The 72,089-nt window shown below is 44.2% G+C and overlaps 1 protein-coding gene and 2 pseudogenes across 2 annotated transcripts; 2 read left to right on the forward strand and 1 right to left on the reverse strand.

The window, feature by feature from the left end:
* The first annotated feature begins 12,020 nt into the window (after positions 1 to 12,020).
* Positions 12,021 to 33,960, forward strand: LOC123427548 (BEACH domain-containing protein C2). Of its 2 annotated transcripts, none has more exons than XM_045111624.1 (31): positions 12,021 to 13,907; positions 15,652 to 16,439; positions 16,844 to 17,554; positions 17,759 to 17,893; positions 18,724 to 18,828; positions 18,957 to 19,070; positions 19,221 to 19,297; positions 19,395 to 19,476; positions 20,212 to 20,544; positions 21,477 to 22,084; positions 22,523 to 22,607; positions 22,918 to 23,112; positions 23,606 to 24,157; positions 24,233 to 24,376; positions 24,540 to 25,031; positions 25,881 to 26,029; positions 26,237 to 26,306; positions 26,411 to 26,494; positions 26,579 to 26,635; positions 26,714 to 26,782; positions 26,868 to 26,954; positions 27,035 to 27,151; positions 27,625 to 27,774; positions 27,877 to 27,961; positions 28,042 to 28,162; positions 30,885 to 30,981; positions 31,066 to 31,179; positions 31,552 to 31,918; positions 32,334 to 33,109; positions 33,199 to 33,321; positions 33,484 to 33,960. In XM_045111624.1, exons 1-31 carry the CDS (start codon positions 12,359 to 12,361, stop codon positions 33,550 to 33,552), a joined length of 8,505 nt encoding a protein of 2,834 aa, XP_044967559.1. In that variant the 5' UTR covers positions 12,021 to 12,358; the 3' UTR covers positions 33,553 to 33,960. The 2 variants fall into 2 exon arrangements, with proteins under 2 accessions (XP_044967559.1, XP_044967560.1); XM_045111625.1 differs by having other exon boundaries at positions 21,480 to 22,084.
* A 1,778-nt stretch (positions 33,961 to 35,738) lies between these two features.
* LOC123428687 lies at positions 35,739 to 37,566 on the forward strand (annotated as a pseudogene).
* A 9,881-nt stretch (positions 37,567 to 47,447) lies between these two features.
* Positions 47,448 to 50,342, reverse strand: LOC123430676 (annotated as a pseudogene).
* Positions 50,343 to 72,089: the final 21,747 nt, after the last annotated feature.

Genomic DNA, 72,089 nt, shown 5'->3' on the forward strand with positions numbered 1-72,089 from the left:
GATCCATCTTTACTCAATAGTCCTATGACCATCAAGTAGTTCTTCCAAAGTCTACACCTTGTTTTCATACATGGATCCTCTCTCGGATTTCATGGCTTCCAGCCATTTTTCGGAATCTGGGCCCACCATTGCTCTCTCCATAACTCGTAGGTTCACTGTTGCTCAACAACATGACCTCCAAGACAGGGTTACCGTACCACTTTGTAGTAGTACGCGACCTTGTCAACCTACGATGTTTGTAGTAACTTGATCCGATGCTCAATGATCACCATCATCAGCTTCCACTTCAATTGGTGTAGGCGCCACAGGAACAACTTCCTGCGCCCTGCTACACACTGGTTGAAGTGATGGTTCGATAACCTCATCAAGTTCTACCACCCTCCCACTCAATTCTTTCGAGAGAAACTTTTCCTCGAGAAAGGATCCGTTTCTAGAAACAAACACTTTGCTTTCGGATCTGAGATAGGAGATGTACCCAACTGTTTTGGATATCCTATGAAGATGCATTTATCCGCTTTGGGTTTGAGCTTATCAAACTGAAACTTTTTCACATAAGTGTCGAAGCCCCAAACTTTCAAGAAACGACAGTTTAGATTTCTCTAAACCTCAATCTATACTGTGTCATCTCAACGGAAATACGCGGTGCCCTATTTAAAGTGAATGTGGTTGTCTCTAATGCATAACCCATAAACGATAGTGGTAATTCGATAAGAGACATCATAGCATGCACCATACCAAATAGTGCGTGGCTATGACGTTCAGACACATCATCACACTATGATGTTCCAGGTGGCATGAACTACGAAACAATTTCCAGATTGTCTTAACTGTGTACCAAAACTCGTAACTCAGATATTCATTTCTATGATCATATCGTAGACAGTTTATCCTCTTGTTACGACGAACTTCACTCCGAAACAGAATTGAACTTTTCAATATTTTCAGACTTGTGATTCATTAAGTAAATACTCTTGTATCTGCTCAAATCGTCATTGAAGTAACAACATAATGATATCCACTGCTTGCCTGAACACCCATTGGACTGCATACATCAAAATGTATCACTTCCAACAAGTTACTATCTTGTTTCATCTCAGTGAAAACAAGGCCTTGCTCATGTGGTATGATTTGCATGTCACTAGTGATTCAAAATCAAGTGAGTATAAAGATCCATCAGCATGGAGCCTCTTTATGCAATTTATACCAACATGACTCAAGCGGCAGTGCCACAAGTAAGTGGTACTATCATCATTACCTCGTGTCTTTTGGCACCAATATCATGAACATGTGTAACACTACGATCGAGATTCAATAAACCATTGAAGGTGATTATTCAAGCAAATAGAGTAACCATTATTCTCTTTAAATGAATAACTGTATTGCAATAAACACGATCCAATCATGTTCATGCTTAACGCAAGCACCAAATAACAACTATTTAGGTTTAACACCAATCCCGATGGTAGAGGGAGCGTGCGACGTTTTGATCATATCAATCTTGGAAACACTTCCAACACGTATCGTCACCTCGCCTTTAGCTAGTCTCCGTTTATGTCGTAGCTATCATTCCGTGTTACTAATCACTTAGCAACCGAACCGGTATCCAATACCCTCATGCTACTAGGAGTACTAGCAAAGTACATATCAACATCATGTATATCAAATATACTCCTTTCGACTTTTGCCAGCCTTCTTATCTACCAAGTATCCAGAGTTGCTCCACCTCAGTGATTGTTCCCCTCATAGAAGCACTTAGTCCCGGGTTTGGGTTTAATCTTGGGTCTCTTCATTAGTGCAGCAACTGTTTTGCCGTTTCACGAAGTATCCCTTCTAGCCTTGGCCTTTCTTGAAACTTAGTGGTTTTACTAACCATCAACTATTGATGCTCCTTCTTGATTTCTACGCTCGCAGTGTCAAACATCGCGAATCACTCAAAGATCATTGTATCTATCCTTGATATGTTATAGTTCATCACGAAGCTCTCACAGCTTGGTGGAAGTGACTTTGGAGAACTATCACTATCTCATCTGGAAGATTAACTCTCACTTGATTCAAGCGATTGTCGTACTCAGACAATCTGAGCACACGCTCAACGATTGAGCTTTTCTCATTTACTTTGTGGACAAAGAATCTTGTTGGAGGTCTCGTACCTCTTAACAAGGGCACGAGCATGAAATCACAATTTCATCTCTTTAGAACATCACTCATGTTCCGCGACGTTTCAAAATGTCTTCGGCGCCTTGCTTCTAAGCCATTAAGTATTTTGCACTGAACTATCGTGTAGTCATCAGAAACGTGTATGTCGGATGTTCACAACATCTACAGACGACGCTCGAGGTGCAGCACACCGAGTGGTGCATTAAGGACATAAGCCTTCTGCGCACCAACGAGGACAATCCTCGGTTTTACAGACTCAGTCTGCAAAGTTTGCTACTATCAACTTTCAACTAAATTTTCTCTAGGAACATATAAAAACAGTAGAGCTATAGCGCAAGCTTCATCGTAATTCGCAAAGACCATTAGACTATGTTCATGACAATTAGTTCAATTAATCATATTACTTAAGGACTCCCACTCAAAAAGTACATCTCTCTAGTCATTTGAGTGGTACATGATCCAAATCCACTATCTCAAGTCCGATCATCACGTGAGTCGAGAATAGTTTCAGTGGTAAGCATCTCTATGCTAATGATATCAACTATACGATTCATGCTCGACCTTTCGGTCTCATGTGTTCCGAGGCCATGTCTGCACATGCTAGGCTCGTCAAGCTTAACCCGAGTGTTCCGCGTGTGCAACTGTTTTGCACCCGTTGTATGTGAACGTTGAGTCTATCACACCCGATCATCACGTGGTGTCTCGAAACGAAGAACTGTCGCAACGGTGCACAGTCGGGGAGAACACAATTTCGTCTTGAAATTTTAGTGAGAGATCACCTCATAATAATACCGTCGTTCTAAGCAAGATAAGGTGCATAAAGGATTAACATCACATGCAATTCATAAGTGACATGATATGGCCATCATCATGCGCTTCTTGATCTCCATCACCAAAGCACCGGCACGATCTTCTTGTCACCGGCGCCACACCATGATCTCCATCAACGTGTCGCCATCGGGGTTGTCGTGCTACTCATGCTATTACTACTAAAGCTACATCCTAGCAAAATAGTAAACGCATCTGCAAGCATAAACGTTAGTATAAAGACAACCCTATGGCTCCTGCCGGTTGCCGTACCATCGACGTGCAAGTCGATATTATCTATTACAACATGATCATCTCATACATCCAATATATCACATCAGATCGTTGGCCATATCACATCACAAGCATACCCTGCAAAAACAAGTTAGACGTCCTCTAATTTTGTTGTTGCATGTTTTACGTGGTGACCACGGGTATCTAGTAGGATCACATCTTACTTACGCAAACACCACAACGGAGATATATGAGTTGCTATTTAACCTCATCCAAGGACCTCCTCGGTCAAATCCGATTCAACTAAAGTTGGAGAAACCGACACTTGCCAGTCATCTTTGAGCAACGGGGTTACTCGTAGCGATGAAACCAGTCTCTCGTAGGCGTACGAGTAATGTCGGTCCAAGCCGCTTCAATCCAACAATACCGCGGAATCAAGAAAAGACTAAGGAGGGCAGCAAAACGCACATCACCGCCCACAAAAACTTTTGTGTTCTACTCGACAAGACATCTACGCATGAACCTAGCTCATGATGCCACTGTTGGGGAACGTCGCATGGGAAACAAAAAATTTCCTACGCGCACGAAGACCTATCATGGTGATGTCCATCTACGAGAGGGGATGAGAGATCTATGTACCCTTGTAGATCGTACAGCAGAAGCGTTAGTGAACGCGGTTGATGTAGTGGAACGTCCTCACGTCCCTCGATCCGCCCTGCGAACAATACCGCGATCAGTCCCACGATCTAGTACCGAACGGACGGCACCTCCGCGTTCAGCACACGTACAGCTCAACGATGATCTCGGCCTTCTTGATCCAGCAAGAGAGACGGAGAGGTAGAAGAGTTCTCCGGCAGCGTGACGGCGCTCCGGAGGTTGGTGATGACCTTGTCTCAGCAGGGCTCCGCCCGAGCTCCGCAGAAACACGATCTAGAGGAAAAACCGTGGAGGTATGTGGTCGGGCTGCCGTGGAAAAGTCGTCTCAAATCAGCCCTAAAACCTCCGTATATATAGGTGGGAGAGAGGGGACCTTGCCTTGGGGCTCAAGGAGCCCCAAGGGGGTCGGCCGAGCCAAGGGGGGAAGGTCTCCCCCCCCCCAAACCGAGTTGGACTTGGTTTGGTGGGTGGGAGTCCTTCCTTCCCTTCCCACCTCCTCTTTTTTTTTCTTTCTCTTTGATTTTTCTTCCAATGCGCATAGGGCCCTTTTGGGCTGTCCCACCAGCCCACTAAGGGCTGGTGTGCCACCCTCAAGGCCTATGGGCTTCCCCGGGGTGGGTTGCCCCCCCGGTGAACTCCCGGAACCCATTCGTCATTCCCGGTACATTCCCGGTAACTCCGAAAACCTTCCGGTAATCAAATGAGGTCATCCTATATATCAATCTTCGTTTCCGGACCATTCCAGAAACCCTCGTGACGTCCGTGATCTCATCCGGGACTCCGAACAACATTCGGTAACCAACCATATAACTCAAATACGCATAAAACAACGTCGAACCTTAAGTGTGCAGACCCTGCGGGTTCGAGAACTATGTAGACATGACCCGAGAGACTCCTCGGTCAATATCCAATAGCGGGACCTGGATGCCCATATTGGATCCTACATATTCTATGAAGATCTTATCGTTTGAACCTTAGTGCCAAGGATTCATATATTCCCGTATGTCATTCCATTTGTCCTTTCGGTATGTTACTTGCCCGAGATTCGATCGTCAGTATCCACATACCTATTTCAATCTCGTTTACCGGCAAGCTCTTTACTCGTTCCGTAATACAAGATCCCGCAACTTACACTAAGTCACATTGCTTGCAAGGCTTGTGTGTGATGTTGTATTACCGAGTGGGCCCCGAGATACCTCTCCGTCACACGGAGTGACAAATCCCAGTCTCAATCCATACTAACTCAACTAACACCTTCGGAGATACCTGTAGAGCATCTTTATAGTCACCCAGTTACGTTGCGACGTTTGATACACACAAAGCATTCCTTCGGTGTCAGTGAGTTATATGATCTCATGGTCATAGGAACAAATACTTGACACGCAGAAAACAGTAGCAACAAAATGACACGATCAACATGCTACGTCTATTAGTTTGGGTCTAGTCCATCACATGATTCTCCTAATGATGTGATCCCGTTATCAAGTAACAACACTTGCCTATGGCCAGGAAACCTTGGCCATCTTTGATCAACGAGCTAGTCAACTAGAGGCTTACTAGGGACAGTGTTTTGTCTATGTATCCGCACAAGTATTGTGTTTCCAATCAATACAATTATAGCATGGATAATAAACGATTATCATGAACAAAGAAATATAATAATAACTAATTTATTATTTCCTCTAGGGCATATTTCCAACATTATGTTCTCTCTGAATATGAAAAGTATTTTGATCTTATCTTGCAAGTTGTATGCACCTATTACGTGTCTTGATACGCAAACCCCAAGGTGGCAATAATTGAGATTCTTTCCGATGATTGTCATAGTTTGAGGAGTTAATGTATTCATCATGTGTTAGTGCTTTGTTTCGGTCCTCTATTAAAGGAGGCCTTGATATCCCGAAATTTTCAATAGGACCCGTGCCACGGGAGGATAGGACAAAAGATGTCGTTCAAGTTCTTATCGTAAGCACATATGACTATATACGAAATACATGTCTACATTATATTGATGAATTGGAGCTAGTTCTTTGTCGCTCTAGTGTGTAATTGTTACATGATTGATTCCATATCTTTCCATCGCTGATCCATGTGCCTACGCTTTACGAATACTGAATTTTGCTAAGTTACTACTGCTCCTGTTACTGTCACACCTGCTATTTAATTGCTAATGTTATCGTTGTTACCAATGTTGGTGCTATCACTGTTATTGCTACTACTATTATTTGCCGTGCTACTAAATCTTTTGCTCCAGAGAGATATTCCAGATGCGGTCAAATTGACAACTCAACTATCAAGGCCTGTAAATATTCTTTGACTTCCCTTGTGTCAAATCAACAAATTAGGATGAAATACTACCCGTAAAGACTGTCGCGATCCCATCACTCCGCAGACAGATACATGACCTCGTTGGATGGTTTCGGTCCGATCGGTTGCGGGAGGTTTGCGGATCCGTTTTCAAGATACTCTAAGGCTCATGCATACATGTGATTCGTCCAATCATTCTTTTTTACTATGACCACGTGCAAGGGTTGTGTCTAAACGACAACCTTCATCTATCTTCTCATTAACTAGTATGACACATCAACAAAATACTTATGATATCGTGCTAAGAAACTTGCATTGCGAGCCACACACAAATACCAACCATCCGGTCCTTCTCGTTCAATTGAAATGATATTCTTTCTAATACAATGCTATTGACGATTGTTCTTGACTATTTATGGATTTTCTCATTGGGATGCAAATCCTAACTAGGATGGGAATCGGAATATTTTTACTCCCTTCATTCCCTTATAAAAAGTCATGAACTCAGATTACAGGTACCAAGGTAAAACTTAAGGGCATCTTCAATGGTTGTAAGATAGTTGTTGGTAGATTTTTACACATAGGATTTTTGATGATGTGTCATTCAATAAATGAGGAAAGAGAGCAAGGTTGTATGTAAATTAACCAACACCCTTGCACAAGCTCCAATGTAGAATGAGAGATCACCTTATTTATTATCTCATATCCTATTGGGCAAACTAGATACAACCTAGTGGAGTAGTTGTATGTTAAGGCTGGTCATAGTGGGAGTAACTTAGGTAGTATTATGTACTTGGAACTAACAAACATGCTGATGTGGCAGACAATTAAAGAAGAGAGAGAGAGTTAGAATAACATAGATAGTTACCGTAACATGTTAAATGCTATGCTACTATGTGTCATGCATGTCAATAAATGAGATCATCTATGATAACATGCATTATAGAGGTAGTGTCATACAATAGTATCATATGCATGATACTACTATATGATACTCCTCACTCTGGCCAGCCTAAGGTGTTGGTTGATGACATGTCGTATTTTACCAACAATCTAACCAACAAACTGTTGAAGATGTCCTTAATAATTACATTGCAAACCAACTTTTCTTTTCGTTAATCGTGATCATTAATACGTCACATGCATGTAAGGAAGGAATGAGAAAAAAAAGCTAAATATCATTATGACTACCTGCATGCAAATATTGAATAAATTGCTACTAGTATGAAAAAACACCATTAATTTTTACTTTGATTATTGTTAACGGTCTCATATAGAAGCAAATTGTCTTTTCTATAAGGCTGGTTGTAATGGGTAGTATCATATACTAGTATCATGCATATGATACTAGTGTATGGTACCACATCCGTAATGCACGGTATCATATACTAATATCATATGATAGTTCATTTATTGTCATGCAAGACACATAGTAGCACATCATTTAATATGATACGGTATCATAATATGATACTCAACCCTCTCTTTCTTCATTTACTTCTATGCCACCTCATTAAAATTGCTTAGTTGACATGTATGATAGTACCTACGATACTCCCGTTACGGGCAGCCTAATGGCCTTAGAGCAAGTACAATAGAGCTGAGTCAGTTGGCTATAAGGAATAAACTAATATATTTTTGTTTAGTTAGAGGAAAGAGAAGATGAGAGAGAAGGTAAGCGGGCTCTAGCACGTGCTCCTAGGCATTTTGTGAGTATGAAAGGTGAGTTATATAATAAAAAAGTACTCCCTTCGTTCCTAAATATAAGACCTTTTTGAGATTGCACTATAAACTACATGCGGATATATATATAACATATTTTAGAGTGTACATTCACTCATTTTGCTCCGTATGTAGTCTCTTAGTGAAATTTTTAAAAGGTCTTATATTTTAAAACGGAGGAAGTAGTACACATTTACAATGAACTATTGTATATGTTAGCTATAAGATGGGCTATAGATGACATGACAATGACTTGTAATCAGCAACTGGCTATAATATTGTACTTGCTCTTATACAAGTAAATGGAGGGAGTACTTGTGCACACGGGTACAAGGATGGGCATGGATCAGGAGTGGTGTCGTGAAAATCGCTGATGAAAATTCAATACGCGGCCGAGTATTCCCCATTGCCGGCTTGACTTGGGTGAGTAAACAGATGTCATCACGCATTACCTAGAGCATCCGGGGAAAACAACTGATCGCCCACGCATCTGCTGTGCCCGGTGCTCCGCGCGACTTGAATGCTCATCTGGACAACAGTTGACTGAGAATTAAAACGGGAGGTTCCCCAAGGTCGCAACCCTGCTCCTCTGCTCACGTAATTACTACACCGTATTCCTCAAGCATCATTCAGTTCACCTACTTTTTTTTACTTTTGTGAACCGGCATCAGCTCGTGTCGCGACTTTGCCGATAATTTCCCGTTGGCACCATTCACACACATGAGACTCCAGCCATTTCATTTTAAACCCTGAATTCGTAGAGACCCGTCAAAACGAACATTAAAGTCGAAATTCCGATCGATTGCACTCTGAACTATGCAATCCCGGACTAAATTGAACCCTGACGTCGTTTGGCAAACAAGGATTGCCAAAAGATAACCGGGATTGATGCCATTTGTACTATTTCTTGTTGGATCAGCCCACTTTCATTTTCTTTTTCTTTAAAATGTGCAGTTTTTTTCTTGTTTAAAATTGCAAAAAAAACACCCGTGGCGACCTGAACCTGAAACCTGTAAGTACGTACACGCGTCACTGTACGTATGAATTAAAAAAATAATTGAAAAAAAATCACGCCTTAAATAAGAAAATGGACAAAAGAAATAAGAAAAGAAACAAATTAAAAAAAATCACGCCTTAAAAAAATGAATTGAAAAAAAATCTTGCCTTGAAAAAGCGAATTGAACAAAACTTCACGCCTTTCAAAAACGATTTGAAAAAGTTCACGCCTTACATGTACTTAAATTTTTCAATACATTGTATACATTTTTTAAAAGTTCCAGACATTATTTTGAAATATGTGAACATTTCTCAAATGCAACTTACATTTTTTTCTTGTTACTGTTTATTTTCTCTTATACTCCCTCCGTTCCTAAATGTAAGTCTTTTAAGCGATTTCATTAGGGGACTACATACGAAACAAAATGAGTGAATCTACACTCTAAAGTATGTCCATATACATCCGTACGTAGTCTTCTAGTAGAATCTTTAAAAAGACTTATATTATGGAACAGAGGGAGTATTATAAATGTTTTATTATGTGTTGCCAAATTATTTCGAAATTTAAACTCACGGATTTTCGAAACATGTGAAGTCCGCTGGTTATTTTATACGTAGGAAGCACCTCAAATAAAAATGAAAAAATAATTCTTTATACAGTACGGATCAAATGTGGCGTATTGTGCAGCGCGTGCACACGCTATCAAGGTTAAAATTGATCCAGTTGCTTGTTGTATTTGCACGCATCAGTTTATCTGAATTAATTAGCTTTGCTCGTATGTCGTGTGTTTCGATGGAACCAAGTTTACTTACATGCAGTCCCGTACAGCTGAAAAGTACTCGACCAAGTCAGTGCGTACAGGACCTGTGCCAACAATGCATTTTTTTTATATTTTTTAACGAAATAATACTGAAGTGAGCCGGTTCAGCGGGGAAAGGATGTGTGCCCTTTGAAAAAAAGAAAAAAAAAACGGGCCGGCCCACCAGACGAACCCCGCTTGACACAGTGTCATGGTTCGATTTAGACCGGGATTGCATAGTTCAGGATGCAATTGACCGGGATTTGGAATTTGGGGTTCATTTCGTTCGACCAATACAAGTTTAAGGTTTAAATTGGACTTTTTTCGAGATGATAATCCGTTGTGAACCGGCATGTGGCCGCTCGCTTGTCAGCGGCACTTGGATGAGAGAAGGCCGCCAACACGCTCCCAGTTTACCTAACACTGAAGGATAGCAGCTAGTAACACGTCTCATCGAGTGTCTAGTTAATTAAAGGCAAAAACAGGCGAAGAACAGTACAAAGTACAAACTGGAAGGACCTGACCTGGAGCCCTGCGGATGGACGACGCGATCAACACGGCAGACGAACGCACGACCGGAACAACCACCACCGCCGGTCCGGTCCACTGCCGGAGCCGAGCCACGGCGCGTAGCTCACGTGCGATCCGCTCCCAGATCACGGTCGTGGGAGCTGGTGTCGGATGTACCTTTCCTTCGTGTACAAGTTATTGCTGGGCCCGCCCATCCAGCGGCTGCTCGCTGCTGCGGGTTCGTGTAATCATGCTGGTTCTGCTCCTACTATACTCTCCTTTTTTTTTTGGCGGGTGATAATCTTTTTCTTGGAAACTTTCAGTCTATTGATTATCAACCACAGCAGTACACCGTACACTAAAGATTATAAAAATTACATCCAGATCTATAGACCATCTAACGACGAGCACAAGCATTGAAGCGAGCTGAAGGTGTGCCGCTGTCATCACTCCTTCCTCAACAAAGCCGGGCAAAACTTGCTGTAGCAGATAGTCGAAAAGTCGTTGTGCTAAGGTCTCGTAAGACTAACGTACCAGAACAGCAACTGTCGTCGATGAAGATAAGCTTAGATCGAAAGTATCCAACCTAAAGACACACCGACGTAAACGTTCGAAGACTGGATCCGAGTGGATTCATCAATGACAACAACTGGTTTACCAAAGACAACAACCAACCGGATCCTACGAGATTTACCGAAAACACACCTTCATACGCCCCAAATGATACTAGATGCACCATTGGAACGGAGGCTAAACGAGAAGATCATCATTTCATCTTCAAAAAATCACCGCCGTCAGATTTTCCTAAACATCATGTATACCATAACAAAAAACAAAAGGCATAAAAACGAAAGCCTTCCACTAGCGGGATTCACCGCGTTTCTATGATCCTAACGCCATAAGAAACGAGGCCTAGCCGCCTGCTGTGTTAGCTGGGAGGTCCCATTTTTCACACTTTTTGTTAACAATAATGGGAAGCTTAAGTAACTTTCGAGGGTCTTGTACTTGTACCAAATACACCTTCCGACATTTCCTTAATTTATATAATCCACATTTTAGTGTCAACGGAATATCGTCTGCATTTTTTTTTAGGAAAGCTTATTTTTCTTTTGAGATGGCATAAATTGGTGTTCTCTTAATTGCGCATCAAATGGTGTTTATGATCAAGTATTTTTTTTGAGCAACTGGTGTTTATTATGATAAAGTGATTAGTCACTGGCTCGTTCCGATTGGCGCTCTTGTGTCGCCGCCAACACGGGCCCAGCTCCTAACCTCGCTTCCTTAACGGGCCTAAGCCCAAACCCGGAGCTGAAAAGTAAGCTGGATGGCCGGCTAGCTAGCTACTCCTCCAGCCAGCCGCAACCCGTGAACCGGCCGCGTCTCCTTCTCCCGTGCCCTTCCCCTTCTCTTCGTCAGTTCATCCATCCCATCCCATCCCATCCGCCTCCCCCTCTCCCTCCCCGGATCTCGTCACGCATCGCCGCTGATCCATCCCACCCCCCTCCCGGCAGCCATTTCCCCGGCCGCCTCTCAATTAGATCTGCGCTGATCCCCGCCCACATTGCGCGCCGCCGTTCACTCCGATCTCTCCCCCCCCTCTCCAACCAGTCTCCGCTTCGCTGTCCCACTATCGTTGACCGATTCCGCTCGCATTTTTATTCGGAGGGCTTTCTTCGGATGCGGTGTTGATGAAGTAAGCCCTCGCAATGGCCGAGGACGCCCGCGAGATGCGCGATTCCTCGCCGCCGCCTCCGGAGCAGGGCCCGTCCGTTCCGCTCGCCGACGCGGCGCCGACGAGCCCGGGAACGAGCGCGGCCACGCCAGCTTCGTCGCCGGCGCCTCGGGAGCAGGGCTCCGCGGAGCAGCTCGCGCCGCTGCCGTTCACCGACGAGGTGGGCGTCGAGGAGGCGGCGTCGAGTCAGGAGACGAGCGCGGGCACGTCAGCGCCGCTGCCGACGCCCCGACAGCAGGGCTCCGTGGCGGAGCAGTTCGCGCAGGTTTCGCTCACGGATGAGGTGGTCGCGGAGGAGGGGGTGTCGAGTCAGGAGACGAGCACGGGCACGCCGGGGCCTCCCTCTGCGCTTCAGGAGCAGGGCTCCGTGCAGCAGTTCGCCGCGGTTTCGCTCAGCGAGGAGGTGGGTGTTGAGAAGGGGACGCCAAGTCCGAAGATGAGCACGGGCACGCCCACGATGCCGCCGGAGACTTCGCCACCGCTGAGGAGTCGGCATCGGCCTCCCGGAGTGCCAGCTGCCGCGCCGCAGGAGGTGGTGCAGGCCGTGGATGCGGCGGTCATGGGCGATCGTGGAGGCCGGGTGGACTGCCTCCTCGAGATGGTCTCTGAGGGGCAGGGCGAGCTACCGCACTACGTCGTCGATGTTCTGCTCGGAACCATGGGCGGCGTGGATGACCTCGACGAGGTTAGGGACACCACTGGCACTGGTACTTCCCCGAGCATCATGTCCAACTCGCGCGCCGCCATCACTGCCGCTGAGCTCCTGCCTCACCTCCCCTGCAGCGACGAGCCATCACCACGCACTCGTATGGCTATTGGCCTGCACGCCGCGCTAGGGGCCTGCACCCGCAACCGTGCCATGTGCTCTTCCTCAGGCCTCCTATCCGTGCTCCTTGAGTCTGCAGAGAAGCTGTTCGTTGGAACAGGCCAGAGTAGCACTAGTAGCTGGGACGGGACACCACTGCTTCAGTGCATTCAGCTCTTGGGTGGCCACTCGCTTAGTGTGAAGGACCTCCATTCCTGGCTTGGCTTGGTTAAGAAGGCGCTCGGGACGAGCTGGGCCACACCACTGATCCTGGCACTTGAGAAAGCTATGGGCAGTGAGGAAGCAAGAGGTCCTGCCGCGACGTTTGAGTTTGATGGGGAGAGCTCTGGTCTGCTTGGTCCTGGCGATAGCAGGTGGCCCTTCTCGAGTGGCTATGGATTTGCTACTTGGATTTATATTGAATCATTCTCTGACACACTTAGCACAGCAACAGCCGCTGCTGCAATTGCCGCGGCTGCAGCAGCAACATCTGGAAAATCATCAGCAATGTCAGCAGCTGCAGCGGCCAGTGCCCTTGCAGGAGAAGGTACAACACACATGCCACGGCTTTTCAGCTTTCTCTCTTCGGATAACCAGGGTGTGGAGGCTTACTTCCATGGCCAATTCTTGGTGGTGGAGAGCGGGGGTGGGAAGGGCAAGAAGGCTTCTCTGCACTTCACTTATGCGTTCAAGCCTCAGCGCTGGTACTTTGTTGGGCTAGAGCACACAAACAAGCATGGTTTGCTTGGGAAGGGAGACAGTGAATTGAGATTGTATGTGGATGGTAGTCTGCATGAGAGCCGTGCTTTTGATTTCCCGCGCATATCGAAACCACTGGCATTTTGCTGCATTGGGACGAATCCACCACCAACTATTGCAGGCTTGCAAAGGCGTCGACGGCAATGCCCATTATTTGCCGAAATGGGCCCCATCTACATCTTCCGGGAGCCAATAGGGCCAGACAGAATGAGTCGGCTGGCACTCCGGGGAGGAGATATACTTCCTACTTTTGGAAATGGTGCAGGTTTTCCATGGAAGGCAACGAATGACCATATTAAGAACATGACAGAAGAGAGTTTTGCACTGAACCATGAGATTGGGGGCTGCTTGCACCTTCTTTATCACCCTAGTCTTCTCAGTGGCCGTTTTTGTCCAGATGCTTCCCCTTCTGGTTCATCAGGTTCTTTTTATTTCTTCTTTTTACATTAATGTTACTATGATCGTTTTCCTTTAAAAGCAGTACATTCTATGTTCATGGAGAATGATTTTATTTACCCAAGTGAATAGCTATGCAGGTAGAGAAACACTTTGTAACTCAGAAACTGAGCTTAATTTTTGCCAAATCTCAGTTATATTTTTAGGCTTTCGGATCAAGATCCAACTATTCTCATTTTACCTCAACCCCATTTACAATGTAAAGACTAAATTTGAAGTTAAGTTTGATTAAAATTGCACATTTTCAACACTGCATTTTTTGGTTAAGTGATGTGCAACTTTAGATGACTGAGATTTACAGAAGTTACAGTCAACTGAGAATCAGCTGAAACATAATTTTTTTCTTGGGCAAAACATATTATTACGTGTTTAAGCCATATAAAGAGGTGACGTTAATCATCCGCACGAGGGATAGTTACTATTTGAACCCATGAATTTTTGATAGGTCTTTCTCTGGACCTTTTTGAAGGAAAAAAATTCTATAGGGGAGGCCCTTTTAAATGTCCAATCGTGGTCCAGCAACTTTCTCATTCTGGCCCTATAATAAATTCCTTTTGAAAGTTTTGTACGATCACAAATTGTAGCCTAAAAATTGTAGGATCCAAAATAGTCCTTTTTTTTGAGGGAAAGCCATTCGGTGTATTTTATTGATTCTCAAACACAGTTACATCGTTTATGAGCTTAGCAAATAAAAAGCTAGGAGGATCATCGTCCCAAATACAACCGATATGATCACTAAAACTATGCCTAGCTAGCTCATGAGCAACCTCATTGGCCTCCCGATTACAATGTTCAAAGGTGATCTCTCTAAAACCAGTTGCAAGAATTCTACAATCATCAAATATAGCTGTAGATGAGGTGGCCTTGTTGAAGTGTATATATGGATTGCCTAGCCCTTTCCATCAGTTCAGACTTTTGGTTGCGTTGGCTAGTTCATGAAGCTTAACAGTCCTTTCCCGCAAGACAACATAAGATGCATCATACTGGAAAAAATGAGAGAAAAGATTAGAGAATTGCCATCAGCAAGGCATTCACTGTACATTGAAACCACTATTTCACTCACTGGTCAGTTCTTTAATCTAATTTTGTTTTCTCCATATGATCCAAAAAAGGGATCAGGTTCCACTATCAACTGATAACAGAACAAAACAAGAGAAAAACATCCATGTGCAAACTTCAAAGCTATTCAAACAAGTTCAAAGAGGCCTAAATAACTGTGGCCACTGCCGCATGCACCTTTGGCAGTAAGGGGGGGGGGGGGAGTATAAATCGACAAGCTACAAAAGGACACATGAACAGCACATTGTCTTGAGCCATCTAAATATTTGCTACCAGTAGTTGAGAAATCACTGAGGCAGGATCACGTTGTCTCGAGTCATGTATACCGTTTTCAGTGTGCGAAGCTATTTGATAATCCTTCTCCACTATATTGTACTCCCTCCACCCCAAAGTAAGTGTCTCAACTTTAATATACTTTAGTACAACTTTATACTAAAGTTGTACCAAAGTTGAGACACTTATTTTGGGACAGAGGGAGTATTTGTCATTGGCTCATTGCTTTTATGGTATCTGTATCAGATTGTCAAGCTTTTGTTGTAGGAATGTTGCTGGGACATTTGAATATTGAATTTTTCAGTTACTTCTGAATGGGCTGAGCATGTTCTGTTATGCATGTGATTTTATTGATTCTCTTTTCTGTTAAATTGCAGGAACTCATCGAAGGCCTGCAGAGGTTCTTGGATTGGTTCATGTTTCACCTCGTGTGCGGCCTGCGGAATCTTTGTGGGCCTTAGCTTATGGGGGTCCAATGGCTTTACTTCCATTGACTGTGAGCAGTGTGCAGATGGATACTCTTGAGCCTGCACTTGGTGAATTGTCATTGTCACTTGCCACTGCTTCCCTTTCTTCTCCAATCTTAAGGATTATTTCCCTGGCTATTCAACATCCTGGCAATAATGAAGAATTATGCCGTACATATGCACCTGAGCTTTTGTCACGCGTTTTACATTATCTGTTGCAAGCATCTTCAGAGCTGGGAAGTGGAGAAGAAGAGGGAGTGACTAATGAGGAGCTAGTCGCTGCAATTGTATCTTTGTGCCAATCTCAAAGAAATAATCATGAGCTTAAAGTGCAGCTTTTCAGGACTTTGCTGTTGGACTTGAAGATGTGGAGTTCATGCAACTACGGTTTACAGAAGAAGCTTCTGTCCTCACTTGCAGACATGGTATTTACTGAGTCTATTTGCATGCGAGATGCAAATGCATTGCAAATGCTTCTTGATGGCTGCAGAAGGTGTTACTGGGCTATTCGGGAACCAGATTCAATCGATAACTTACCACTTACTGGAACAAAGAGATCTTTGGGTGAAGTGAATGCTCTGATTGATGAGCTTTTGGTTGTTATTGAACTTCTGCTAGGAGCAGTATCTTCCACAGCTGCTTCGGACGATGTCTGCTCTTTGATTGGATTTATTGTTGACTGCCCACAACCTAATCAGGTGAATGGCACCTACCATTACTAGGCATCTACCATTGCAAGTGCATTTACTGTATGCTCTTAAAGATTGCATGTGGTTGCACAATATTTTTCTTTTACGCTATTGTTATGTACTACCTCCTTCCCAAAATGTAGGTCCTCTTAGCATTTTTCCCATCCACATATTTTAAAGTTTGATCATCTATAAGAGAAAAAAATACCAGCATCCAAAACATCAAGTTGATATTACTTATTCTATAATGAATTATAATTTCATGATGTATATTTATTTGTTTTGGACTAGAGGACGTATGATCTTATGGAAGTGTAACAAAGTATGTGTAAGATCGCCTAATGTGGCTAGCTTCATTGATAATCCAGTATGAAGCTGTTTCTTATGATCTTAAGAAATGTACTCGTTGGCAGGTAGCAAGGTTGCTTCACCTCATCTATAGGCTGATTGTGCAGCCTAACATTTCTAGAGCCAACATGTTTGCTCACTCATTCATATGTAGTGGTGGTGTGGAAGCACTTCTTGTTCTTCTACAGCGAGAAGCTAAAGCTGGCAATAACCATATTTTGGACAATAGTGCAAATTTAAGTGAATGTGATGTACTGAGTAATGAGGGTTCCGACGCAAAAGCTACAACCGGTGAAGGATATTGCCAGGATGATGAAAGTCAGTTAGCTGAACAGCACGAATCCATTGTTCATGACGACACTGAACAAGAAGCTGCAAAAACAAATGGTGCTTCTTTTAAGACGTTGGGAGCAAAAATAGGAAGGAAGATTTCCAACTCTGAAAATCAGCTCGTAAAGAATTTGGGTGGCATCAACTTCTCAATTACCGCTGATAACGTCCGGAATAATGTATACAATGTTGACAAAGGTGACGGAATCGTTGTTGGAATCATTCGCATTCTTGGTGCTCTAGTTGCATCAGGACACCTAAAATTTGCATCAAGTTCTTCAAATCCAAATTTACCCGATGGTCTTCTGACGACAGTTCATGACGAAGGAAATACTATGTCAGAAGACAGAGTATCACTGTTACTTTTTGCATTACAGAAAGCATTCCAAGCAGCCCCAAGGAGGCTTATGACCGCAAATGTCTATATGGCTTTAATTTCTGCTGCGGTATGGTGATTACAACTTCAGTTGCCCTTATTTACGCAAACGTTGAGCAGCCCCCCCCCCCCCCCCCCCCCCCCCCACCCCCACCACACACACACACACACACACACACACACACACACACAGAGAGACCTAATTCTGTTAGGAAGCAGAGTCTGTGTTTACAGTCGGAAGTTTCTAGCTTTAATGTTGTTGTCTTAAATGCAGATTAATGTTTCTTCAGCTGATGAAAATCTGAACCTATATGATTGTGGCCACCGTTTTGAACACATTCAACTTTTGCTAGTGCTGCTCCGCACGCTTCCGTATGCATCAAGGTCATTCCAAGCTCGTGCTATACAGGTGCGTATTGTTATTGTGCATGGTTCCAGTTGTCGTGTTGAACCTACTTTGTCTGTTTTGCTTTGTGCTACTTCTGAACATTTCCCTAACCTTAACAGAAACTAGCTACCCAAAGGCAAGGGAAAACTTGCCCACTGAGGAGAGTCGATTGGTTCTATCATGTGGGCAAGGCCATTGCTAAGGCTAGAATTATATCATGTTGTGTCCACCAAATAGTTCCAAATAAATGGTGCATACTCTTAGCAACATCTTTACCTTTGTGTTAAGCAGACCCTCGTAATTCTGAATTTGTCTTATGCTTTTAACTTTTCAAGACAAAATAACCAAGCACCTAGCTTTGCTAACCTTTCTTTCCTTAGCTATTGCTTATGTGAGTTAGTTGTTCCTCGCCTTGGAAAGCAAGGTGGCATGGGATCCAGTCATGCCCTCAGGTTTTGGAGTTGCAACTTTGGTATTTTTCAGCTTCATTTACATTACACAAACCATTCTCAGTCAAACCACATGCACATGTGACTCAGATCTGAATGCCTATGCTATGCGTCTCCATGAGATCCATACTTAGCAGTGGTCAAGGTCATCAGTAAAAGTCAGCGAATAACTCAAAAGAGCAATCTATGGATATCTGTTTTATTTGTGTAGTGTAGGTGCACTGATATGATGTCATGTCGTCAAATACCTGCACGTCTGCAACTCCACATACTTACATTTTTATGATTTGCGTTCATTTTGTTTGCTCTATTCTATTGTTGCCTTTCTATTTTGTAACCTTGTTTGCCAGCTTACCTGCTTATTTTCTTAGGGTCTCAAAATTTCCTTCTGTATTATTTCAGGATATTCTGTTTTTGGCTTGCAGTCATCCTGAGAATAGAACCACAATGACCACAATTGCAGAATGGCCAGAATGGATTTTAGAGGTTTTGATTTATAATCATGAGGTAAGTATCACAAGCTTTTGATATCATTTCGTGTCCTAATTAGAATCATATAGAATGCACTAGTTTCATCAACTACATTTTGTACTGTGCTCTACCCATGGCTCTAATTCAGATGTGTACAATTATAGAAGGGTAGTAAGAAATATGTCGATGGTGTAAGCATTGGTGAGATTGAAGACCTTGTACATAATTTCCTGATTATCATGTTGGAGCATTCAATGCGACAAAAAGATGGGTGGAGGGTAAGATAACTTCTTTTCCAGATCAATTTACTGAGAAATCCTTTTGCTTTTGGGCTGTGCAACCTTCTTTCTGGGTTAAGTTGGTTGATTGTATTACCACCGGCTCCGCCTTGTATCTTGAAAGATTTTGCTATTACTGTGACAACATAGGAGGTGGAGGCTACAATTCATTGTGCAGAGTGGCTTTCAATGGTTGGAGGATCTAGCACTGGAGAACAACGGTTGAGGTACTCTCTCTCTCTCTCTCAACACCCCCCCCCTCTCTGTTTGCATGCATATGTGTACGTCGGTTAGCTGAACTACAATCAACCCTGTTCTTCTTAGGCGCGAACAGTCATTACCAATTTTCAAAAGGAGATTATTAGGCGACCTACTTGATTTCTCTGCCAGGGAGCTTCAAGTTCAGGTAAATGCCCTTTTCTTGACAAGATTTTCTTGCATTCTTATGCATATGTCCAAACCGTTGTTTATTACATTCTTTGCTGTTACTACTTGCTTTAGTTGTTTTTTCTTTGTCATGTGATGTAGTTTGTTTGGTCCTGGTCTATTTTAACTTTTATAAGCCCTCTTTGTATCACCCGAAAGAATAGAAAAAAACACAGTAATGGCAGGAGCAGAAAAAGTGCCTTGGTACTGTTGGAGTGGATATCAAATTCTTACGTAATTGGGGGCACATGAAAACAATTTGTAGAAATTTGATAGCATTTTCTTCTGGTTTAAATGTTTTTAATAGGAAAAGTTTCTAGGTATTGGAATCTGAAATGCAAAGAGGGCCTTAATTTTAAAAAACATTATGGGAATAGTGAGTGTAAATCTAGACAGATTATGGGATACCCTTCAGATTGAATTAGTAGAACACCACAATTGATAGCTTGGCATTTCCACAACCCCCTTTGAACAAGAAAGCGACACTTTGCACCTAGATGTAGCACCACAATGCCAAGAACATTGTACTGTTATTTATGATGTCACCGGGAATGCATATATCCAACTCCCATTTGTTTTTTCTTTTGAACTTGAACATTAATAACTACCATGCTACTAATGTTACCTTGGACTTGAACAATATCCAACTCCATTTTTACTTTATACTTTTATCTCTATCCGTAATGTGCCATCCTTTTGCTTGTCCCTACAACAGACTGAAGTAATTGCAGCGGCTGCTGCTGGTGTTGCTGCCGAGGGCTTGTCTCCTGAAGAAGCGAAAGTGCAAGCAGAAAATGCTGCTCATCTCTCAGTAGCACTAGCGGAAAATGCAATAGTTATCCTCATGCTTGTAGAAGATCATCTGAGGACACAAGGCCAACATTTTTGTGTGTCCCGTGTACTTAATAGTGTTTTATCTTCCACCTCCATTGCTTCGTCTGCTCCCAGTCGGTCAAATTCATTGAGCAGAGCTGGTAGTGAGCATATAGATGCTGGACTCTCAAGGCGGTCGTCTTTGTCCAGTGATGCTGGTGGCCTTCCACTAGATGTAAGAAGTGCAGACTGCAGATAATTATATTCGAGTCAGTTATTATCATTATTCTGATCAAACGGATATTTATTTCTAAAGGGATTAAAATCTGACTACTTCTACATTTAGCTTTATACGCAATATGGCCATCTTGAATAGATATGATTCCTTCAAGATGATGTGTCATGTTGGTAAATCATGATATTAACCTGGATTTATAATTTAGATTGATTTCATACTTTACCCATTTTCCTGGAATCCTGGCATATCATTTACTAGCCTTGTATAGTATTACCTCTGTCCCAATTTACTTGTCTTAGATTTGTCTAGATACGGATGTATCCAACACTCAAACGTGTCTACATACATCCGTATCTAGACAAATCTAAGACAAGTAATTCCGGATGGAGGGAGTAGCTATCAAACTCCTCATGGCTAGATATGTAGCAAAAGTTTTTTTCCAACCTAGTCACCTTGTCCTGCATTTGCATTTAATACCGCAGCAATTTATTGCACCGGGAATGCTATGATATTTCTCGTAACAGGTATTAATCATGTTTGATATACTGCAAATTGCATGTAGAACAGAGTGTAAGATTTTTGTTTAACAGCTTAGAGATAGTAAGACACATTCCACTTTAATAGAGAGGGATTCTTTAAGAAAGTTTCTTGTAGTCTGTCTGTCTATTAGTGTGCACAAGCACGCACACGTGGCAGCATGAAATACCTGTGAAGTTGATAAGTACTATTGGAAATTCTGTTCCTTATTTAAGATTTACCATCAGTTTTGGTATTTTTCTGGTTACCTAACGAACCTGCATGTAATCCAGGCATCCAGCGTTCCTTTATGGCTTATGTATAATTTTAGATATTGCAGACAGATCGGCAGATAGTTTTTTAAATTTATTCATATGAATGCTGCATTTATTCTTGATTTTATGTGACCAAAGCAGGTGCTTACTTCTATGGCTGATGCAAATGGACAAATTTCTGCTGCCGTGATGGAGCGCCTTACAGCAGCAGCAGCAGCTGAGCCATATGAATCTGTCAAGCATGCCTTTGTGTCTTATGGGAGCTGCATTGCAGATCTTGCAGAAAGCTGGAAATACAGAAGCCGCTTATGGTACGGTGTAGGCGTTCCATCCAAATCTGATTTATTTGGTGGTGGTGGAAGTGATTCAGAATCTTGGAGATCTGCTTTAGAGAAGGATTCAAATGGGAATTGGGTTGAGCTTCCACTTGTGAAGAAATCACTCGAAGTGCTGCAGGCACTCTTGTTAGATGATTCTGGACTTGGCGGTGGTCTTGGTATTGGAGGGGGGTCTGGCCCTGGTATGGGGGTTATGGCTGCACTTTATCAGTTGCTAGACAGTGATCAGCCATTTCTTTGCATGCTCAGAATGACTCTTGTTTCGATGAGGGAGGATGACAATGGTGAAGGTGATGCTCTTTTGAAGAACACTAGTATAAAGGACGTCATATCAGAAGGAAGCCTGGGGCCATTTGATGGCAACAGTCACTCATCTACAAGGAAACCCCGGCCTGCACTTCTTTGGAGGTACGTACTATGCACCATCAAGTATCAACTATCAAAATGGAATTTGTACTTTCTCAACTGCAGGAAGAAAAGATTTACAACCTATACTTTCCCATTGAACTACCAGAATCCATTTCGAGAGGAAAAACGTAAACAAAACTCAAAGTTCAGTTGATACTTTTTAACTGAAAACTTTAGGAGAAAATCCATTTAGCATAGCAGAGTCCTGTGCTAATAATCTCTGATAGGAGCTGAACATTTGTATACAAAATGCATTGGAATAGTCTTTCATGTTGAAAGAAATCTTCTTCATACTGTTTTGCCATTATGTAATAATATCCAGAACTTTGATGGAAGAACAGTTAGTTGCCTTAATATATTACATAGGTGGTCAGCCTGTCTATTCTGTGCTACTATTATGTTAATTTTGATTTCACTGAAACTCTTATAATTGTACAGTGTGCTTGGCCCAATTCTGAACATGCCAATTACCGAGTCGAAGAGGCAGAGGGTGTTGGTTGCTTCCTCCATTCTCTATTCAGAGGTTAGTTTGTAACTTTGCCTTGCATTCTGCACTCAAGCATGCCATGCCATAATAGTCAACTTCATTCCATGCTCTATTCTTTGCCTACTATTCTAGTTCTGAAGAATAACCTGTCTGTGCGAATTTGTAAAGCTACTGTGATTTATTAATCATTGTGTGATAACTTGGTACATAAATGGCATGTTCATCATGTTACACTTTCTGTAGTGTTCATCACGTTACACTTTCTGTAGTGTTCTATTTATTAGAGATAGTAATCTGGACAGTAAAAATATCATATATGTTCATGCTATCTTTGCTCGTGATGCAGGTATGGCATGCTATTGGTAGGGACAGGAGCCCCCTAAGGAAACAGTACATTGAACTGATTCTACCACCATTTATAGCCATCCTAAGGAGGTGGCGTCCACTTTTGGCTGGTGTTCATGAGCTAACTTCTTATGATGGACGGAATCCACTCATTGCTGATGATCGTGCTCTGGCAGCAGATGCACTACCCATCGAGGTACTAACTGGTTCTTTGTTAGCCAACCATAGTTCCGTCAGTGAAGTTACATGGTGTTAATGCTGAATTCTGCATCAGTGGCATACTGCATCCTCTCTCTTTAAACTGGGAAAGAGCAAGTCCACAAAATATCTTGTTATTTTGCTTACCTTAGTCCATAAACGGAAGGTTAATTGGGTCCAATCACCCATAGACTCACCATAAGCTGATAATCTTAAAATAATCTAACATGATTTATCTAGCTTCCCCTAATCTGGTAATATGATTCACACCTGTTTACCTATTGTCTGCTTGACTATTCCCACCTTATGTATTTGGCAATTGGTTAGTATTTTCGTTGTGGACACTTTGATATCTAACCTGAGCTCATGTGACTAAATATTCAAATGTGCTTCGAGCCATTTATCATATGCTCATAATTTGTCACAAACTTTGATGAAAAAAATGCTGTTGTGTCTTGGCTAGTTTAAAGCTAACTATCTGATGTCACCAGGCTGCTCTTTCAATGATATCGCCTGGCTGGGCTGCTGCTTTTGCCTCACCACCAGTTGCAATGGCATTAGCCATGATGGCTGCTGGTGCCTCCGGAACCGAAACAGTAACACCTCGAAGGAATACCTTGAGTAGGCATGACACTTCTTTGCCAGAGCGTAAAGCAGCAGCAAGATTACAGACCTTCTCAAGTTTCCAGAAGCCTGTTGAAACAAATCACAACAAGCCTGGGTCCACCCCAAAGGACAAAGCAGGAGTTAAAGCTGCGGCATTAGCTGCTACACGTGACCTTGAGCGGACTGCTAAGATTGGTTCAGGAAGGGGTCTTAGTGCTGTAGCAATGGCAACATCAGGACAGAGGAGAAGTGCAAGTGATATCGATCGTGCAAAGAGGTGGAATACATCTGAAGCTATGAGTGCTGCTTGGATGGAGTGCCTGCAATCAGCTGATTCTAAGCCTGTTTCAGGAAGAGAATTTTCAACTCTTTCATACAAATATGTTGCAATTCTTGTTTCTGGTTTTGCCTTTGCACGAAACTTACAGCGAGTTGAGGTAAATCCACTTGGAGCATTTTCATTTCCGATGCCTAGAATTTACCATACATCCTATAAACTTCTGATCATGCAGATGGAGAGGCAAACACAAGTTGATGTGCTGAATCGGCATCGTGCATCAACTGGAGTTCGAGCATGGCGGCATCTTCTTCACTGCCTGACAGAGATGGGAAGATTATATGGACCTTTTGAAGAACCCATGTGTACTCCTGATCGGGTATGTACTCGAGACACACTGTTGACTGGTACATCTAGGAATAGTTGAGTTCTTTTCATGTAACAATCTTCACATTTGCATGAAAAGAAGAACTGTGCCAAAAGAATGAAAAAGGCTCTCCAGGACAAATCCTGATATATCTTTTCACTCCTGCATTTTGCAGATTTTCTGGAAATTAGATTTTACTGAAAGTTCTTCAAGAATGAGAAGATTTATGAAAAGGAACTATAAGGGATCTGAGCATTTGGGTGCAGCTGCTGATTATGATGATCGGAAGCTTCTTAGTGCTGCTGTGCAATCAAATGAACGCAACCCCAAGGGTGCAGATTCTTCATTAACAGACACTATTCCATCAACTGCGCCGGTAGTAATTGCTGAGGCCATGTCAGTGGATGACAGAAATGAGGACATTGAGCAGTTAGAATCTGACACTACTCACAACAGTGCTGATCAACTTCAGTCCTCATCAGCAGACCAACAATCCATGAAAAGATCAGTAGATTCAAGAAGTTCTGGCATTTCTGCCGATCGCAATTTGGTTCGATCCACAGTTGTTGCACCTGGATATGTGCCAACTGAAGCTGATGAGAGAATTATAGTTGAACTTCCATCATTGATGGTGCGACCATTGAAAGTTGTGCGTGGAACCTTCCAAGTAAGCACTGAGAAAAGTTAATTCTTGCCAGTTATGATGTTCTAGTGTCATGAACAGTCCTGAAAATGCGAAGCGAGCTTTTATGTTTTTAGTGTTTAACTTATCTTGTAGGCATCTTTAATCTAATGCGTTCTTATCAAGAAGTCTGAATTTGAAATTTTAGGTTCCGTTCTCTTAAGATTGACCAGTTTACAATTTAGCTACAGTATATCACATACGTTGCAGTTATTACCAATAAAGGTTCCACTAACTTAACACAATATTTTGCCATAGTGTTTTATTTCAGTAGTTCAACTGTTTCTCAAAAGTACCGTACCATTTCAGTTGAAGTTGTGCAATAATATGGCGAGTTTCTTCTTTCTTTGTGATGTAGCATTGGATTCCTTAGCAGGCTACAAACTGTTGGCACTTCTGTATGGATGGATGCTTGAGAATTTGAGAAAGCTTCATGCTACCTCATTATTAATAGTGACTAAAATTGCTTCCTACTTCTGACTTATGCATTCTCTAGTGTAATCATCTATGATCTATCCCATGTAATGATATATGTTGTGTTAATATTCCATTGTTTGAATCATGCACTCCTTATGTGTTCTAGTAAATGTGTACATGAAAACAAATCTGTAAAAATATTTTATGGTAAGCATACATGCAAACATATGCACAAAAATATGGTGTCAATATCAGTAGGGGTGTACCCAATCTGCTTTATGCTTAACTACATAACTTTTTCATATGAAGCTATGATGATGGAATCACAAGGATTTGTATGATGGAATTATTCTCTTTTTTATTCATCCCACTTAAGCTGTTAACTGATATCATTCACTCCTGTAATTTCGTTCCCAGGTAACATCAAAGAGGATTAACTTTATAATTGATGAGCATGCAAGTGACAGTAATGTGGATGATCATGCATCCACTAGTAGCCAATGTTATCAGCAAGATAAAGATCGGAGCTGGTTGATCTCTTCTCTACATCAGATATATAGCAGGCGGTAAATTTTATATTCTGATCTGGTTTTAAGTTAGAAGTTGATTCTTACATACTCCTACGATGCATATATCCTGTTCTGCTGGAACAAAAGGTGTCTCTATGCTTTTGGAGTGAATAACTGTTCAGCAGCATCGATGAATCACCACATAATATAGTTTACCTTTTGTTTTCCATTTACTCATTTGGTGATTTCAATGACTTGTTGCAGGTACTTGTTACGACGAAGTGCTTTGGAATTATTTATGGTAGACAGGTCAAATTTCTTTTTTGATTTCGGGGTATGACCTTTATGACACTCTACTATAGTGGTTTAGGTTCATGCATGACACAGATTAATAACTTTCTTACACTTTTCTGTCTGAATTTCTTATACTTTATCTAGGATATGGAAGCACGAAAAAATGCTTATCGGGCGATTATTCACACCAAACCACCTAATTTGAATGACATTTTTCTAGCTACCCAGGTTAGTGCAATGTGTTTTTCTCCTAATCTCCAGTGTTGTCAATATGCAATGATGATCAGCAGTAATATATAATATTTTATTCAGAGAGCCGAGCAAATCCTTAAAAGAACTCAGTTGATGGAGCGCTGGGCTAACTGGGAGGTACACAAACACTAAATATGTTACTACTTTTGCATTCTTGTTGTTGTTTCAAGATCTAAGTACGTCTAGTTTCTTCAGATTAGCAATTTTGAGTACTTGATGGAACTGAACACTCTTTCTGGGCGCAGTTATAACGACATAACTCAGGTCAGTTTGATGCACATAATGTTTGTCTGGCCTAAATGTCTAATAAGGTAACCTATCATTCAACTAATCTTATATGCTTGTGCAGTATCCTGTTTTCCCCTGGATAATAGCTGATTACCAGTCTAAAGTTTTGAATCTGGATGATCCTTCTGCATACCGTGATCTTTCAAAGGTTGATCTCCTGCTATTATTGCTTCTATCTTTTCACTAATTGTTTAAACTGCTAACCATAGTGGATATTATTTGATGCAGCCTATTGGAGCACTAAACCCAGCACGACTAAAAAAGTTCCAAGAACGGTACTCGACGTTTGAGGATCCAATCATCCCCAAGTTCCATTATGGTTCACATTACTCCAGTGCCGGCACGGTATAATCTTCTTTGTATAATCTTCTTTGTATAGCTGAACCAAATGTTTATCTGTAATGTCAGCTAGGTACTATCTCTCACTGAAGAATTTTCGATCGTATCGTACTCTCTGGGTCTCTGTACTTCTCAATAACTTTTAGCTTGATTAATTCGTAATGCGTAGACTAAAAGATGATATCTTAATTACCGTAGAAGAGCCTACATGTTATGCTTGTACATGGCTTTTCCTACATTGGTGAAAACTCTGCATGTGAACCGTATTAGTAATAAGATACAGCTGTTGATAGGTTCACCCTTCTGAATAATTTTGGCTGGCTACCGGTTTACTTTTGCTGATGCTATTCATTTGGTTAGGAGACATAACATCCAATATTTAATTACCGTTGGCCTACAGTTCTATTCTGTACCCCAAGTGCATTTTTTGGTGCAAAACCATTTGATTTTTTTGTACTGATAACTTATATTCATTGCAGGTCTTGTATTACCTTTTCAGGATGGAGCCCTTTACCACACTATCTATACAATTGCAAGGTGGCAAATTTGACCATGCTGATCGCATGTTTTCTGACCTTTCTGGCACATGGGATAGTGTTCTGGATGACATGAGTGACGTAAAAGAGCTAGTAAGTTGTTGTCTCCAGTATGTTTTCCTGGATGTTGATTGGGTGGTACCAACGTCCGTTCAAGGTTTGCTGCAACTTTATTATATCATGATATTTATGTAGGTGCCAGAGATGTTTTACCTCCCTGAGGTATTTACCAATATAAATTCTATTGACTTCGGGACAACTCAACTTGGAGGAAAGCTAGGTAAATGCATTTTCCCCCGTGTAAAAGTATATATCAGAATACATGATTGCAGAAAAATGTAATACTGAACAGCATTGCAGATTCTGTAGAGTTGCCTCCTTGGGCCGAGAACCCTGTTGATTTTGTCCACAAACACCGGAAGGCTCTTGAGAGTGAGCATGTCTCGACTCATTTGCATCACTGGATTGATCTAATATTCGGGTACACTATTTTATTTTATTTTACTACTTTTGCAACCTATTTCTTCATGGGATGTTGTGTGCTTGAGCGCACACTCGGATATAACCACCATAATATATGCATTTTTGTAAGTAGGATGACCATGCTTATATGGCCAATCTAGTAGGTTTAGACGTTTAGTCCATGTGACCCATAACTCTTCTGTATCTTTCTTTCTAATGTACTGAGATGCAAAGCTTCCATATGATGATCGTTTTTTTTTTCTTTTTTCGAGAAAATGCAAAAAGCCTTTGCGTTTCATTGCATTGAAAAGGGAGGGGGAGAACATCCTCCTAAGAGGCCAGTACATCAGTGTTACAAGCGGATCAATGGACGTCCCAGGAGGAAGGCAGGGTCTAGCTCGACTAAGGAAGGGGTTACATGGTCGAATACACACGCATTTCTATGCTTCCAGATCATCCAAGGGACCAGGAGCGCTACGGAGGCCAACGCTTTGCGGAGCAGTGGAGGCGTAGCATCACGAGCCCGCAGCCACCAGTCGTGGAGTGTGGCGTCCTGGTCGGGCACCGGCGACGGGAGACGCAGCCAGGACATGATGCCGTGCCAGGTCTGTCTCGCGAATGGGCATGCGAGCAGCAGGTGATGCATGGATTCTGGCTCTTGATCACATAAGAGGCACCGAGGGTGGTGAGTGAGGCCATGGCGGGCGAGGCGCTCCGCAGTCCAACAGCGGTCCTGGCTGGCTAGCCAGTGGAAGAATCTGACCTTCGGCGGGGCCCAGCCCTTCCATATCAGCTTCTAGGGGCGACTAGTGATAGATCCGTGGAAGGTGGCCTGATAGCAAGATCTAGCTGAGTAGCTGCCGTTGGCTGTCCATTTCCAGATCAGCTGGTCTGGCTCGTGGGAGAGGGTGACGCGGGACACCAGCATCCAGAGTTGGAGGTACTGCCCAATCTCCTGGAGGCCAAGGGTGCCGCGGATGTCCCGCGCCCAAGCATTGCCGTGAACGCCCGCCGCCACCGTCCGGGAATTCCTGTGACTCTTGGGGACGCACATGTACAGCGCGGGCGCATGCTCGCGGATGGAGAGGCCGAGCAGCCATCGGTCCTCCCAGAAGAGCGTTGTGGTTCCATCTCCGAGCTGCATGGTGGTGGAGGCGTGGAAGAGGCCGTGCTCCTCGGGGGTGAACTGCATGTCCAGGCCATGCCAAGCGCGACCAGAGTCCGTCCGCGAGAGCCATAGCCATCTGAGCCGAAGGGCTAGCCCCGTGCGCTCGAGGTCACGGACTCCCAAGCCACCAAACTCGATCGGACGGCATACCCGGCGCCAGTTCACGTGGCAGTGCCCTCCGTGAGCTGCCTGGCGTCCTGCCCAAAGGAAGCCTCGCTGAATCTTCTCGAGCTGCTTCAGTGTTTTTTTTGGGGGGGGCGAGGGCGAGCATTTGGTGCGTGGGAATGGCGCTTAGCACCGATTTGACGAGCGCCAGTCGCCCAGCTTTGTTCATGAGCCACGCCTTCCACGACGGGAGGCGGCCTGCCACCCTGTCGACGAGTGGTTGCATCTGGGCAGCGGAGAGGCGGCGTGTAGAGAGGGGGATGCCCAGGTATGAGATGGGCAGGTCCGCCGTCTGGCAACCCAGGGTCTCCAGCACTGTGGCGATCGTCTCGTCCCCATGCAGTGCCGTGGCGGAGCTCTTTCCGTAGTTTACGTGTAAGCCTGAGGCGGCACCAAAGACTCCCAGGATGCCCTTCACTGCCCTGACCTCACTAGTCGTGGCGTGACAGAACAGCATCACATCATCGGCGTATAGTGAGATGGCCGGCACCTCTCGACGGGGGTGGAGGCTCCGGAGGATGCCGGTCTGGAGCGCTCGTTGCATGAGGCGATTGAGGGTGTCGACAGCCAGGACGAATAGCTGCGGAGACGTCGAGTCACCTTGGCGCAGCCCGCGGCGGTGCCATATCGGTGGGCTAGGCACTCCGTTGAGAAGGACCCGGGTGCTGGCCGAGGAGAGCAGAATGGCCAGCCACTCCCGGAACCTTGCTCCGAACCCATATTGGCGCAGGGTCTCGAAGAGGAAGGGCCAAGATATGGAGTCAAAAGCCCGGGTGAGGTCGAGCTTGAGCATGATTCTCGGAGCTCCCAATTGGTGCAGCAACCTTAGAGATTGCCGGACTAGGACGAAGTTGTCGTGGAGGGTGCGCCCGGTAATGAATGCATTCTGATATCGGCTCACCAGGGAGTCCAGCTTCGGGGCTAAGCGCAAGGATAGCACCTTCGCGAAGAGTTTCGCCACGATATGTATCAAGCAGATCGGCCGATAGTCATTCAGCCTGTGGGCGTCGGCGCGCTTCGGCAGCAATGATCGTCCCTTTGATGGTTTGACCTTTCTTTCAAGCATTACCTTTTTGTCACCATTAGTATGTTATCTCTTTTCCCATCAATATAACCTAACCTAATAAATCCATGCCCCTTTTTATATCGAAATCAAGCACTTCTGATGCTTAAAAAAATACAAAATTCTCTGGATGGAGCATCCTGTTTTTCGTTTGGAAAAAGATTTATGTAATGTAGCAAGATGAAGGATATGGATTCTCAGTATTTGGAACAGCCTTTGTGTTTTTGTGCTTATATTTTGTGTCTGAGATCCATGAATGAGGTAGGACACCTGGTTACTTGCTTTATGAATCTCCTACACAATGTCTATGCACCGCCGTTTTGTCACAGAGACTTCCTTCTGCAGATATAAACAGAGGGGTAAAGATGCAGTAATGGCCAACAATGTGTTCTTCTACATCACATATGAGGGAACTGTTGATATCGACAAAATTGCAGATCCGGTAATTATTATGCATTTGATTTAGTGTACATTGGTTTTGGACCAGTTTCATTTGGCTGCTGATATTTTACTGAAAATGCTGAAGGTGCAACGGCGAGCCATGCAAGATCAAATAGCCTATTTTGGACAAACACCATCTCAATTGCTGACTGTCCCTCACATGAAGAGAAAGTCATTGACAGATGTCTTACAACTACAGGTACTTTATATTAGCTGATGCATAGATTTCAAGTGTTTTTTTATTTAACCACAATTAGTTGTGTTGGGTTTGTGTAGCTAACTGATTTTTGCCTTTTCCCATGCTGGAATTGGGAAGGCATTGCCATGCGAAGAACTAATATAAAAAAATAATAATCTAGCTATAGTTCTTCATTACAGAAGTCTAGGGTATGGTTCTTTGAATCTAATGTATCTCCATTTTATTTGTCATGCCTCTTGATAGACGAACACTACATCCTTGCAAAATAAATTAAGGACAGTAAAATACCTAATAAAATCGACAACCACTCTTAATAGCTCTTACTGCCTTTTTTGTTTTTGTATGACCTGACCCTCATGATTTACTATGCAGACCATATTCCGGAATCCAAGTGAACTTAAATCTTATGTACTGCCTAATCCAGAACGCTGCAATGTCCCAGCAAGTACCATGCTTGTATCAAATGATTCTATTGTAGTTGTAGATATGAATGTGCCCGCGGCGCATATTGCACTTCACCAGTGGCAACCAAATACTCCAGACGGCCAAGGGGCACCTTTCCTTTTTCATCATGGTAGAAATGCTGCAAGTTCAACAAGTGGTGCATTCATGCGTATGTTCAAAGGATCCACTAGTTCTGGAGAAGATTATGAGTTCCCAAGAGCTATAGCATTTGCTGCTTCTGCAATCCGTAGTTCAGCTATAGTTGCTGTCACCTTTGACAAAGACATCATCACTGGTGATTATTTTTCTCACTGTTTGTACTTTAGGTTTATTATCTTCATACTAACACTACCTTTTGAAGAAACCTCAAATTTAGAATCACCCACAGAAGATACAAAAGAGAAGGCCTTCAGGATTGACACTGACTTTATTTGTTTTCATGCCTTAAAATTGACTTACTTTCTATCTTCTGTAGAGTGGGTTTGAAGCTGAATCTCTAGTGTAAATGTAGCATACTGCTTCCTCTATCTAAATATTTTTTAAGATTTTTTGGTAGGTTTTAAACCAAAGTACACACCTGTAATAATGCCATTCCAGAATTTTGTTTCTTATTATCAGTTCTGCTATGATACTTAAGTCGCTTCTGTTATTTTCTGGTCTTTCGATGCTGCTGCTAATGCCATCTCTAATACCATTTTGTCTAACAATAGGTGGGCATGCAGACTGTTCGGTGAAGTTGATCTCCCCAGATGGAGCAAAGACAATTGAAAGTGCTTCTGGGCATCTTGCTCCAGTGACCTGCCTTGCACTTTCCCCTGATAGCAACTACCTTGTGACGGGGTCTCGAGATACTACAGTTATACTCTGGAGGATTCATCAGGCAGGCTTTATACATAAGAAAAATCCTCCTGAACCTCCACCTGCAACACCAAGGACACCACGCAGCCCTCTTCCTACTAGTCCTAGTAGCATGAGCAACCTTTTAGAAACCAGGAAATGTCGAATCGAAGGTCCTATGCATGTGTTAAGAGGACACCTTGGAGAAGTAATTAGCTGTGCAGTTAGTCCAGACTTGGGACTTGTTGTATCCTCGTCAAACATGTCTGGTGTGGTGCTACATTCTTTGCGGACTGGTCGGCTGATAAGGAAGATTCATGTAGCGGAGGCGCATTTTGTATCCTTGTCTTCCCAGGGTATCATTTTGGTTTGGAGTGAATCGAAGAAAAGATTATCTAGCTTCACAGTCAATGGAGTCCCTATTGCCACCTCAGTTCTATCACCCTTTTCTGGGGGAGTTAGTTGCATTGAGATTTCTATGGATGGCCATTTTGCCCTCATCGGAACTTGTTCATCCAGCCATTACAAGTGCGAGGACAATACTGAGCCTGGGAAACAAAGTCGCAAGGCTGATATATCTGAGCAAACTGAAATCGGGCAATCTGTTCATGTGCCTTCGATCTGCTTCGTTGATCTGCATAAACTTAAGGTTAATAAACAAAGCAAATTTAAAACAAAAGTCTGATGTACCTTGTTTATCGTTTGGTGGGAGTCTTACCAGAAATGTTTTCCTGTTAGGTATTTCATACACTGGAGCTGGGAAAGGGCCAGGACATCACAGCAATTGCATTAAACAAAGAGAACACTAATCTTCTAGTTTCTACTGCTGATAAGGGTCTAATGGTGTTCACTGATCCTGCTGTGAGTATACTACATATATCATTATAAATTTTGCATCAGCAATCCAATTTTACCACCTCCTTATATGCGAGCACTTAACCTAATTAGAATGTTGCTAGTTGCATGGAAGTTTGACTTGTGCAATTTTGAACCTTCATTCTAACTGAGTTGGTAATGTTGCAGTTGAGCTTGAAGGTAGTGGATCAGATGCTACGCCTTGGCTGGGAAGGGGACGGACTTCTTCAGTCATGAGAAAGCCATCGATGTTAAGTCATTACTTGCTTATAGATTGGTGGCGCCCATTCGATAGCATAGGTAGGAGCAGGGTACTGAAGCAAAGGCGTGGAATATGCCATCTGTACAAAACGAAAAAGCAATAGGCATTGTGAGTTAGGCTAGGTCGTATACTGTATCCAACAGGTCGTATAGTCAGATAAAGAGGGAACGAGTAGACTTGCTGGGCAACAGCATGATCCTATTGTTGCATCAGCGCTGCCTTGTAAATTCTGTCATTTTGTAGAGTGCATGAGTAGTTGTATACAATTCTGTCATTGCGAGTCTCTGCTTGTAGGGTGATCATCTTTTTGTTCATGATTTTGATTTCGAGTTTTGTCCGTTGCTAGGAACCATTAAAGAAAGTATCTAAGGATGTTGGACCAACTTTTGTTTTTTCATCATTGAACGATCTGCAGGTGGACTGGTGGAGTCCCTTTCTTGCCTTTTTTCCCTACTAGTACAAATGCCCGGCGAAAACATGGATATTTTATTATTTTTAATAAAAATCTACATTTTGATAAGAACTGGAACACTTTTTAAACATGTCACGTTTTTATGAAAAGTGAAACATTTCTTCGTAAAAGAACATTTTTTGAACAGATGTTTCTTAAAAAAATACTTTTGGGAATTTTATTTTATTTTAGAAATTACAAACAGACTTTTTTGAAACAAAAATAGTTTGAACATACATATGTAAAACTATGAACATTTTAAAACTTTTTTTGTAGATAGTTGGTTGCTTTCTTTATAAGAGTTTTTATTTAAAGGTCGGTTATCAAAATCCTCTACGATGACTAATTGAGCATTGTCATCCATTTTGTGCAATTACAATAAAAAGCTAAACCTTCAGCCTTTAGTTTGTTCGAACAATATTTCTGACTTTATATTGCACAAGAAGGAATAGATTGGGAATCATGCCCAAAGTGTTGTAGCATATATCTAGCTTGTTTTCTTTCAAACTTTACTCCGGTGACAAATTTGATATAGTTTTACCTTATTTCACCCTGCCCGGATCTGATCGAAGACGGGGCCGGCGGTTCCATCCACGGAGAGCTCCGGGCTGAGGTCGACCATGGCAGCCACCTGCGAGAAAGAAGGAAGAGAGGAGAGGGAGAGAGGAGGAAGAAGCCAAGAGGTGCGGGCGCATGGACCTGAGTTAGGATTAGATCCGGACCCCGCGATCCCCTCCCTCCCCGTCCACATAGCCCACCTCTCCGTCCACCTCTGCGGGCGCGGCGAGCGGGGACGAGGACTTCGGCGGGGGAGGTGGAGGAGCGAGGAAGGACGCCACGACCCAGATGACGAAACATTTTTTCCACTTACTATAGGACTGCGGGTTGATTTCGAAGGAATAGAAGGACTTAATTGTCACTACTGCAGATAAAAATGAATTACTACTTGCACAACAACCTTGCCTCGCTTTTTCTCTGAATTGAACGGGAAGACTTGAAGAATGGAGGATTTCGATCTTGTTTCACTGAATTTCATACCAAGCCGTTGAATATACAGATCATGGCTACCAAGCAGGAGACACAGAGAATATAGGCTGACGCTACTACGAGAAGCCATACCTGCAACCCCCAAGAGAGTATAGCCTTTTCAGTTGGTGATCCAGTAACCTCTGGAGCGTGACCACCCTGTGACATCAAACAAAAGTCAGTAGGCACACACAACTGAAACATAACATGAGAAAGGAAGAAGAACATGTTCAGATTCCTGGATGAAAAGGTGCATGTACATAAATTATAAGTATAGGCTGACCTCAGGCTCAAATATGCTTCCGGATGTCTTACCTACTGGACCAGCTGTATTGCAGCTCTTCCCGTCTTCCTCCCTCCCTCTTGCTTCACGGCCCTCCCGCCACCGACAGTCCGACACCACTCCTCCCTCCCTCGGTCGGCGCCGCGCGGTTGCAACTTCGCTTTCATCCCCACTCTCAGTTTTTATCTCCTCACCAGATCCCTGCCACGAGCTACCGCATTCCCCAAAGATCCAGATCACGCCGAACCACTGAAGCAATCTAGATCGAGCACCCGAGCTCCCAAGAAGAAGCAAGATCCAGATTGAGCTGAGCTGAGTTGAGCCTCTCTGACCGCCGGAGCTGAGCTGAGCTGCTCTGACTGCCGGAGGAGAAGAAGAGGAAGAAGAAGAAGGGAAAGAAGATGAAGCGGAAGACGCGGAACAAGATCGTGGTGACGGTGCTGCTGCTGGGGGCGGCGGCGGTGCTAATAGGCGGCACGCTGGCGCTGATCCTGACGGCGGGGACGTGGAAGGTGAAGCTCAAGGAGTCGCAGGAGAAGGTGTGCAACGAACTACTGTGATGGGGGCATGGAGTAACAAAACTTTGTTCGCACAATTTAGAAAAATATTCAGACCATTCATATAAATGTGCATTAAATATTAAAAGTGTTCCCATGCTTAACAGGTTTAGCAATTTTAAAAAATCATGAAAATGAAAAAATATTATTCACACTTCTTTTAAAATATGTGCCATTAAAAAAGTAGATAAATCTTAAAATATGTTTTTCAAATAACCCATTACAGAACTTGCGTCGCGGGTGTAGTTAGGTCACATAGGCCATAAGAACCGGCCAGCCGCCTGGTTTTCTATGTTTTGCCGTCACACGCCGCACCCTGACAGCGGTTGGCGTGAAAATTGTCACGCACCGCGCACATGAGGCCCCTGGCCGACCTTGTTTTTTTGGACATAGGGCCCTGGTTTCATAGGTAATGCTCTATTGACCTCCCTCTTGTAAGTCTGTCTTTTCGTGTTCGTCACCGGTGGGAGAGGAGACTGGTGGTGGTGCTGCCACTTCGAGCTCTGGAATTATGTCACGGAACTATGTGAGACGTTGAGTCAGTTCTAGAATGGTAATTGGAGACGTTGTTGGGTAATGAAATTGACAATGGCCATTGGCCCCATGTCATTGCCCTTTAATACCTGGTTCAGCTGTTCCATGATCAGAAGTGCCACTTGTTCAGCCACACAAATGCCCTTCCGAGTTACTGGAACCCGTCTCGAATTGACTACTACCGGAGTCGATTAGCGTGAGCATGATCTGATCCCCCACTAATGTTTCAGTATGATTGTTTCACCAGATTCAACACAAGGCACTGCATACAAGGACGACGGAAAGCACTCTGCTGCAACCATTTCAGTTAATAATTCAAGAGCCTGCAGTGAATCTTCAGTTAACACTTCACAATATCCGCACACCTGGATTGTGAATGACTGCATCAGCTTCTTACATTGATGCTCCTTGCTATACTTATCTCCGCAATGAAAACACAGCCATTGCCATGACAAAATCTCTTAACTGTCGATCAAGACCAAAATCATCCACTAACTTGCACTGAATTGCAGCCTGTTGTTCCTGCTCAGGTTTGCTCCTGAACTTGTTCCTGCTCGGGTTCCTGGTCACGGTCCCATGGCTCCATCTGTGAGATGGGCTCCATGACGTATGTGTGCGACTGGGTGATCCTCCGGTGTCTTCAACATGGGAGGAAACTTGTTGGCACCACCTCCGGTGTCTTCAGCATGGGAGGAAACTTGTTGGCAAATCGCGGATCTTGACGAGCTGGTGATGTTGTTCTTGTCAGTGGAACCAGCGGGTGCCTGTGGTGGATGTCATCCTTCTGCGTCGACTCAATCTGCTTGCTCAAATTGGAGATGTGGAGATCCATGACGTCAAACTTCGAGAGAAACGCCACCATCGAGGCATGTAGCAGGGGTGGGAGTGCTCCGGGACCAAGTACTGCTGCAACCAGACCATCACCGACTTCTTCAAGGTGTAGCAATTCGAGAACCTCTTCGCCAAGCGCAACTTCCCCGTCGCCAAGGCCGTCGGCTTCTGGGACTACCAGGCCTTCGTCACCGCCGCCTCCCTCTTCGAGAACCAGGGCTTCTGCACCACCGGCGACATCGACATGCAGATGATGGAGCTGTGCGCCTTCCTCGGACACGTCGGCGCAAAGACCTCATGTATGTAGTATGCTATTTTCATCTTCTTCTACCTGCTCTTTTTCGTCTTTTTCTCCGGTGGCGGTGCATCGATTCCGACGGATTGCTGGCTTTGCTCTGCTTCTTGTTGCTTCCTCTGCTTTGATTAGATCCAAGAGGCCGACTGACTGATTGAGTCTTCTTGCAGGCGGATTCGGCGTGGCCACCGGCGGTCCGACGCCTCACCTGCGCGAGGACGCGGCCAGATCTCGCCGCCTTCCTAAGAAAAGATACGGGACGGCGAGGCGGGGAGAGACAGGGGCAAAAAGGATTGGTCGCAAGTGGGATCTCGTCCCCGGCCTCGCCGTGCTCCGGCCCGGCCATCCCCGTCGCCGCGCCGCCCCTGCCCGCTAGCCTCCCGCGCCTCCCAGTGTCGGCCCAGCCTCCCGCGCCTCCCAGTGTCGGCCCGGCCGTCCGCATCGCGAGCTGAAGATGCGGTCCCTGAAAACGTTTTTTCAGATGCACTTACACAGGGACCGCGGGTTGATTTTAAAGAAACAGAGGGGTGTTTTTGCAAAAACGCCATCGATGGACGAGAGAAGCTCTTCGCGCTTTATTATTAGGGTAGAAGATAAGATAAGATAAGATAAGATTATTAGGTGCGCTTGGGTCGGGTGCGCTTGTGTCGTTTATGAACAAAACAGTTTTGAACTGCGGGTTGGATAACAAAAATTACAGAGGTTTTTTTATAAAAATGACGTGGTGGGTTTTTCGACGAAAACAATAGCCGCTTTATTATTAGGTATAGAGGTATAGATTGACGCCTTATGCTATTACAGTTTTCTTTGACCGTGTTTTATTGCTACTTTGTTGGGAGAGTGGATTTTGTACATGCACGTGTGGTGCTAGAGCTATCTTCCCCACATTGATCTTTGAGATCCGTGCATTATTCTCCAACCAGAATTTTTTTTTGGGAAAGAGCCAAAAGTATGGAGATTTTTGACCTCAGCTGCAGATTTTTTACATGCGAGTGGAGAAGCTGGTCCCGAGCAGCTTTGACAGCTTTCCCTCGTGGTGGATCGATCCCACGCCCATCCTACCCCTGGCACTTCGCTGTAATTACATAAAAACTGTCCCTCCCATATAAACGTGAAATCCCTCGTTCTGTTTCCCCCCCACCCATTATCCCCCACAACACACAGGGGATGAAGCAAGGGCGGCCCTAGGGTTTCTCGTGGCCAGCCGTGTCCTTCGCCGGAGACCGCGCTCGCCGGCGCCCGCCCTCCCTCGCTCGTGCTCCTCGAGTCGCTCGTCACCAGAGACGGCCGGCCCTCGCCCGTGTTCGCCTCGCTCGCCAACGGAGACGGACGACCCTCGCCCGTGTTGCCTCGCTCGCCACCGGAGAGGGCCGGCCCTCGCGTCGCCCGCCGCAGGAGACCGCCGCCCGTGTTCATAGATATTTGACTGATGATGTATGAACAAGTAATGTCTTTTGGTGTAGATGTAGGAAATAGAAAGTATATTTTGGTATAAATATGTGGACAGTGATATATGAACAATGTTCATGATGATGTATGAACAACTAATGTTATATATGAACAATGTTAGCAATTATCACATTTTAATTACCTCCAAAATACATGCATCAACTAAAAATTAGTGCCATGTCAAAAAATAGATTATTACCATACATATACACCGTCTCAGCATCTCAGGGGTATTCCAGACATTTACTCGAAAACCACAGTTCACACAACTAGTTTACCAAACGACAACACTCCTCACAGCAGCTTTCCTGGCACAACAGCTTTCCCACAGCTCACAACAGCTTCTCCACAGCCCACAACCTAACCAAACACCCTCTTAGTCAAACATGCATATGTTTGATTTAAAAAACACTAATATACTTTATACTAGCGTATAGTGTTTTAAATTGATCGGATCTATTAGTGTATATTAGTGTATACTTAGTATATTAGTATATTAGTGTATATGTTTGATTAGAGTATTTTGGAACAGACAGAGTATAGTTTTAAATTGATTGTTGAATGATGTTTCTAAACATATACTCCATCCGTCTCAAAATAAGTGACTCAAGGGAGTACAATATTTTTCTATGGACTTGATTCATGATATATCGTGCATGTTTTTTTTTGCGGGTGCTGAGCGGTGTAATGATGCAATGGCGTGGAATGAAGCTTTACAGTACGACTATTGTGATTAAGCAGACGTGTAGCCATGTTATTCTATGCAGAGGCTGATTCAGAAGGACCAACAAGTGACAAATGAGTATTCAAACGACCTACAAAGACGAAGTCATGTCTCCTCACTGAACAAACATAGTTGGAAAGGTTAAATAAATCCAGAAAATAGACAATGCCAAGTCTATGACTTAAATCTTGGTGGGCTGGTTTCACGACAAGTAACCTAACCATATGAGTTATGATTGGTTTGCATGATAGCTCTAGTCAGCACAAAAAAAAAGATGTACTGCAGAACGATAAGATCACTGAAAAAAAATACATGTGTCAAGAGTAGGGTTATGTTTCATTTCACATTGAAAGTTTGGTAGGCGCATCACCCCCCAACATCCCACTGGATGCAAGAGAAACACGGTTGGTACCGCTCGCACATGCACGAACCTTAAAGCAGTCCAAAGACTAGCTCGCTAAGAACACTTGAATCGGTCATTTCTAGCGAGTCAGGTTGAATATAGCGCAAAAGGGAGGCACAACATACACGATGGTGCAAGGGAAATGTGCGTAGAGATGTCGGGAGACGGAAATCTGGCAGCGTGGGATGGCGCGATATCTAGCATCACCCCCAATTTACTCATTCACTTCTATCGCTAGGACAAACCTAGCCTCAGTTCTTGGCACCGACTGTGATGGCGACTCAGGTTTGCAAAAGCGGCAACATCGACTTCAATCTCCGGCAGATGGACATGCTTCTTTCCTTCGTCTCTGACTTTGTTATCCTTCTCGTCTCCAGCATGGGCGGATCATCGACTACAAAGGGGGTAAGCAACGTATCTATAATCCCGTGATACGTTTCCAACACATCTAGAATTTATGAAGTTTTCATGCTATATTAATGTCAATTATATTTTTTGGTGCACTTATATATATTTTTGGACTAATTTCTTAATCTAGCGCCTAGTGCGAGTTGTTGCTTTTTTGCTTTTTTTTATTACAGAAAATCAATATATATGAAGGTCAAAATACCCTCGTGATTTAATATGATTTTTCCCTGAAATATATGTGATTTTGGGCGAAGGAATCAACGCAAGGCGGTGCCCAAGGCCCCACATGTCCTCATGGCGCGGGCACGCCCCCTGGGCACGCCGTGGGCCCGTGTGGTGGCTGCTAAAGTCGGTTGGAGCCCTTCTTTCACCACAAGGAAGATAATTTTATGAAAAAACCCTCAAAATTTTAGCCCAGTTAGAGTTACGGATCTCTGACTATAAAAGAAACGGTGCTCGACCAGAAAACAGAAGCAAAAACAGAGATCCAATCTAGGGGAGAGCTCCCTCTCTCCCGGAGGGCCAAGGAAGAAGAAGGAGGGGTTCCCTTCCCCCTTTCCTTCGATGGCCATCATCATCACCACCAACTTCTTCTCTGTTCTCATGGTAATGCATAAGTAATTCATCCTCGGGCTAAGCGTATGTACTAGTAGCTATGTGGTCTCTCTCTCTCTCTCTCTCATGTTCTTTCAGATACCATAGTGACATTGGGGACACTTTTAGCATAAAGATTGAACGATATTATCATATGGTGTTGTCATAGTATGACTTATGGGAGTATCCGTGGCACTTCGTGGGTTGTTCAATAGATCAAGATTAGAAATACAACTTTAAGGTGGTTTGCTGTTAAGCACACCTAAATTAATGATTTCATCCTACTTTCTTCGATAAAAATAGAAACTTTGGAATGATTCTTTGCTGCACTTTGATGGATTATCACGTGTTTTAATTATGGTAATGATGTTGAGAGTTGGCACTAGTGAAATTACTACCACTAGGAAAATCCCTATAGGAAACCACCTAATAGTGTCGCGGGTCAATTGGCTCGCGCTATTGCTAGATAGTAGTAGCGCGGATAAAAAGAGTGTGCTACTGGTAAAGCATAGTAGTAGCGTGGGCACGATAGTCTCACACTACTACTAGGTGGTCCTCACCGTGCCCCTAGGACAAACCAAGTAGTAGTGCGGGGTATAAAACACGTGATACTACTACGTGTAGACAAGGCCAAATGGTGAGCCCCACTTAATTGGTAGTAGCACGGGTGCCTGAGGGCACACGTTACTACTAAGCATAGAAGCCACCTTTATGTTCCCCCTTCCCCTCTCCCTTTCACCCCTTCCATCTAGCTTTCTCACTTTCTCCCCTCCCCCTTCCTCTCCTAGCTTGCTTCCTTCTCATCTCTCCCTTCTTTGCCCCTCCACCATCTACATTAAAGGATCCTCTTCCTCTCTTCCTCACTTGCTTTCTTGTCCCTCTCCCTCTCCACTAGTTAGACTCATCTTCCTCCAAGTAGATCTACTACTTAATCACTAATATCTCCCGCACTCATTAAATGAACTAAGCTAACTACCCCCTCTCATTAATGAAGGAGCAATAAGTATATTTGTCCACGTCATCCCCAAGCGACACCGATCTCATCACCGTGCTCTCTCTTGAGATAGGTGAGTACGAAATATTGTTGTGCAAGTATGGAATTTGTGTGTGCGCGAAGGTGAATAAGTGTCAAAGAAATCTTCTTCTTCTTGCTGGGCATAGTCCTTAGCCACAAGCCTAGCCTTGTACTTTTCAATTGTACCATCGGGCCTAAGCTTCCTTTTGAACACCCACTTGCATCCCAATGGTTTGCAACCATAGGGACGATCAATAATTTCCCATGTCCCATTAGCCATAATGGAATCCATCTCGCTACGGACCGCAACTTTCGAGTAGTCGTCATTTGGAGATGCATACGCTTCTGAAATAGAAGTGGGATTATCATCCACGAGGCATACGAATAAATCATCACCAAAGGTCTTTGCAGTCCTTTGTATCTTGACCCTACCAAGGGTTTCCTCGTCATCCTCCTCAGGATTTTCATCATGTGTTTGTTCATAATATTCCATAGGAATGGCAGGCTCGGATATTTCCTCAAATTCCTGTCTAGAAGTGCTTTACATATCTCTCATGGGAAAATATCCTCAAAGAATGTAGCATCCCTCAACTCCATTATCGTACCGACCTTCACGTCAGGTACCTCAGATTTCACTATTAGAAATCTATAGCCAACACTATTCTTAGCGTATCCCAAATTAACGCAGACCACAGTCTTTGGTCCAAGCTTACACTTTTTGGGGATCGACACATTAACTTTCCAACCAGCCCCAAGTATGTAAGTACGAGAGGGTTGTCCTTCTCTTTGACCACTCCTCATAGGGTGTGACCTCATTATCTTTTGTAGGAACCTTATTCAGGACATGACACACACTCAATATAGCCTCCCCCACCATGCCTTGGATAAACCCGATGTATCTAACATGGCGTTAACCAAATCAGTTAGAGTATGATTTTTTCGTTCGACAACCCCGTTTGACTGGGGTGAATAGGGAGGCGTCCTATCATGAATAATGTTCTGTTTCGCACAAAAAGAATCAAATTCATTTGAGAAGTACTCTCCACCACGATCAGATCGGACTCGTTTAATTTTATTTTCAAGTTGATTCTCAACTTCTGCCTTATAGATTTTAAAGTAGCGTAAAGCCTCATATTTAGTATTTAACAGATACACATAGCAATATCTAGTGGAATCATCTATCAATGTCATGAAATATTTCTTTCACCTTAGTCAACACACCATTCATCTCACAAAGATGAGAATGTATGGGTTCTAATGACGCCAAGTGTCTCTCCTCTCCAGCCTTGTGAGGCTTGCGAGGTTGCTTTGCTTGCACACACGAATGGCACTTAGAACCTTTGGCTAAAGTGAAACTCGGGATTAAATTCAGTTTTGCTAGCCACGACATAACACCGAAACTTATGTGACAAAGACGTGAATGCCAAACTTCAGATTCATTAACACTCGAATGAATATTGTTCACGACTTTATTACAAAAATCTGCAAGGGAAAGGTGGAACAGGCCTCCGCGTTCATAACCTTTACCAACAAAAAGTCCATATTTCATAACAACTACTTTATTAGACTCGAAGACCAACTTAAACCCTTCTCTACACAGAAGAGAGACACTAACGAGGTTCTTCTTAATGTCGGGGACGTGGTGCACGTTCTTCAGCTGCACGATCCTTCCCGAAGTAAACTTCAGATCGACCGTGCCAACACCAAGAACAGAAGCACTCGCGCCATTCCCCATCAATACGTACCCTTGGCATGTGACCTAGTAAGAAGAGGACAATGAGATATCAACACACACTTGAATATTTGCACCTGTGTCCACCCACCAATCGATAGACTGACAAACTGGAAATACAGTAAACAAATTATTGCACCCAGATGCACCACTTTCGTTGTTGCTAACAATCATATTGGCAGATTTGAAGTCCTGCCCCGGCTTCTCATACTAGTTTGGACACTTACTGGCCCAATGTTCCTCAGAACCACAATTGAAGCAACCATCTCCCTTCTTATTCTTCTTGAAGGTCTTCTTACCCTTCTTCTTAAAGTCGGTACTCTATTGGACAAAATTCTTCACCTTGGGCTTGTGGGAATTGAAGTTCCTCCGATGTACCATATTGTCAACAGAAGGACCTTCGACCGTTTTTTCCGTGCGAGTCCTTTGCTCTCGAGTTCTGCTCAATACTCAAATGGTCGACGATATCCTATATTGAGAATTCATGCCTCTGATGTTTCAGAGTGGTAGCAAAGTTCCTCCAGAAATTAAGGAGCTTAGCGATTATACACCCCGCAACAAATTTGCCCGATAAATCGCACTTTAGAACCTCAAGTTCTTTAGCAATGCATATTATCTCCTGAGCTTGTTCCAATACAGAACAATTCTCAACCATTTTGTAATCATGGAAGTGCTCCATAACATACATCTTGCTCCCAGCATCGGTGGCCCCGAATTTAGATTCGAGTGCCTCCCACAATTCTTTGGCAACGTGCACATGAAAATATGCATCAACCATCTTATCTCCGATCACGCTTAAATCTGCTCCAAGAAAGAAGACGGTGGCCTCCTTGAACGTCTTCTCGTGTTCAGGATTGAGTGTTCCCGTAGGAGTCACACCAGCTACCCAGAACACATTCATAGTTGTGAGCCATAAGTACTGGTAAACTTATCCGGTTTCAGTGCACCAACAAAACCACTACTCGAAAAATTCCTACACACATTAGGTTTTCGGATTCTTGAGTAAATAGGCAATTTTCCGAATAGATTAATCCACGAAATAATCACTAACATGGCATCGACTAGATTCATGATGTACTGATTACGGAGCAGACTAGCAAGTACTACGCATATAGTAGAAACATCTACGCATATAGCTAGTACTACTAGGACTAAAATAAACAGGAGCAGGATAAACGAGTTATACCCTTCGATCGGCCTGTTGGCCATAGCAGCAGTGGTGGCGGTGGTAGCATCCCCTGCCGCCTTCTTCTCGTCTTCGGCCTTCTCGCGGACGAGACGGTCGGCTTCGGTTGGTGAAGACATGGCGATGGCGAAGGCGACGCAGATGTAGATGAAGCATACGGACGGAGGCGAGCAATGGCGTGATCATTCCCCAAAAACCTAATCGCCCCTCTCCCGTACATGATCCGGAGAGGCAGGGGTTCGGAGGCCTGCTCTCCCGTCGACCGTGTATGCGCTGCACGGGACGGAGTCGCCGGCGGCAGCAGCAACAAAAGGAACGAGCGCGTGAGTTAGAGTCGATCTAATCTCGTGATGGCTAGGGTCGGCGTTAACCCTGCTTATATAAGCGGACGGGTGGAGAGACGTGGGCTGGAACCACGTCCGAGTCAGTAACAACCCATGATCTGACGTCTCGAATCGTGGCGCGTCCGTTACGTATTCTTCGTTCCTGACCGACAAAAATAAGCGTGTAGGTATGAGCTTGGCTAGGCTCATTCCTGCAACCCACGACGCGGCGCGACGGAGGAGGAGTGCGCGAGGGCCTCTTCTCTTCTCATGCTCCAATAGCATGTAGAAGAGAGACCCTTATAAAGGGATCCAACTGCCCCTCCACTAGCAAGGTGTGACTAAACTTCCCACCATCCCTTGTCATGCCACCACCTACATGGGCTTGAAGATTTCTGAAATTGTCTCATGGGCCTTAGGCCCATCTAAGATTTCAACATTCTTCTGCAAATTTTGTTTGTTCATTGGTCACGGTACCGTTGAGACGAAATATGTTCCAGTAAGCAAGTAATCGTCATGATTATTTAGGCTTACGTGGAGACATGGGAATTGATACATGAGCTTCATCATTTCATTGACCTCATTATTTTCCTACATAAATAATTTTCTACTCATGATGACAGCTACACGTGGCCCGAGAATGTAATTCAAATAAAAGCATTAGGTGTTTAATGACCACACCTCATGAATCCCCGATGATTAAGTTTGTGTCCTCCTTGCTCCTAACCTCCTCCTTGATCAAACTCTTGGTTGTTGGGTATCTGCGGAGTCGTAGAACGAGAAAGAGACAAGAGACAACTCTTTGCAATCGAACAAATACATGACGTTAATTCAAAGTCATTTCATCGCTCCCTCATAAAAATACACCAGATTTCAATGATATGCCTCAATCCATTGCCTTGCCGAATTACTCTCACACGACGATCATATCGCAAGAAGGAATCATCAGAGAAGACGTAAAGATGAATTCTTTAGTGATAATCTGTCTTACAATGGTTGACCGATGTGATACATGATTACAAGTATGCCTAAGTGGAAAAGAATTGCTGCAATGATGGTGATGGTGGCGGCTATGGAGGCCACATGGGAAATCGTAGTGGCTAGGTTTATCAACTGATTTGTGTTATGTTCTCGACTCTCTCCTCGATGTTTTGTTGTGATTCTGGTGTTGTGCCCTTTATAAATGTTGGAGGGTTGGACCCGAGCGCTCGTCTGGTAGTGCTACCCCCCCCCCCCCCCTCCCAAAAGTTCCTTTCCTCTTTCTTTATTTTTCATGTTTCCTTCTAAGTGATGATTTGTCTTCATATTTGACCTCTTTTCTTGTAGAAACAGTTTAAACAAAGGGGTGCACAATCTCTCACATTCATTGGTCATTATGGCAATATGGGATTAATTTTCTCAGTATTTCTAAGATTATCTGATTTAAACAACGATGTGATGAGTGTATAAATATCACACATCATTAGACATCGACACGATGGAAGAGGAGTTTGAGGACGAGATCGTGGGTGTCACCAATTCCGATCGGGCACACCACCACAACCTTTTGTGCACCGCCGCCACCATGACGAGGCCCACACGTCGATGGTCGCCGTCGTCGATAGCGAGGAAGAATAAAACATGGGAGGCCACCGCCGCTTGGGTCCTAGGAAGGCCGCCGTCACTGTATTTTCGGGCCTCACAGCCGATGAGCTTGCCCATTTCACGGAGGCAGGGGCCGCTATTCTTCCCCTCCCGCTGAAACTTCACTTTCCGGGGCTCACGATCGTGTGGTGAGCTGGCTGCCGGACATGGGAAGACATGTCATGGGAAACGGGCATCACCGCAGCCGGCGATCATTTTGACTTGGTTAGAATAGCCCAGTCCGCTAAGTTTAGTTGAAATATGTAAAAAATGTAATGAATGTGCTCTGATTTAGATGAAAATCATCTTGTTTGCATGGTATTCGTCTAGTTTGTTGAAATCCGGTTTGAAATGTGGAGTGTTGGAGATGTCCTAATACAGCCAAAGGCATCAATGGATCATGACCGCTATGCTTGTTTTTTGCGGCATGCTCTACTGACTTTCAGAGTTCCGTTTGTAAACTTGCACTCTGTACTCTATTTTTGCATATAAACAAAATATTCGAGTAAAGAACAAAAAAATCCAGTTTGTAAACGAAAGTGAATATAGTCTGAAGGCTATCATGTCGCCTGGGCATCATCGAAGTTCCTCATTTGCCTCGCTCGTGATCCACAGCTTGTCCCGAACAAGATGGGACCAAGCAACAGTTATCTCCAGCTGAGTGTCACCAAGGTGACATACATCCTGACTAATATTGCAATCTCTGGCCCGGATGGATACATGACCAGCAAGAGCCCCAGATTGCGAATTGGCCTCTATGAAAACTTCAAGCATTCCACACAATTTCACAGAGACAACATGCCTTGACAGATCAAGGTAACCCATTGAACAACTAGCCATTGCTCCATCTTGCAGCACAACTTGTCTAAACGAGGGGTCAGTCGTGTGTTCAGAATCAGGCAACTTGGCTCTCCTCCTAGGCAGGGAGGAGCAAACAACTCGGCCGCCATTTTTAAAAAGATTTGGTGTCTCTTCAGGAACACAGACACGAATACCCACGATAGTTGCCTGGACTGATTTATAAACTTCCTCTGAGCTTAACGCCATTGTGCAGAAGTCCCCTTTGAGAGGTGTATATAGAGTACCCAACCCACAATGACCACCGCTGTAATACCAGACACGACTCATCAACGATCTATCTTCAGACTTCGTTCTGCCCTTCACGTTCAGCTCGATTTCCACATGAAGAGGTTCCTGGCTCACAATCGCACGAGATGGGCCAGTCAAGCGCAAAAAGGGATCCTGCATTCACCATTCATTGATCAGTTTTGCTAAGCTAGAAGCCTAGAAGTTTACTGGACAATGGCTGCTTGATATCTATTCTTAACAACTGCCTCTGTTCCATAATTCTTGTCGTGGTTTTAGTTCAAAGCAAATACATGCGTATTTCTAAATGCATCTGTTCATAACTAATCAACGGATAAGGAAACAGAAAGTAGAGAAATACTATACGGACCTCTCGAGTGAGTATTTGGCAGTTACTCCTTGAACGGGAGAAGAGAATGTTGCGATTGTGATCCACGGCGTCTCTTGCAGCAACCACGCCGTACACTTCCAGTGGCCAGTTCAAGCCAGAACCATCTTCTAATTCTGCTACTTTGAGGGAGTAGATCTGCAGAGTGCTATCAGCGAGAGAAACCATTGGGCAGTGTCCCGGTGTAATGTGTGTATAGTGCATAGGACTCAACGACGCTGCAGCCATAGAAAAAGAAGACTATTTAGAGAATTCAACCGGCCACTAGGTGTAAAGGAAATAAATAGCTTCCCTTATTAAAGAATGAGGGAGTCTGCTTGCTTGATACATGCAGTAGGAAAGAAGAAACGCAACGAACAGTGAGCAGATAAGTAGCGCGAACGAATGTTTACTCACTCGTCTCTGTGAAGGTACCATGGGATCTGGATCAATTCGATACCCAGCCCCTGAAATACGTAGCAAAGAACTCCTCATTAGCCTGCGCCTTGTCCATCTTGGCATCATCTCCCATCTCCTTGGCTTCCTCTATCTCCAATTTTGTCTTTGTGGTTTGGGATTTCAAGGTACCCTTGTAACTAAGATATCCCATCTGATCCAACTGGGTGCAGAGCTCATCCAGCCCACTGAAGATTCCATTCAATCCATTGCAATGTATCACCTTGTACTTCACTTTATCCATCCTTTGGAGCAAACTCTTCACCTCGCTGTACATGTTATCCATGTGGATCTGGACCTCGTCCAAGCTATAGTCGCTAATCCTCAGCTTCGGCTCCCGTTTCAGCTTCATGGCGTTCTCGGAGATAAGATTGAGCAAGGAGTAGATCTTAGCCCGAACCGTCTCCGTGCCCGGCCGAGTCTCTGATGTTGTCTCTTCGTGATTCCTCCTCCTCTGCATCTTTGAAATATACTTGGATATCCGACCATCATCAACGCATCCCTCCCTCGAGATATCCCGCTTGTCTCGAATAAGCAGGGACCAAGCAACGGTAACCTCCACTTTATAGGGGCCAAGATTACAAATGCCTCGACTTATTTTGCATTCCTGAGCTGGGAAGAAAACATGACCACGTGATTTGGAGGCACAGATGACGACTTTCAGCTTCCCATTTAACTCTACAGAAACAACGTGCCTTGACAGATCAAGGTAACCATCTGAACCATCACCCGTCACTTGATCTTGAAGTACAACCTCCTCTTCAGGTTTAGCTGGCTCAGAAGATCCATTGGCAAAGCAGCTAACTCGACCACCATGTTTAAACGGCCATGCCCTCTTCCTCCAATTTGTTACACGAACGCTCACAATAGTTGCCTGGACCGTCTTTTCTAATCTTGCACACTGGAACATAATTTTGCACAAGTCATTTAACAGAGTGGTATCATCACTGATATAGGTGAAGGTCTGACGCATCAACACTCTATCATCCGACTTCCTTCTGCCCTTTACATTCAGTCGAATTTCAAAGTCCACGGGACCTTCAGCGACAATTGCGCGAGACGGCCCCGTCAGTTTCAAATAACAATTCTGCATTTGCCAACAATCGTAATCAACAAAACAACAAAGATGGACCCATACATGGAAGAAGTAAAGAGAAAACCGTGAGGTCAAAATTGAGTAGTGGAGTACAACCTTTTGAGTGAGTATTTGGCAGTCACCCCTTTGACGGAGGAAGAGAATGTTGCGGTTGCGGTCCACGGCATCCCGGGCGGCAACCATGCCGTACACACTCAACGGCCACTTCAACCCAAGAGCTTCCTCTACTTCTGCGACTTTGAGGGAGCAGATCTGCAGGGTGGTGGCAACGAAGGCACCATCAGGGGTGCGTCCCGGTGTAGTGTGTGTGAAGTGCATAGGACTGAATGACGCTGCAGCCATAGAAAAAGAAGATTCAGATAATCCATTGGAACAAGTAGAGTACTAAATCCCTTCCTCGTCAACATATACGTATATACTAAAGTAATTTGCTTTCTTGACACTTGCGGCAGGATTGCAGGAAGGAAGAACAGGCAGCAACCCAAGGTACAATGAGCAGAGGAGTGACATGAATTCGTGTTTACTCACTCGCGTCTCCCAAGGGAGGGGCGCTGAACAACCAGGACCAACACGATCCCAAGACGCGACGGCGCATGTCAAAGAACTCCCAACTCTGCTTCTTCTCCTCAATCTCCAAACTTTTTGGATCAATGAAAGTGGAAATCCACGTCGCGAGCCCATCCATCTCCTCCCCGTCCTCTCCCATCTCCTTGTCTTCCTCGATCTCTGATTCCGTACCTGCGGAGGAAGTGGAAAAATCCTCCGCGGTGGCGGGCGCGTGCTGTGGCACGGCGGCGCTCGGGGGTGGTCTGCGGCTGCTCGGGCCTGGGCCTCACGTCGCGGTTGGCGGTCGTCCATGGCCGGATCCATGGGACTCGGGCCTGGATCTGTGGGCTGGCGATGGCTGCAGAGCGATGGTGGGCTTGGGGGTGCCGTGTGCGAGCGCGGGGTTGCACGGGGCGGCGCGGGCTCTCGACCCAGAGGTCCTATACAGCGCTTTCAGCGCTCCTCCTCGTGGACTAGCCCATGTAAATGTGTTGGTCCTTTAAAAATCAAAAAAGAGTTCATAGAATTTCAAAAAGATTCATATTTGCAAAAAAAGATAAATGATTATATTTTTTTTACTAATTTTTGAAATATGTCCATGTATTTTCAAAAAGTTCACAGAATTCAAAAAAAATCATCGGTTTTCAGAAAAAGTTCATCGATTTTCATAAAAAGTTCATCAATTTTTAAAAACAGTTCAGTGGTTTTGAAAAAGTTCACGAATTTTAAATTATGTTCACCATTTTTTAAAAAAGTTCATCAATTTCAAAAAAATATTTCATCGATTTTCAAAAAAGTTCACCAATTTTCCAAAAAGTTCATCGATTTGGAAAAAAGTTCACGGGCTAAAACACAGACCGGATCTCTGAATGGGTCGGCCCATGGCGGAGCTCTGCACAAGCCGGTTAGCAAAATTAGCGTGTAACTGCCGCGTGTGGCGCTAAATAGGGTTTCCCCTCTCGACCTGCACAGATCTGGCGTGCGAGGTGTGCGACCGATCTACAGCCCGGGACGGCGGCTTCTCGGGCTGCACGCTAGTGCCATGCCATTTTTTACGGTGACTCCGGTCTCGGCAGCGATGTGGCTCAGCAACCAGGTGACGCGGGTGATGCTTCGGGTGAAAGTCCTGTGTTGATTTCGGTCGGTACCAGCGGCACCGGCGTTGGATCCCTTGGACTTGGAGGTACCGTTGTGGGATACATTGGTTTGGTGTCTACTGTTCATTCTCTGGACGAGAGCCTTAGATTCAGCTCCTCGATCGGAAGGCGACGTCCTTGACGTTCTTTTACCACAATGGCGGCGCCTGTCTTCGGAGATGTTGTTCCATTATGCTTGCCTGAGGTTTGGGATGGTGGGTGGTCAGTGGTGATGGTGGTACGGTCGGTCTGGGATCGATGACGGGGTGTGTCGGCTCGAGTGCCCCTGGTGCATCTCTGCTTGGCGGTGCATGCGGCTACGTCGTTGACACACAAGTGACGTGGCGTCGTCTCGACCTCGCATTACCATTCGAATGTACCTCCGACATAGGTGGTGTCGCGACGTTGTGCTGTCTTGGATGTGGGGTGCCATTCGATTGCGTCGATGATGTTGTGCTACGACATGGTTTGCTAGGTGATGCCCTTCGACTATGCCGGTGGCACACAGGTGCCGTGGCGTCGTCTCGGCCTTGCGTGGCCTTTGACTATGCCTCGCGACACAGGTCTTGTGTCATGGCGTTGTGCAGTATTGGACGCGTGGAGACTTTCGTGCATCGATGGTGCAGTGTCGTGGATTGGTCTGGCTGGCCAATGCTCCCAGTTTTTCCTATGGTGTTATTTGTTGTGCTTCCCTTCCTTATTCTCCCTATTATGTGTGTTGTTGGTGTGCGTTTTTTATTTGTTCTTCCTTGTATCTCCTGTATTTCTAGTTCACTTGAACCTATCTTGCGAGGTTGCAATGCCTTATAGGCAAATTAAATACAATTCAGGTGGTTGAGGGGCTTTCGCCTCCTCCTCGGTGAAAATAAAAAAAATATGATTCTGGTCTCCAGTTTTATTCTTGTGATGAGGTTGTCCGACGACTCCTTGAACAACTCGGAGATCGGTTTGGGCTACAATACGTACTCCTTGTGGTTAGAGCAACTCTAGCCGTTTGGCCCCCAACGCACCCGAAGAATGCCTTTTGGCGTTTGCGCCGACGCTTTTTCCGCCCTGGGGGCGAGCAAGTTTCCAGTCGCGCCCCCAGATTTTGCCCCCACATGCCAAAAAATTCAAACTTGTCTCTCCTGCTGCCAAAAAAATACCACTAGTTCGGTGATCATCATGTCACAAGTCGGCGATTAGCATGCCACAGTTCGGCGATCAAACACACCCAATAGTTCGTCGATCAAAAGGAAGGAATTGTAGACATGGAATGACTCAAACGACCGGATCCTCTGCCACGGGACTAGCCGGGGTCGGTGTGGGCGTAGTCGGGCTCGGGTCGTCTCGATCGCCGCCTAGTGGTTCGACATGGCCTTGTCGTCGCGGTCCATGTGGATGTTGGCGAAGTCGGGGTCGACCAGCTTGCGTTCGTCAAACGCCATCTTGATTCTCCTCCAGTACGTGTTGGTGTTCTGATTCGCAACGGTAATCGGGTCGATGCTCACGGTCTTCCACACTTCGGCAAGGCACTCGTCTTCCTTGGACGTCCACTTGATGTGAGGTTCGGTCGGCCTGGCGTCGGTGCCCGCTTCTTCTTTCTCGCTTTTGGCGTTGGTTTTAGTTCCGCCTCCGCGTGCTCTTCCTCCCCCTCCTCCTCCTTGGCGTCGTCGAGCTCGTCATCCATGTCGATGGCGGTTTCCATTGTTTCATCCTGCACGCCGAACCCCGGGCAGGATACGGCGGCGACGAAGGCGCTCGTGATGATCCTGTCCATGTCGGCGTCGGTGTGGCTAAATTGTGGCGCCGAGCCGGGTACGAAGGGTAGGGCACACCGGCGCAAAGACGACACGGGCGAGGCTGATGAGTACGCCGGCGACGAGATGCTTTGTTGGGTGTTGAGACCGGCGTTGAACGCGGGGGAGGGAATGCACGGGTCGGGGTTGAATACGGAGGGGGAGGAACACTACGACGCGCCATGCAGGAGGTGATGTTGGGGTTGAAACCACCATGCACGTTGCTGTCAGAGTAGCCAGGCGAGGGTGCGTACCCCCAACGTGGCAGCGGCGGCGAGAAATTAGTCGGCGACGCGACGCTCTATTAACTCCCTCATGCGGCCTGCGGATAGTGGCCGGGCGGATTCATCATCCCCGCGCGAGACACGTTTCCCTACTCGGACACCGCCGCCGCCGCGGCAACCCAGGCCCTCTTGGTGATGAGCCTGTTCCACCGGTCAACTGTTACTGCCTCCCGGCGCTGGACATCCGCCCGCCACTCGGCGTTCGACATGCCTGACGGTCTTGCCATCGGCATGTTGGGGAACGTTGCATGGGAAACAAAAAAATTCCTACGCTCACCAAGATCAATCTATGGAGACTAACATCTACGAGAGCGGGAGTGCATCTACATACCCTTGTAGATCGCTAAGCGGAAGCGTATATAACGCAGTTGATGTAGTCGAATGTCTTCGCGATCCAAATTGCAATCCAGCCCGCGATCCCATCACGACTCGTCCCGATCTGGTGCCAAACGGACGGCACCCCTGCATTCGACACACGTACAACTTGATGACGTCTCCACCTCCTTGATCTAGAAAGCGAGAGCGGACTGCTAGATGAGTTCCCCATCAGCGCAATGGTGTGACCATGGTGGTGGTGTAACTCTTCCGGCACAGAGTCACCAAGCACTACCGGAATATCTAAAGGAGGAGACGGTCTAGAGAGAGAGGGAGAGGCTATGCCATGGCTTGTGTTGCTGCATCCCTCCCTCCCCTCACATATATATATAGGAGGAGAGGAGGAGGGAGGCGCCCTAGAGTTTCCCCTAAGGGTGGGGCGGCGGATGCTACTTCTCAAACAACAGCGCCAGAAATTGACACGTTGACAGAGACTTGCTTGCGTTGGTTTTTCCCTTGAAGAGGAAAGGGTGATGCAGCACAGGAGCAGTAAGTATTTCCCTCAGTTTGAGAACTAAGGTATCAATCCAGTAGGAGAATCTTGTCAAGTCTAGAGTACCTGCGCAAACACAAAAGAGCTTGCACCCAACGCTATAAAGGGGTTGTCAATCCCTTCAAGATTGATTGCAAAGTGAGATCTGAAGGCGGAAAGTGCAACGAAGTTAAAGTGTAAGGCTGAAAACATGGTGTGGAGTAGACCCCGGGGCATAGTGTTCACTAGAGGCTTCTCTCAAAATAGCAAATATTACGGTGGGTGAACAAATTACTGTCGAGCAATTGATAGAACCGCGCAAAGTCATGATGATATCTAAGGCAATGATCATACATATAGGCATCACGTCCGAGACAAGTAGACCGATACTTTCTGCATCTACTACTATTACTCCACACATCAACCGCTATCCAGCATGCATCTAGTGTATTGAGTTCAGAGTAACGCCTTAAGCAAGATGACATGATGTAGAGGGATAATCTCAAACCAATGATGAAAACCCCATCTTTTTACCCTTGATGGCAACAACACGATGCGTGCCTCGCTACCCCTTCTGTCATTGGGTGAGGTCACCGTACGGTATGAACCCAAAACCAAGCACTTCTCCCATTGCAAGAATCATAGATCTAGTTGGCTAAACAAAACCCACAACTGGAAGAGAATTACAAGGATATGAAATCATGCATAAGAGAGATCAGAAGAAACTCAAATAAGATTCATAGATAATCTGATCATAAATCCACAATTCATCGAATCTCGACAAACACACCGCAAAAGAAGATTACATCGGATAGATATCCATGAAGATCATGGAGAACTTTGTATTGAAGATCCAAGAGAGAGAAGAAGCCATCTAGCTACTAGCTATGGACCCATAGGTCTATGGTGAACTACTCACGCATCATCGGAGAGGTCATGGTGTTGATGAAGAAGCCCTCCGTATCCGAATCCCCCTCCGACAGGGCACCAGAACGTGCCCCAGATGGGATCTTGCGGAGACAGAAGCTTGCCGCGGTGGAAAAGTACTTTCGATGATCTCCTAATTTTTTCTGAGATTTTAGGGAATTTATAAGCGAAAGACCTAGGGCAGAGGAGGCACAGGGAGCCCACAAGCCTGGGAGGTGCGGCCCCCCCTGGCCACGGCTAGGGGGCTTGTGGCGTCTCTGGTGACCTCCTGTCCTGATTCTCAAGCTTCCCGACCTTTTTCTGTTTCAGAAAAAATCTTTTTGGCAGTTTCGTTCCGTTTGGACTCCGTTTAAAATCCTCCTCTGAAAGGGGTCAAAAACATGGAAAAAATAGGAACTGGCCCTTGGCACTTAGTTAATAAGTTAATCCCAAAAAAAATATAATAGTCATACAAAACATCCAAAGTTTGACAAGATAATAGCATGAAACCATCAAAAATTATAGATACATTGGAGACGTATCAAGCATCCCCAAGCTTAACTCCTGCTCGTCCTCGAGTAGGGAAGTGACAAAGAATGATTTTTTGATGTGGAATGCTACCTAGCATAGTTGTCCTTTGCTACTTCTTTCATGTGACATGAATGTTCAGATCCATAAGATTCAAAACAATAGTTTGCTATTGACACGAAAACAATAATACTTCAAGCAAACTAGCAAGGTAATCATGAACTTTCAAAATAACAAGGCCAAAGAAAGTTATACCTACAAAATCATATAGTCTGGCTATGCTTCATCATCCTCACACAACTAATGGAAATCATGCACAACCCCGGTATTGGCCAAGTAATTGTTTTTGCACTCTTACTTTCTCAAACTTTTTATAACTATCACGCAATACATGAGCGTGAGCCATGGATATAACACTATAGGTGGAATAGAGTGTGGTGGTGGTTGTGATACAAAAAGGAGGAGATGGTCACATTGACTCGGCGTATCAAAGGGCTATGGAGATGCCCATTAATAGAAATCAATGTGAATGAGTAGGGATTGCCATACAAAGGATGCACTAGAGCTATAAGTATGTGAAAGCTCAAAAGGAGAACTAGTGGGTGTGCATCCAACTTGCTTGCTCACGAAGACCTATGGCAATTTTGAGGAAGGCCATCATTTGAATATACAAGCCAAGTTATATAATAAAGATTCCCACTAGCATATGGTGGTGACGCAACGTGAGGCTCTCAATCATGAAGAACATGGTGCTATAATGAAGCACAAGTGTGGAAAAACATAGTAGCATTGTCCCTTCTCTCTTTTTCTCTCTCCTTTTTTATTTGGGCTCTTTGGAATCTTTCCATATCCTTTTTTTGTTTGGGATCTTTGGCCTTTTTTTTATTTCCTCACACGGGACAATGCTCTAATAATGATGATCATCACACTTTTATTTACTCACAGCTCAAATCTTGGAACGATGATGACACTATAGGAAATGCCTCCGGTAGTGTACCGGGATGTGCAACGATCTAGCTTGGCGTATGACGTTGAAACATCTCGCTAGCTATCTTACGATCATGCATTGGCAATATGAGAGTAACGGCACAAGTCATGAGACGGAACGGTGGGAGTTGCATGGCAATATATCTCGGAATGGCTATGAAAATGCCATAGTAGGTAGGTATGGTGGCTGTTTTGAGGAAGGCATATGGTGGGTTTGTGTACCGGTGAGAATTGCGCGGCGCTAGAGAGGCTAGCAATGGTGGAAGGTGAAAGTGCATCTATACCATGGACTCACATTAGTCATGAAGAACTCACATACTTATTGCGAAAGTTTTTATTAGTAATCGAAACAAAGTGCTAAACGCATACTCCGAGGGGAAGGGTTGGTAGGTGTTAACCATCGCGCGATCCCGACCTCAACACAAAGGATGACAATCAAGAGATCAATTATGCTCCGACTTCCTAACATAGCGGTTCACCATATGTGCATGCTACGGGAATCACTAACTTCAACACAAGTATTTCTAGATTCACAACACCCTACTAACATAACTCTTAGTATTACCAAATCCACGTCTCATAACTAATTGAGAGGAATCAAGACTTTTCTTTTTACTCAATGCACATGAAGATGGAGGTTTTTGTATCCTCTTTGGGTACCTATCACCTTTGGGACTACTTTCATAGCATAAGCCAACTACCAAGTCACGCACCGCCGTGCTCAAAAAGATCTAAGTGAAGCACATAGAGCAAAATTATCTAGCTCAAAAAGATATAAGTGAAGCACTATGAGCATTCTAGCAAAATCACGATGAGTGCATGTCTCTCTCTAAAGTTGCGCAGCAAGGATTATTGTGACAAAACAAAAAGAAAAGACTCCTAAGATAAAAGACGCTCCAAGCAAAACACATATCATGTGGTGAATAAAAATATAGCTCCAAGTAATGTTACCGATGGATTGAAGACGAAAGAGGGGATGCCTTCCCGGGGCATCCCCAAGCTTAGGCTTTTTGGTGTCAAATTTGGCTTGGGATGCCTTGGACACCCCCAAGCTTGAGCTCTTTCCACTCCTTATCTCTTTGTCCATGAGAACATCACCCAAAACTTGAAAACTTCACAACACAAAACTTAAACAGAAACTCGTGATAACATTAGCACAAGAAAACAAACTACCACCACTTTAGGTACAGTAGCAATCTTGATTTCTATTTATATTGGTGTTGGGATACTGCATTCTCACTTTTCCATGGCTAGTAACCCCCGATACTGACCATAGTTTCATCAAAACAAGCAACCAACTCAACAAAAACAGAATTTGTCAAAAACAGACCAGTGTGTAGCAATCTGTATACTTCGTATACTTATGATACCTCAAAAATTCTGAAAAATTAAAAATTCCTGGGAAAAAGGCATATCAACCAGAAGCAAAAAGAATCAACTCAAAAGCTCTTTCTTAATAAAAACTAAAAATCATCTCGTGAGCGAAAAGTTTCTGTCTTTTTCCAGCAGGATCAAACAACCATTACCAAGGCTAGTCATAAAGGTTTTGCTTGGCTCAAACTCAAAAAGAAACACAAAAAACACAACCATAACAGAATTGTGATGGTGTGTACACAACAAAACATAAAGAAAAAGAAATAAATTCATTGGGTTGCCTCCCAACAAGCGCTATTGTTTAACGCCCTTAGCTAGGCATAAGGCGATTGAATCACGTATCGTCGTCTTTGGTGCTCAAACCATAAGTGTCCCTCATCATGGATTCATAAGGCAATCTTATTTTATTTCTAGGACAGTGCTCCATGCCCTTCTTTAAAGGAAATTGAAATCTAATATTCCCTTCCTTCATATCGATGATAGCATCGATAGTCCTTAGGAAAGGTCTACCAAGAATAATAGGGCATGTAGGATTGCAATCAATGTCAAGCACAATGAAATCCACGAGTACATAGTTGTTGGAAATATGCCCTAGAGGCAATAATAAATTAGTTATTATTATATTTCTTTGTTCATGATAATCGTTTATTGTCCATGCTATAATTGTATTGATTAGAAACACAATACTTGTGTGGATACATAGACAAAACACTGTCCCTAGTAAGCCTCTAGTTGACTAGCTCGTTGATCAAAGATGGCCAAGGTTTCCTGGCCATAGGCAAGTGTTGTTACTTGATAACGGGATCACATCATTAGGAGAATCATGTGATGGACTAGACCCAAACTAATAGACGTAGCATGTTGATCGTGTCATTTTGTTGCTACTGTTTTCTGCGTGTCAAGTATTTGTTCCTATGACCATGAGATCATATAACTCACTGACACCGGAGGAATGCTTTGTGTGTATCAAACGTCGCAACGTGACTGGGTGACTATAAAGATGCTCTACAGGTATCTCCGAAGGTGTTAGTTGAGTTAGTATGGATCGAGACTGGGATTTGTCACTCCGTGTGACGGAGAGGTATCTCGGGGCCCACTCGGTAATACAACATCACACACAAGCCTTGCAAGCAATGTGACTTAGTGTAAGTTGCGGGATCTTGTATTACGGAACGAGTAAAGAGACTTACCGGTAAACGAGATTGAAATAGGTATGCGGATACTGACGATCGAATCTCGGGCAAGTAACATACCGAAGGACAAAGGGAATGACATACGGGATTATATGAATCCTTGGCACTGAGGTTCAAACGATAAAGATCTTCATAGAATATGTAGGATCCAATATGGGCATCCAGGTCCCGCTATTGGATATTCACCGAGGAGTCTCTCGGGTCATGTCTACATAGTTCTCGAACCCGCAGGGTCTGCACACTTAAGGTTCGACGTTGTTTTATGCGTATTTGAGTTATATGGTTGGTTACCGAATGTTGTTCGGAGTCTCGGATGAGATCACGGACGTCACGAGGGTTTACGAAATGGTCCGGAAACGAAAATTGATATATAGGATGACCTCATTTGATTACCGGAAGGTTTTCGGAGTTACCGGGAATGTAACCGGGAATGACGAATGGGTTCCGGGAGTTCTCCGGGGAGGGGCAACCCACCCCGGGGAAGCCCATAGGCCTTGGGGGTGGCGCACCATCCCTTAGTGGTCTTGTGGGACAGCCCAAGAAGGCCCTATGCGCCATAGGAAGAAAATCAAAGAGAAAAAAAAAGAGGAGGTGGGAAAAGGGGGAAGGACTCCTCCCTCCAAACCTAGTTGGATTCGGTTTGGAAGGGGAGGACTCCCCCCCTTGGATCGGCCGAAGTCCTTAGGGGTCCTTGGAACCCAAGGCAAGGCTTACCCTCTTCCCCCTATATATACGGAGGTTTTAGGGCTGATTTGCGACGACTTTTCCACGGCAGCCCGACCACATACCTCCACGGTTTTTCCTCTGGATCGCGTTTCTGCGGAGCTCGGGCGGAGCCCTGCTGAGATAAGATCACCACCAACCTCCGAAGCGCCGTCACGCTGCCGGAGAACTCTTCTACCTCTCTGTCTCTCTTGCTGGATCAAGAAGGCCGAGATCATCGTCGAGCTGTACGTGTGCTGAACGCGGAGGTGCCGTCCGTTCGGCACTAGATCGTGGGACTGATCACGGGACGGTTCGCGGGGCGGATCGAGGGACGTGAGGACGTTCCACTACATCAACCGCGTTCACTAACACTTCTGCTGTACGGTCTATGAGGGTACGTAGATCACACATCCCCTCTCATAGATGGACATCACCATGATAGGTCTTCGTGCGCGTAGGAAATTTTTTGTTTCCCATGCGACGTTCCCCAACAGTGGCATCATGAGCTAGGTTCATGCGTAGATGTCTTCTCGAGTAGAACACAAAAGTTTTTTGTGGGTGGTGATGTGCGTTTTGCTTCCCTCCTTAGTCTTTTCTTGATTCCGCGGTATTGTTGGATCGAAGCGGCTCGGACCGACATTACTCGTACGCTTATGAGAGACTGGTTTCATCGCTACGAGTAACTCCGTTGCTCAAGGATGACTGGCGGGTGTCAGTTTCTCCAACTTTAGTTGAATCGGATTTGACCGAGGAGGTCCTTGGATGAGGTTAAATAGCAATTCATATATCTCCGTTGTGGTGTTTACGTAAGTAAGATGCGATCCTACTAGATACCCATGGTCACCACGTAAAACATGCAACAACAAAATTAGAGGACGTCTAACTTGTTTTTGCAGGGTATGCTTGTGATGTGATATGGCCAACGATGTGATGTGATACATTGGATGTATGAGATGATCATGTTGTAATAGTTAATATCGACTTGCACGTCGATGGTACGGCAACCGGCAGGAGCCATAGGGTTGTCTTTAAACTAACATTTGTGCTTGCAGATGCGTTTACTATATTGCTAGGACGTAGCTTTAGTAGTAATAGCATGAGTAGCACGACAACCCCGATGGCGACACGTTGATGGAGATCATGATGATGGAGATCATGGTGTGATGCCGGTGACAAGAAGATCGTGCCGGTGCTTTGGTGATGGAGATCAAGAAGCGCATGATGATGGCCATATCATGTCACTTATGAATTGCATGTGATGTTAATCCTTTTTGCACCTTATCTTGCTTAGAACGACGGTAGCATTATGAGGTGATCTCTCACTAAAATTTCAAGACGAAATTGTGTTCTCCCCGACTGTGCACCGTTGCGACAGTTCTTCGTTTTGAGACACCACGTGATGATCGGGTGTGATAGACTCAACGTTCACATACAACGGGTGCAAAACAGTTGCACACGCAGAACACTCGGGTTAAGCTTGACGAGCCTAGCATGTGCAGACATGGCCTCGGAACACATGAGACCGAAAGGTCGAGCATGAATCGTATAGTTGATATGATTAGCATAGAGATGCTTACCACTGAAACTATTCTCGACTCACGTGATGATCGGACTTGAGATAGTGGATTTGGATCATGTACCACTCAAATGACTAGAGAGATGTACTTTTTGATTGGGAGTTCTTAAGTAATATGATTAATTGAACTAATTGTCATGAACATAGTCTAATGGTCTTTGCGAATTACGATGTAGCTTGCGCTATAGCTCTACTGTTTTTATATGTTCCTAGAGAAAATTTAGTTGAAAGTTGGTAGTAGCAAACTTTTAAGAGGATTGTCCTCGTTGCTGCGCAGAAGGCTTATGTCCTTAATGCACCACTCAGTGTGCTGCACCTCGAGCGTCGTTTGTGGATGCTGTGAACATCCGACATACACGTTTCTGATGACTACACGATAGTTCAGTGCAAAATACTTAATGGCTTAGAAGCAAGGCACCGAAGACGTTTTGAAACGTCACGGAACATAAGTGATGTTCTAAAGAGATGAAATTGTGATTTCATGATCGTGCCCTTGTTGAGAGGTACGAGACCTCCGACAAGATTCTTTGTCCACAAAGTAAAGGAGAAAATCTCAATCGTTGAGCGTGTGCTCAGATTGTCTGAGTACGACAATCACTTGAATCAAGTGGGAGTTAATCTTCCAGATGAGATAGTGATGGTTCTCCAAAGTCACTGCCACCAAGCTGTGAGAGCTTCGTGATGAACTATAACATATCAAGGATAGATACAATGATTCGCGATGTTTGACACTGCGAAAGTAGAAATCAAGAAGGAGCATCAATAGTTGATGGTTTGTGAAACCACTAAGTTTCAAGAAAGGCAAGGGCTAGAAGGGATACTTCGTGAAACGGCAAAATAGTTGCTGCACTAATGAAGAGACCCAAGATTAAACCCAAACCCGAGACTAAGTGCTTCTGTAATGAGGGGAACAGTCACTGAGGCGGAGCAACTCTAGATACTTGGTAGATAAGAAGGCTGGCAAAAGTCCAAAGAAGTATATTTGATATACATGATGTTGATGTGTACTTTACTAGTACTCCTAGTAGCATGAGGGTATTGGATACCGGTTCGGTTGCTAAGTGATTAGTAACACGAAATGAAAGCTATGGCATAAACGGAGACTAGCTAAAGGCGAGGTGACGATACGTGTTGGAAGTTTTTCCAAGGTTGATATGATCAAAGCATCGCAGCTCCCTCTACCATCGGGATTGGTGTTAAACCTAAATAATTGTTATTTGGTGCTTGCGTTAAGCATGAACATGATTGGATCGTGTTTATTGCAATACGATTATTCATTTAAAGAGAATAATGGTTACTCTATTTTCTTGAATAATCACCTTCAATGGTTTATTGAATCTCGATCATAGTGTTACACATGTTCATGATATTGGTGCCAAAAGATACGAGGTAATGATGATAGTACCACTTACTTGTGGCACTGCCGCTTGAGTCATGTTGGTATAAATTGCATGAAGAGGCTCCATGCTGATGGATCTTTATACTCACTTGATTTTGAATCACTAGTGACATGCAAATCATACCACATGAGCAAGGCCTTGTTTTCATTGAGATGAAATAAGATAGTAACTTGTTGGAAGTGATACATTTTGATGTATGCAGTCCAATGGGTGCTGAGGCACGCAGTGGATATCATTATGTTCTTACTTCAATGACGATTTGAGTAGATACTAGAGTATTTACTTAATGAATCACAAGTCTGAAATATTGAAAAGTTCAATTCTGTTTTGGAGTGAAGTTCGTCGTAACAAGAGGATAAACTGTCTACGATATGATCATAGAAATGAATATCTGAGTTACGAGTTTTGGTACGCAGTTAAGACAATGTGGAAATTGTTTCGCGGTTCATGCCACCTAGAACATCATAGTGTGATGATGTGTCTGAACGTCATAGCCACACACTATTTGGTATGGTGCATGCTATGATGTTTCTTGTCGAATTACCACTATCATTTATGGGTTAAGCATTTGAGACAACCGCATTCACTTTAAATAGGGCACCACGTATTCCCGTTGAGATGACACAGTATAGACTGAGGTTTAGAGAAATCTAAACTGTCGTTTCTTGAAAGTTTGGGGTTTCGACACTTATGTGAAAAAGTTTCAGTCTGATAAGCTCGAACCCAAAGCGGATAAATGCATCTTCATAGGATATCCAAAACAGTTGGTTACATCTCCTATCTCAGATCCGAAAGCAAAGTGTTTGTTTCTAGAAATGGATCCTTTCTCGAGGAAAGGTTTCTCTCGAAAGAATTGAGTGGGAGGGTGGTAGAACTTGATGAGGTTATTGAACCATCACTTCGACCAGTGTGTAGCAGGGCGCAGGAAGTTGTTCCTGTGGCGCCTACACCAATTGAAGTGAAAGCTGATGATGGTGATCATCGAGCATCGGATCAAGTTACTACAAACCTCGTAGGTTGACAAGGTCGCGTACTACTACAGAGTGGTACAGTAACCATGTCTTAAAGGTCATGTTGTTGAGCAACAGTGAACCTATGAGTTATGGAGAAGCAATGGTGGGCCCGGATTCCGACAAATGGCTTGAGGCCATGAAATCCAAGAGAGGATCCATATATAAAACAAAGTGTAGACTTTGGAGGAACTACTTGATGGTAGTAAGACTATTGAGTAAAGATGGATCTTTGTAAAGAAGACAGACGACGATGGTGATAAGTCACTATTAAGAAAAGCTTGACTTGTCGCAAAGATGTTTCCGACAAGATCAAACAGTTGACTATGATGAGACTTTCTCACTCGTAGCGATGCTAAAAGTCTGTTAGAATTATGTTAGTAGTTGCTGCATTATTTATGAAATATTGCATGTAGGATGTCAAAACATTGTTTCCTCGACGGTTTCCTTGAGCAAACATTGTATGAGATACAACCATGAGGTTTTGTCGATCCTAAAGATACTAGCAAGTATGCAAGCTCCAACGATCCTTAAATGGACTGGTGCAAGCATCTTGGAGTTGGAATGTACACTTTGATGAGATGATCAAGGATTTTGGGTTTGTACAAGGTTTATGAGAAACTTGTATTTCCAAAGAAGTGAGTGGTAGCACTATAGAATTTCTGATAAGTATATGTGGTTGACATATTGTGGATCAGAAGTAATGTAGAATTTCTGTAAAGCATACAAGGTTGTTTGAAAGGAGTTTTCATAGGAATACCTGGATTGAGCTACTTGAATGTTGAGCATCAAAGATCTATGGAGATAGATCGAAAGCGCTTAATGGAAGTTTCAACAAGATGCATGCCTTGACAAGTTTTGAAGGAGTTCAAAATAGATCAGCAAAGAAGGAGTTCTTGGTTGCGTTGTAAGGTGTGAATTTGAGTAAGACTCAAAACCCGACCACGGCAGAATAAAGAAAATAGACGAAGGTCATCTTCTATGCCTTAGCCGTAGACTCTAAAGTATGCCATGCCGAGTACCGCACCTAAGAGTACTCAGCATGGCATACTCAGGTGCGGTACTCAGCATGGCTTGTGCTATTCGGAAATACTCTTAGGTGCGGTACTCAGCATGGCATACTTTAGAGTCTACGGCTAAGGCATAGAAGACGACCTTCGTCTATTCTCTTTATTCTGCCGTGGTCGGGTTTTGAGTCTTACTCAAATTCACACCTTACAACGCAACCAAGAACTCCTTCTTTGCTGATCTATTTTGAACTCCTTCAAAACTTGTCAAGGCATGCATTTTGTTGAAACTTCTATTAAGCGTTTTGATCTATCTCCATAGATCTTGATGCTCAACGTTCAAGTAGCTCAATCCAGGTATTCCTTTGAAAACTCCTTTCAAACAACCTTGTATGCTTTACAGAAATTCTACATTACTTCTGATCCACAATATGTCAACCACATATACTTATCAGAAATTCTATAGTGCTCCCACTCACTTCTTTGGAAATACAAGTTTCTCATAAACCTTGTACAAACCCAAAATCTTTGATCATCTCATCAAAGTGTATATTCCAACTCCGAGATGCTTGCACCAGTCCATTGAAGGATCGCTGGAGTTTGCATATTTGCTAGTATCTTTAGGATCGACAAAACCTCATGGTTGTATCTCATACAATGTTTGCTCAAGGAAACCGTCGAGGAAACAATGTTTTGACATCCTACATGCAATATTTCATAAATAATGCAGCAACTACTAACATAATTCTAACAGACTTTTAGCATCGCTACGAGTGAGAAAGTCTCATCATAGTCAACTGTTTGATCTTGTCGGAAACATCTTTGCGACAAGTCGAGCTTTTCTTAATAGTGACTTATCACTATCATCGTCTGTCTTCCTTTTAAAGATCCATCTTTACTCAATAGTCCTATGACCATCAAGTAGTTCTTCCAAAGTCTACACTTTGTTTTCATACATGGATCCTCTCTCGGATTTCATGGCTTCCATCCATTTATCGGAATCTGGGCCCACCATTGCTTTCTCCATAACTCGTAGGTTCACTGTTACTCAACAACATGACCTCCAAGACAGGGTTACCGTACCACTCTGTAGTAGTACGCGGCCTTGTCAACCTACAAGGCTTGTAGTAACTTGATCCGATGCTCGATGATCACCATCATCAGCTTTCACTTCAATTGGTGTAGGTGCCACAGGAACAACTTCCTGCGCCCTGCTACACACTGGTCGAAGTGATGGTTCAATAACCTCATCAAGTTCTACCACCCTCCCACTCAATTCTTTCGAGAGAAACCTTTCCTCGAGAAATGATCCGTTTCTAGAAACAAACACTTTGCTTTCGGATCTGAGATAGGAGATGTACCCAACTGTTTTGGATATCCTATGAAGATGCATTTATCCGCTTTGGGTTCAAGCTTATCAGATTGAAACTTTTTCACATAAGTGTCGAAGCCCCAAACTTTCAAGAAACGACAGTTTAGATTTCTCTAAACCTCAGTCTATACTATGTCATCTCAACGGAAATACGCGGTGCCCCATTTAAAGTGAATGCGGTTGTCTCTAATGCATATCCCATAAACGATAGTGGTAATTCGATAAGAGAGATCATAGCATCCACCATACCAAATAGTGCGTGGCTATGACGTTCAGACACATCATCACACTATGATGTTCTAGGTGGCATGAACCGCGAAACAATTTCCACATTGTCTTAACTGCGTACCAAAGCTCGTAACTCACATATTCATTTCTATGATCATATCGTAGACAGTTTATCCTCTTGTTACGACGAACTTCACTCCGAAACAAAATTGAACTTTTCAATATTTCAGACTTGTGATTCATTAAGCAAATACTCTAGTATCTACTCAAATCGTCATTGAAGTAAGAACATAATGATATCCACTGCGTGCCTCAGCACCCATTGGACTGCATACATCAAAATGTATCACTTCCAACAAGTTACTATCTTATTTCATCTCAATGAAAACAAGGCCTTGCTCATGTGGTATGATCTGCATGTCACTAGTGATTCAAAATCAAGTGAGTATAAAGATCCATCAGCATGGAGCCTCTTCATGCAATTTATACCAACATGACTCAAGCGGCAGTGCCACAAGTAAGTGGTACTATCATCATTACCTCGTATCTTTCGGCACCAATATCATGAACATGTGTAACACTACGATCGAGACTCAATAAACCATTGAAGGTGATTATTCAAGAAAATAGAGTAACCTTTATTCTCTTTAAATGAATAATTGTATTGCAATAAACACGACCCAATCATGTTCATGCTTAACGCAAGCACCAAATAACAATTATTTAGGTTTAACACCAATCCCGATGGTAGAGGGAGCGTGCGACGTTTGATCATATCAACCTTGGAAACACTTCCAACACGTATCGTCACCTCGCCTTTAGCTAGTCTCCGTTTATGCCGTAGCTTTCATTTCGTGTTACTAATCACTTAGCAACCGAACAGGTATCCAATACCCTCATGCTACTAGGAGTACTAGTAAAGTACACATCAGCATCATGTATATCAAATATACTTCTTTCGACTTTTGCCAGCCTTCTTATCTACCAAACATCTAGAGTTGCTCCGCCTCAGTGGCTGTTCCCCTCATTACAGAAGCACTTAGTCTCGGGTTTGGGTTTAATCTTGGGTCTCTTCATTAGTGCAGCAACTGTTTTGCCGTTTCACGAAGTATCCCTTCTAGCCCTTGCCTTTCTTGAAACTTAGTGGTTTTACAAACCATCAACTATTGATGCTCCTTCTTGATTTCTACTTTCGCAGTATCAAGCATCGCGAATCGCTCAAGGATCATTGAATCTATCCTTGATATGTTATAGTTCATCACGAAGCTCTCACAGCTTGGTGGCAGTGGCTTTGGAGAACCATCACTATCTCATCTGGAAGATTAACTCCCACTTGATTCAAGTGATTGTCGTACTCAGACAATCTGAGCACACGCTCAACGATTGAGCTTTTCTCCTTTACTTTGTGGAAAAAGAATCTTGTCGGAGGTCTCGTACCTCTCAACAAGGGCACGAGCATGAAATCACAATTTCATCTCTTTAGAACATCACTTATGTTCCGTGACGTTTCAAAACGTCTTCGGTGCCTTGCTTCTAAGCCATTAAGTATTTTGCACTGAACTATCGTGCAGTCATCAGAAACGTGTATGTCGGATGTTCACAGCATCCACAGACGACGCTCGAGGTGCAGCACACCGAGTGGTGCATTAAGGACATAAGCCTTCTGCGCAGCAACGAGGACAATCCTCTTCAAAGTTTGCTACTATCAACTTTCAACTAAATTTTCTCTAGGAACATATAAAAACAGTAGAGCTATAGCGCAAGCTACATCGTAATTCGCAAAGACCATTAGACTATGTTCATGACAATTAGTTCAATTAATCATATTACTTAAGAACTCCCACTCAAAAAGTACATCTCTCTAGTCATTTGAGTGGAACATGATCCAAATCCACTATCTCAAGTCCATCATCACGTGAGTCGAGAATAGTTTCAGTGGTAAGCATCTCTATGCTAATCATATCAACTATACGATTCATGCTCGACCTTTCGGTCTCATGTGTTCCGAGGCCATGTCTGCACATGCTAGGCTCGTCAAGCTTAACCCGAGTGTTCTGCGTGTGCAACTGTTTTGCACCCGTTGTATGTGAACGTTGAGTCTATCACACCCGATCATCACGTGGTGTCTCGAAACGAAGAACTGTCGCAACGGTGCACAGTTGGGGAGAACACAATTTCGTCTTGAAATTTTAGTGAGAGATCACCTCATAATTCTACCGTCGTTCTAAGCAAGATAAGGTGCATAAAAGGATTAACATCACATGCAATTCATAAGTGACATGATATGGCCATCATCATGCGCTTCTTGATCTCCATCACCAAAGCACCGGCACGATCTACTTGTCACCGGTGTCACACCATGATCTCCATCATCATGATCTCCATCAACGTGTCGCCATCGGGGTTGTCGTGATACTCATGCTATTACTACTAAAGCTACGTCCTAGCAATATAGTAAACGCATCTGCAAGCACAAACGTTAGTTTAAAGACAACCCTATGGCTCCTGCCGGTTGCCGTACCATCGACGCGCAAGTCGATCTTAACTATTACAACATGATCATCTCATACATCCAATATATCACATCACATCGTTGGCCATATCACATCACAAGCATACCCTGCAAAAACAAGTTAGACGTCCTCTAATTTTGTTGTTGCATGTTTTACGTGGTGACCATGGGTATCTAGTAGGATCGCATCTTACTTACGCAAACACCACAACAGAGATATATGAGTTGCTATTTAACCTCATCCAAGGACCTCCTCGGTCAAATCCGATTCAACTAAAGTTGGAGAAACTGACACTTGCCAGTCATCTTTGAGCAACGGGGTTACTCGTAGCGATGAAACCAGTCTCTCGTAAGCGTACGAGTAATGTCGGTCCAAGCCGCTTCAATCCAACAATACCGTGGAATCAAAAAAAGACTAAGGAGGGCAGCAAAACGCACATCACCGCCCACAAAAACTTTTGTGTTCTACTCGAGAAGACATCTACGCATGAACCTAGCTCATGATGCCACTGTTGGGGAACGTCGCATGGGAAACAAAAGTTTTCCTACGCGCACGAAGACCTATCATGGTGATGTCCATCTACGGGAGGGGATGAGTGATCTACGTACCCTTGTAGACCGTACAACAGAAGCGTTAGTGAACGCGGTTGATGTAGTGGAACGTCCTCACGTCCCTCGATCCGCCCCGCGAACCGTCCCGCGATCAGTCCCACGATCTAGTGCCGAACGGACGGCACCTCCGCGTTCAGCACACGTACAGCTCGATGATGATCTCGGCCTTCTTGATCCAGCAAGAGAGACGGAGAGGTAGAAGAGTTCTACGGCAGCATGATGGTGCTCCAGAGGTTGGTGATGATCTTGTCTCAGCAGGGCTCCGCCCGAGCTCCGCAAAAACGCGATCTAGAGGAAAAACCGTGGAGGTATGTGGTCGGGCTGCCGTGAAAAAGTCGTCTCAAATCAGCCCTAAAACCTCCGTATATATAGGTGGGAGAGGGGGGGACCTTGCCTTGGGGCTCAAGGAGCCCCAAGGGGGTTGGCCGAGCCAAAAGGGGGGAAGGGCTCCCCCCCAAACCGAGTCCTACTTGGTTTGGTGGGTGGAGTCCTTCTTTCCTTTCCCACCTCCTCCTTTTTTTTCTTTTCTCTTTGATTTTTCTTCCAATGCGCATAGGGCCCTTTTGGGCTGTCCCACCAGCCCACTAAGGGCTGGTGCGCCACCCTCAAGGCCTATGGGCTTCCCCGGGGTGGGTTGCCCCCCCGGTGAACTCCCGGAACCCATTCGTCATTCCCGGTACATTCCCGGTAACTCCGAAAACCTTCCGGAAATCAAATGAGGTCATCCTATATATCAATCTTCGTTTTCGGACCATTCCGGAAACCCTCGTGATGTCCGTGATCTCATCCGGGACTCCGAACAACATTCGGTAACCAACCATATAACTCAAATACGCATAAAACAACGTCGAACCTTAAGTGTGCAGATCCTGCGGGTTCGAGAACTATGTAGACATGACCCGACAGACTCCTCGGTAAATATCCAATAGCGGGACCTGGATGCCCATATTGGATCCTACATATTCTACGAAGATCTTATAGTTTGAACCTCAGTGCCAAGGATTCATATAATCCCGTATGTCATTCCCTTTGTCCTTCGGTATGTTACTTGCCCGAGATTCGATCGTCAGTATCCGCATACCTATTTCAATCTCGTTTACCGGCAAGTCTCTTTACTCGTTCCGTAATACAAGATCCCGCAACTTACACTAAGTCACATTGCTTGCAAGGCTTGTGTGTGATGTTGTATTACCGAGTGGGCCCCGAGATACCTCTCCGTCACACGGAGTGACAAATCCCAGTCTCGATCCATACTAACTCAACTAACACCTTCGGAGATACCTGTAGAGCATCTTTATAGTCACCCAGTTACGTTGCGACGTTTGATTCACACAAAGCATTCCTCCGGTGTCAGTGAGTTATATGATCTCATGGTCATAGGAACAAATACTTGACACGCAGAAAACAGTAGCAACAAAATGACACGATCAACATGCTACGTCTATTAGTTTGGGTCTAGTCCATCACATGATTCTCCTAATGATGTGATCCCGTTATAAAGCAACAACACTTGCCTATGGCCAGGAAACCTTGGCCATCTTTGATCAACGAGCTAGTCAACTAGAGGCTTACTAGGGACAGTGTTTTGTCTATGTATCCACACAAGTATTGTGTTTCCAATCAATACAATTATAGCATGGATAATAAATGATTATCATGAACAAAGAAATATAATAATATCTAATTTATTATTGCCTCTAGGGCATATTTCCAACAGGTGGACCCCCAGAACATTTCCGGCACTCCCATCACAAAACCGGTAAGTCCCAGAACTTTTCCGGAACCCCAATACCAACTTCCCATATATAAATATTTACCTCTGGACCATTCTGGAGCTCCTCATGACGTACGGGATCTCATCCAGGGCTCCGAACAAGTTTCAGTTACCACCAACCATAACTCATTAATACTAAATCGTCATCGAACCTTAAGTGTGTAGGCCAACCGAGTTCGAGAACTATGCAGACATGAACGAGACAATCTCCGGTCAATAAGAAATAGTGGCACCTGGATGATCATATTGGCTCCTACATATTTTACAAAGCTCTTTATCGATCGAACCATGATGTCAA

The sequence above is a fragment of the Hordeum vulgare genome, chromosome 2H, assembly GCF_904849725.1.
Source record: "Hordeum vulgare subsp. vulgare chromosome 2H, MorexV3_pseudomolecules_assembly, whole genome shotgun sequence".
In the NCBI taxonomy this organism is placed as follows: domain Eukaryota; kingdom Viridiplantae; phylum Streptophyta; class Magnoliopsida; order Poales; family Poaceae; genus Hordeum; species Hordeum vulgare.

What these genes read in the sequence shown, in the direction of transcription:
- LOC123427548 (XM_045111624.1), top strand. Translation starts at nt 12,359, where the DNA reads ATGAGCACGGGCACGCCCACGATGCCGCCGGAGACTTCGCCACCGCTG. An exon ending in GTTATAACGACATAACTCAG is followed by an intron (nt 26,783 to 26,867) that starts GTCAGTTTGATG and finishes ATGCTTGTGCAG; the next exon opens with TATCCTGTTTTCCCCTGGAT. An exon ending in TGAGTGACGTAAAAGAGCTA is followed by an intron (nt 27,775 to 27,876) that starts GTAAGTTGTTGT and finishes ATATTTATGTAG; the next exon opens with GTGCCAGAGATGTTTTACCT.